General features: G+C 37.4%; 4 protein-coding genes and 1 pseudogene across 5 annotated transcripts; 4 read left to right on the top strand and 1 right to left on the bottom strand.

Moving 5' to 3' along the window:
* Positions 1-11,752: 11,752 nt before the first annotated feature.
* LOC114277893 (uncharacterized) lies at positions 11,753-14,676 on the top strand. Its single transcript, XM_028219848.2, has 2 exons — positions 11,753-12,133; positions 13,778-14,676. Exons 1-2 carry the CDS (start codon positions 11,884-11,886, stop codon positions 14,413-14,415), a joined length of 888 nt encoding a protein of 295 aa, XP_028075649.2. The 5' UTR covers positions 11,753-11,883; the 3' UTR covers positions 14,416-14,676.
* Positions 14,677-17,415: 2,739 nt separating this feature from the next.
* On the top strand, positions 17,416-34,015 carry LOC114277892 (regulator of telomere elongation helicase 1 homolog; annotated as a pseudogene). The gene is made up of 16 exons (XR_014357322.1): positions 17,416-17,726; positions 18,249-18,425; positions 18,703-18,830; positions 18,982-19,027; positions 19,554-19,695; positions 19,800-19,954; positions 20,286-20,377; positions 20,458-20,565; positions 20,665-20,733; positions 25,619-25,705; positions 26,561-26,620; positions 27,655-27,770; positions 28,282-28,339; positions 28,411-28,516; positions 32,984-33,054; positions 33,169-34,015. The product of XR_014357322.1 is annotated as a regulator of telomere elongation helicase 1 homolog (transcript).
* Positions 33,437-40,822, top strand: LOC114277895 (regulator of telomere elongation helicase 1 homolog). Its single transcript, XM_028219850.2, has 2 exons — positions 33,437-33,765; positions 40,364-40,822. The coding sequence occupies exons 1-2, from the start codon at positions 33,571-33,573 to the stop codon at positions 40,478-40,480; spliced, it is 312 nt and encodes a 103-aa protein (XP_028075651.1). The 5' UTR covers positions 33,437-33,570; the 3' UTR covers positions 40,481-40,822.
* Positions 40,823-44,871: 4,049 nt separating this feature from the next.
* On the bottom strand, positions 44,872-46,277 carry LOC114277883 (uncharacterized). Its single transcript, XM_028219835.2, has 3 exons — positions 45,882-46,277; positions 45,414-45,834; positions 44,872-45,332 (listed from the first exon to the last, which is right to left on the bottom strand). The coding sequence occupies exons 1-3, from the start codon at positions 46,275-46,277 to the stop codon at positions 44,872-44,874; spliced, it is 1,278 nt and encodes a 425-aa protein (XP_028075636.2).
* A 2,477-nt stretch (positions 46,278-48,754) lies between these two features.
* On the top strand, positions 48,755-49,579 carry LOC145812850 (uncharacterized). The gene has a single exon (XM_082908078.1). It carries the CDS (start codon positions 48,755-48,757, stop codon positions 49,577-49,579), a length of 825 nt encoding a protein of 274 aa, XP_082764204.1.
* Positions 49,580-72,089: the final 22,510 nt, after the last annotated feature.

Here is a 72,089-nt window from a genome sequence, read left to right as displayed (position 1 = left end):
TGGAGGAACGGAATGTGTAGCAAAGTACGGCTCAGCGTGAATAGTGCATTCAAGCCGAAGCCTTGGAAGTTCAACTTTTTCGAGCCATCTAGAGAAGCAATCCAAGCTGTGAGATTTTGGGTGAGAAATGCTTCCATTTTGGTGCAAAACTAAGATGAAATGAGAAAACCATGAGGTTGGAGTTTTTAAAGAGGATAAGGCACTGTTCGGAGGACACGTGTCAAAAAATTTGGTGGTTGCCAAGCTAGGTGGCCGGCCGGCCACCTTTTCTAGCAGGCCGACCACCCCTTTCCCCTCCAATGCCAAAAGCTGGTCGGCCAGCTCCCTTAGGTGGTCGGCCATCAAGAGGAGGGTGGCTTTGGTCTTGTTCCAGCCTCTAGAAGAAAGTTCCAAGCATTTCCATGCATTGGGGGGCTTAAAGGTGCGAGTTTTCCTATGTTTCGGATGCGTCCCGTCACCCAGATCGTCCGAAATGCATTTGTTTATCGAGTTGTTGTTAAATATTACTTATTGAGTTGTTATTTTTGCTTATCGAATTGTTGCTTTGCTTATCGAGTTGTTAAGCTTACCAAGTTGTTAAGCTTTGTCGAGTTGACGAGTTTTGTGTATTGAGTTGTTACTCTTTATCAACATTGTTGTGTCTTGCTTATCGAGTTATAAACTTGCTAAGGTTCTATCATTTCTTAGTAAGTTAAGTTGCTTTGTTTATTGCGTCGGTTCACTACCTGACTTGGCAATTTTCAATGCACGATTTCCATTCAATCTCATTTTTGTGCAAATTAATGCGATGCGATGCAAGAACATAAAATACAACACTTTTTTGAACAAAAGCTGTTTCATTCCATCATGTTTCCTTTGTTTCAACATTTTACAGCAAAGGTACAAGTTTTACAAAAAATAAAACTGCCAAATAATGTACAATGTGCTACAATTACTAGTAAAAAAGGCAAATAAAGCAGGGAACAACTGCATCAATGCTCTCAAGCACAGGAGTAAGAGGCCCTCTTCGTCCTCTTCTGCGGAACAGCCTCAGTACCATCATCGCCATCTGAGTCAGAACTGTCATCCTCGAGACCTTCCTCGGCATCATCTCCGCCCTCAGAACCTGACTCAGAGACATCCTCTCTGCCAGCAGATGTCTCTGACTGACGATGTGCGGACTCCTCCTCCTCAATGATATGTGCTCAGCGCTCGCCTCGTCTGCGAGACGACTCCCCTCTCCCGGCTCCTCGAGAAGGCCTAGATGGCCCAGCTCCTCCGGAAGGCCCAGATGGCCCGGCCTGTGGTCCGGTATATATCGGAGGCATCTGAAAAGAAAGAGTGCGATTTGAATACATCAGCCAAAAATATGTATATCAGATGTACAGATAAAAAGCTACATGGAGTGGATGTATGCAAATATCGTACATGGATGTGGTGTGTGTCAGATGTGCTCTCCGCATACAGTCGGTCAATCAATGCAGTGAAATGTTCAAATTCAGCATGTCATCAGAAATATGATAAATGCAAGAAAACTAAACAATACCGAAACGCCCTTAATGGACAACTGTGCCTCTCTCCGCAGGACCATGCCTTCGAGCGAGGCCACTAACCCGAGTAACCCCTCAGCATACTCCGTGGTAGGCTGCAAATGCAAGTGTAAATTATCGGTGAATGAATGAATGTCCAAGTATCTGAGTGATAAAGCAAAGCTGTAAAACATACCGGTGGTGAGTCAGGGCCTCTAGTGTATGGATGATCTGGCATAAGAGGCTCTAGCGGAATTGGGTAGGAAGCCCCGTATCTCTATCCCGTCAACTCAGTCGGGATACCTGGCCATCCGGTATCATGATAAGTCGGGGGAATCGGGGGGACCAGTCCAGCCCCACCTCTGGATGTGCCGGCCCTCCTGGCCGAAGGAATGTCTCTGGCTCGAGTGCGACTTGAAGACGGCATGCCTGTAGACCTCTTTGAGGGAGTACGAACACCTGTCAATAGAGGCATCAAGTAGGTGTGACGGTAAGTCACGTACTCCCCGTCCTCCAAATGCAGCAGTGCATCAATGCCTAGCCTGGCATCAATGACACCCTGGGGAGTAAGCCTATCAGCGAGCCGCATACCGTCTGGGGGTGCTGAAGGGACACTCGGCTCAGGGAAGCCTATAGTCTGACGGAGGAAGCGTTCCCCCAGGAACCAGGCCCTACCAACTGGCCCCTCGAACAAGATCCTATACGGGGAGGAGGCCCATCCTCCGGCAAATTGGAATCGGAGATCCTCACCCAGAGGCGCCCAGGGCTGCCATAAGATCTGCAGATAGCCAATGCATAAGCCGATTAGAAATCGCAAATGTCCAAGATAAATCAAAGATCTACACATGAAAAATTGAGAGTTCTGAAATACCTCGGTCGCTCGCACAGTGTCAAAATACTGCCGTAGGTAGGGAAGAGTCTCCCGGGGCCGCGACCGGTACTGGCCCTCGAAGACGAGCGAATAAGGGGTCATGAGAGGGGCCTCCACCTCAAGCTCCGGGGCTAGCGTTGGAAAGTACGCGAAGACCCATAATTGTGGAAAACATGGCAAAAGCCATCAAAATATAGAATGCTGAGTGCAGCATCAGAATACAGAATGCTGAGTGCAAAATATAAGTACAGAATGTAAAGTGTGCCGTGTGTGCAATGTACAGATAATAAAAAGCAGAAATGTGAATCAAGAGGGCAGAAGGTACCTCCCAGGCTCTCCAATAGCCGCCGACTATGTTCCCCCGCCCACGGGAGGTCGCACTCATATAGCAATAGAGGGTAGCCAAGCTGGCGCCACCCCAATCATACTGACTAATCTGCATGAGGTCTACCAGGGCACTCAGCAAATATAGCCCAATGGTGTTCCCCTTGTCGGCGAATAGCATGGTCCTGAAGAGGAACATCAAAAACCTGCGGGTGTACTGCGCAATCTCCTCAGGAGTCTCGGGCTCAGTCCCTCTGAACTGTGTAGAGAACCAAGTATATCAGACTCGGCCCGAAGATCGGTCGACCGGTGGGCGGGCTCCCAACAGATGAATCCAGGCTACCTCTCACTCGCCCATGTCCTCGTCGTAAGGGATCGCCCAGCCTCCCACGTCAAGGCCCGTCAAAACGGCGAAGTTAAATGGGGTCATGGTCAAGTCCCCGGCAGCTGAGAAATGGAAGGAGTTGGTAGTGTCCCACCATCTCTCTACCAAGGTGCCCATCAATGTCCGGCTAGCTGGATAACGAGATATCCCGGTAAAAAAGGTCCCGAATCCTGCCAGATCAACCCAATCGCGGACAGCCTCCGGGAGCTTCGCGTACCAATCTCTCGCAGCAATAGAACCATATCCTCGCGTAACGCGGGAGGATGTCTGCATTCATAACAAACACATGTATTCAGTTTTAGAATGAAATGAATAAACTGTATGCAAATAAAGGAAATGTGCTGTGTGCAAATCGAATCAACTTTCAATCAAATGTGGGCTGCATGTTCGCAATCAAATTTGGGCTGCGTGTTCAGATTTCAGAAATTTAAAGTTTGGGCTGCGTGTTCAACTTTCAATCAAATGTGGGCTGCGTGTTCACAATCAAATTTGGGCTGCGTGTTCAGATTTCAGAAATTTAAAGTTTGGGCTGCGTGTTCAACTTTCAATCAAATGTGGGCTACGTGTTCACAATTAAATTTGGGCTGCGTGTTCAGATTTCAGAAATTTAAAGTTTGGGCTACGTATTCAACTTTCAATCAAATGTGGGCTGCGTGTTCACAATCAAATTTGGGCTGCGTGTTCAGATTTCAGAAATTTAAAGTTTGGGCTGCGTGTTCAACTTTCAATCAAATGTGGGCTATGTGTCCACAATTAAATTTGGGCTGCGTGTTCAGATTTCAGAAATTTAAAGTTTGGGCTGCGTGTTCAACTTACAATTAAATGTGGGCTGCGTGTTCACAATCCATTTGGGCTACGTGTTCAACTTTCAATCAAATGTGGGCTGCGTGTTTAGATTTTAGAAATTTAAAATGTGGGCTGTGTGTTCAACTTTCAATCAAATGTGGGCTGCGTGTTCACAATTAAATTTGGGCTGCGTGTTCAGATTTCAGAAATTTACAGTTTGGGCTGCGTGCTTAACTTTCAATCAAATATGGGCTGCGTGTTCACAATAAAATTTGGGCTGCGTGTTCAGATTTCAGAAATTTAAAGTTTGGGCTGCGTGTTCAACTTTCAATCAAATGTGGGCTGTGTGTTCAGATTTCAGAAATTTAAAGTTTGGGCTGCGTGTTCAACTTTCAATCAAATGTGGGCTGTGTGTTCAGATTTCAGAAATTTAAAGTTTGGGCTACGTGTTCAACTTTCAATCAAATGTGGGCTGCGTGTTCACAATTAAATTTAGGCTGCGTGTTCAGATTTCAAAAATTTAAAGTTTGGGCTGCGTGTTCAACTTTCAATCAAATGTGGGCTGCGTGTTCACAATTAAATGTGGGCTGCGTGTTCAGATTTCAGAAATTTAAAGTTTGGGCTGCGTGTTTAACTTTCAGTTAAATGTGGGCTGTGTGTTCACTATCAAATTTGGGCTGTGTGTTCCGATTTCAGAGAGTCGAGTGATTGAGCTATGTGTTCAAGACGGAGTATTGTGTTATAAGCTAAGCATGCAGAACAAGTTGTGTGCTAAAATGAGCAGAAGCATGACATGCGAATGTGTTCAGAACGAGCAATAAGCATACATAACATGAAATGCGAGGAAAATGCAGAATAAAGGCAGAAAATGTAAAAAAAGTGAAGTACATACCTCTCGCGCCTCATGAGAGAGATGGGACTCCGGCTCCCGCAATAGCAGGTCTACAGGAGCTCGAGGGTCGAAGTCGGTAAAATGATAAAAAATCGCCCGAGGGAGGACATGAGTCGACGGATCATACCTCTCGGGGATAAAGGGGCGAACCCTCGGATGCAAAGACATGATGTCAGGCTCGCCTCCGGCGCTTGGAGAACCTCTGCCGTGGGGAAATTGACCCGCCATTTCAAGAAATCTGCAAAAATGAGCAAAAATGAGCGAAATGAGCTAAAATTAGAAAAAGTCAACAAAAGTCAACTCTCGGGAAATGCAAAAGTCAACAAAAGTCAACTCCCGAGAAAATTTTCAAAATATTGAGACAAACTTACCTCAAGTGGCGAAAATGAGAAAAGAAGCTCCGAAATCAAATTTTAATCGGTTCAAAGTGAAGAGAACTGAAAGTTTTCGCGAAACAACTTGGCGTGGGACGTTGGAAAACGCGTATGGAGCGCAGATCTGAGAAAGAAAATGCTCTAGGAAGGGAGAGGGACTGATTTCGGACCTGATGTTATGAGCAAAAGGTGTTTGGCTTTGTATATTTAAAGAAATGGGAGCAAAAAGACCACATTGCCCCGGATTTGGGCTAGGTGGTCGGCCGGCCACCTTTTCTGGTAGGCCGACCACCCCTTGCACTCCAACCTGGTCGGTGACCTCCCCCTGGGACCAAACCTGGTTGGTGGTGTTCCTAAGGTGGTCTACAAGGTCTCAGCAAATTTTGGTGATGATTGGAGTCCCCAGGGCCCGAGAAAGTACAAGGAAAGTGCACTTTTCGTCGTGAAATCCCTCCGCGGGAACTCCAACTCCAACTTTCGATGCGTGCCTCATCGTCACTCATCAAGAGCAAGATGTATCCTTTTTGAGTATGCTATGACCCTTCCGGGAGGTAAACTGGAGGTCGCGATTGAATTGCACTCGTCGAAACTTGAATTTCTTTGCTCGTTGTTTCGCGCCAAACATACATTCGAATTTGCACTTATCTTGCATTGTTATGCACGTCACTTGCATTCTCATGCATACCACTTGCATTGTTGTACACGTTTCATTGGTATTGTTATACCCTCACGCTTTGCTTGCGTTGTTACGCGCGTATCTCTCGCATTGCGATGCACTTTCCCATCAACATCTTGTTTGTCTGCATTCGATGTAATGTTGAACATGTGTTGCTAACTATGTTGTACTTGTTAAGTTTCTTCCTCTTTCAGGTACGATATTGTATGTACGGTTCATTTGAAGCTGGTGCGACCAAACGAATCGTGCATGTATTGTATCTTCTTCGTGCGAGATGTGGCGAGAATCGAACGATTCTCCGCATTCCTAAACTGCATGAAATGTAGTTGTTGCTTTGCATTCTTGCTTAAAACTGTTGCGTGTGCGCTTCATTACAGCTTGTTGCTTTGCATGATCATGAGTTATATCCGGTTTTGTGCATATCATTTTGCATCTTGCCCCCTGCCTGAGGGCATGCCTGCGGGCACATCTGTGTTATCTTGCATGTCTGTCTAAGTCTTCGGCCTTGTCAAAAATGGGTCGTCTCTGGGCTTTGACATTCACTCCCGTCACGTATGACTTCTAAGTTCTGTCAAAGAGGGGCAACTGTAGACACCCTATTTTTTACCGACCTTAAGACTTAGACGTCACCAGTTGAGCACTCGGTGACGTTGCATGTTGTGCTCGTTCTAAGGTTTCAGAGTCTCGACTGCGAGCCTTGCCTCCAAACTTCAGGGTTCTTTTTGTGCCTTGCCTCGGTTTGCAAACCGAGTCCTATTTTCTCCGTTTTCTCTTCTCGAAGGGAGGGAGAGGTCTCGTAGACCATCTCTCAGTGGCCGTAGGCTACGTTTCATGGTCATAGGCCATTTTTCCCGTTTGGAGCCCGGCTTCCGGTTTTCGGAGCCGTCGGCCGTGTGCCTCGGTTCGGGACCACTTAACTACCTCCGTTTACTCCGGTTTTTGGCACACATCTTATTTCCTCCCTTTGGAGGAACATTGTGGCCCTAGAGACCACCTTCGTGGTCCTACGCCACTTCCGGTGCTTAACAGCCTGTTTTTGGGGCCCTAAACCGCGTGTTTTGGCCCCCGAATCTTCGTTTTGCATACGTTTTGATCCATTTTTGGTGGAGACCCTATTTTCAATGTTAGGGAAGTGGTAGGATGGTGGCTGGCCACCTATTCCCCTAAAAAACCAGTTTTCTCATTTTCTCTCTCCAAAAGCCGATTTTTCTGACAGAAAGCTGGCTTTTCCCACTTTTGAGTCACATTTTCTGGCTTTTCATACCACCATTGTGATCTACTCATCTGGGAGGCCACCAATATGGGTAGGCCGACCAGTAGTTCACCTTGACCCTTTTGAACCTTGTTTAAAAGCTAGCTTTTCTCTCTCCTAGGTCACTTTTTCTGATTTTTCTCCACAGGGTTGTGTTCTACTCATCTGGGAGGCCACCTTTCTGGGCAGGCCGACCAGCAATTGTTCTTGAACCTTTTGACCCCTGGTCAGCCGACCAGGGGGAGTGGCCAGCCGGCCACTTGAACTGGCCGGCCTGCTTATTGCTTTTCCTCTCTTTGAGTGTAATCCAACTGTGCCAGCTGGAGATCATTTGGTGCATCCTCCATACACGTGTATGGAGGATCTTTGAAGCTTCCAAGAGAAGCTTTGGCTTCTCTTCTCTATAAGAGAGGCCTTCCTCTTTGTATCTAGAGGTTAGACACTTTTGCTTAAGGCATATACACCTCTCCATCCATTGCTACTATTCCAAGCTCCAAAACCCTAACTTTCTTGGTCCATTTACACTACAACCCATAGCACCACACCACCACCATCCAATCCAGCCCATTGGAAGTCATTTGCAGAGGTTGAAAGCTCATTTCCTTGGACCAAAGGCTGCTGGAAAGTTAGGCTACAAGGGTAAGCTCCTATTCTCCCTATTTTTGCACTATTTTGTTCTATATCTTAGCCCCTTTTGCTTACTTTTTTGGGCTTCAGCCTGAACTAAAAAGGTCTTGTTTTGAGCTCATCTTCATGTTTGATTAGGACTTTTCTCTGTTTGATGTCTTCTACTCCCCCTTTGTGCTTTATCCCTCTTTTGAGGCTTATTTTGCATGATATATTAGCCCTGTTTTTGAGCATTTTTGGGTTTCGAGCCAAACTGTAAAGTATCTTTTTTTGAGCCCCTCTCCAACTTTGTTGAAGGGCTCTTTACTGTTTGAGGCCTTTTGCTGCCCTGTTTGTTCAATCTCTCTTTTAGGGCTGTTTTTGCATAATACATTAGCCTTATTTGTGAGCCATTTTGGGTTTCGGCCTGAACTAAAAAAAATCTTGTTTTGATATCATCTTTATGTTTGATTAAGGTCTATTCTCTGTTTGAGGTCATCTTCCCCTATGCATGCTTCATTCCTTCATGATTAGGGCCATGCATTAGAGCACTTGCATTGGCCATGGTTTGGCCTCTTAGCCACTGAAATCCAGTAGATTTTTAGTAGCTTTAATGCATTTTTGAGGGCCAAAATTAGGGGGGGTGACCCCCTCTCTCCTTGTTTTGTTTGGGGATCTTTTGGGCCTCCCAAAGGGGCCCCATTTTGCATACATCGAAGTCACTTTCCAGGCCTCATTCTGAGGGTTTTGAGGTCTGTCTTAGCTCTATCCGAGGCCCATTTCGCCATATTTTAGGTCTATGTTGCATGTGTAGACCAATCCCATTCAAGGCCCTTCAAAGGGGCCTTTCTTTGCATGTTTCTAGACCAATTTCAGAGTCAATTTGGTGAGTTTTAGGGCTGTCATATTTGATTTCCAAAGTTGGTTGTGCCATGCTAAGTGTCCTTGATGCATGTGCTTAATTACCCCTTGCATGCCCTTCCAAGGAAGCCCCTCATTTTTGCACATATTGGCTGTATTTCAGTGATTATTTGGGTATATTTTGGCATATTTTATTCACTGATTTTTGCTAGTTTGGTGAGATTTCATATGCTTCATATGCATGCCATGTAAACCATGTTTGCTAGTCAAAGTTGCATGCTATTTTAGTCCATCATGCTAGCATCTTTTGGTCATGCTTTGAACTAGAAATGTTCATGTTTTGGGACTGCCTTGGCTCTGTCTTTGTGCTTCATAGTCAAATAATGCATGCTTTGTATAGCTATAAGTCAATACATGTGCCTAGTTTTGAGTTTCGGGGCTTACTCTATGCATCGGGTGCCATGTTTGCACGATTCGGGACCATTTAGTATCATGTTTCAGTGCTGAAATTTACATGTTTGAATGCCATGTTTCATCCCTTTGGTAGAATGGTATTTTATGCCTTAGGTTCGGTCCTCGGTATGCGTGCATGTGTGCACGCATTTCGGTTGTCTCATTTTCATCTAATGGCTGCCGATGTGAGTGTGGCTGAGGTCCACTCATGTTGGTGTAAGTCCATTATGCATTGTGTATGCCATTTCATAGCATTACGTATGCTAGGCTGTATGTTAGAGCATTGTGTATGTCATGTTGCGTCGTACATTGTCTATGCCATTTCATAACATTGCGTATGTTAGGTTGTATGTTAGTCGCATTGTGTATGCCATCTCATTTGCATTGTGTTTGGGATAGGAGTTAGCCCAAGCACGGGAAACGAGGTACGTTTCGTACTCCGAGTGACTGAACGTGTCTCAATTTCCCATCGCCGACACTCCGGAATACCCATGATGGAGTTTAGGTCTTGTTGTGTTTTCATGTGCATCCATTTCATATTGAGTTGTGCAATTCGACTCCTCGGCCATCATGCATCGATATGCGTGATTGGTGGCATGAGGATCGAGGACTACACTCCCTGAAGAGTAGTCATGCATACATATGTGAAATACTTTGCCATGCCCCTTTGTTGCTCTCTGTTGCAGCAAATTAGAAATCAATAGCTTTCTAAAGCCTTGCACAGCATTCCGGCATTAATTGCAAACAGAGGCGAATCGGGGCATCGCAATGGATTTCCCCGCCAGGTAACTCAAGCATGCATCTCCCATCATTCGGAACAGAGCTGAGGCAGTCCATGGGCTTGCATGTTGATTTACTCGCTTTCCTAGATTAATTTGTTAGTTAATTAGAGTTTTGTAATATTTAATTATTCATGTCGGACTGTAACTATTTATTCGAACTGTATTATTCTTTTGGACCCTCCGAGCGAGGGCAATGTTGTAATAAGTTTGCGTAAGTGTGATGCATGTGTTCCAACTCCACGTCTTTCTCCCTTTTATTTACCAGCTTATGATGGTTAGATTAGGGCATGTTTCAATTAGCATACAGTATGATAGTATGTTTGCATTCATTCATCTGTCTTGCATGCACCGGGCTCGGCGCATCATACTAAATGCATTTGTATTTCAATTCTAAATTGAATACGTGTTAGCTGTAGCATCATCACATGTCATCTTTAGAATAGCTGAGCCTATCTTAGTTGCATTTTGCATGTGTTGCATTAGGCGTTTCTGTATAGTTGGGATCATGCATGGATTTCTAACATAGTTTCTGTTTTGGCTTAGAGTACTCGGTAAGTACTTATGCTTTAGCATCCTTGCATGTGTGTGAGTGACTGCCATGATAGCATGCTTACCATGAGGCTATTTGCTTATATGATATACCTGCCTGAATGCCTGTGGGTGAAGGTTGGGTTATTTGGATTGGAACAATTCATCAATTGTAAGTTTTAAGCCCACTAGATAGTGGCAAATCATCTTGTTTTCTAAGCCCACCTGAGGATGGCAAATTCACATTTTAGCCTACTTGCGAGTAGCAAACCATTTTAAAAAACAAGCATGAGATGTTTTGTTCCAATTCAGGCGATTCAGTCTATACTTGTATGCTGTGCGCATCACATAGTAAATCTAGGCTAATAACCGGAATAAAAACGCATAATGTTTTCAAAACCTGATATCATGGTTAGTAGAGACCGATCTTTGATCGGGCGAGCGGGGGTGCTCACGAAGTGACCTTTCCCAATCGTACCCAAATTCCCAAGCCGAGGCAACTTTGGTGATGACGGATACGTGGCCTTAGGCAACGAGTCAGGGTTTCCTAAATTTCCCAAAATAAAATATTTAGGTGGCGACTCTGTATCTAGCAAAGCAGTCCATGATTTGGCACTTCTTTCCAAAAAATCTGTTTTCAAAAACAATTTGCCGGATTTTGGACTCTTTGATGATTTCATCGGTCTTGCATTGCACTCTGCGAGATTAGATACAGGACCGTGACATTGAGTCCTGAACTGTAGTGAGCCCAATGAACAACACGGGAATTCCCTCCCGGGGCGTTCGGGGACGTCTACAGATACAGTAAAAGATTTAGTAGAACTAATGCATTATGAAGTAGAAGGAAGAAGACCATTAACTTAGGTTGAAGGAAGAAATTAAGAATTTTGAAATATTTATGAGTCTTCTTAGATACACACGTATACAAAAGTAACAAAAATTTAAATGAAAAAAATTGAATATGAACTTAAAATTGTTCACATTGATATTATAAGGATTAAAGTGAAATTTAAATCAAACTATACAACGTTTTATTTATTTGAGCGGAAAATATTTTTTGGTATTTTATATAATAAAAAACGAAAATTAACGAAATACATTTTTCATGGTCAATAGAAAACAAATCTATATGGATAAAAAAAATATATTTTTTACTTTTAAAAAAACATTTTCCAAACCAAAATTTTAATAATGTCACCACACTATCGCAACTACTCTTACTTCAACCACTACACCATTACCACGACCACTGTTACTATTACTGTCACCACTACCGCCACCCTACTACCATGACATCATCTCCACCTCTACTTGCATTTCACCATTACCACCGCCATTAAACATAGAAAACATTTTCTTCACCAAATATTTTTTATTTAAAAATATTTTTCTTCTAAACAAATGAAAAATAAGTAAAAAATGTAGTTATCTAAATGATATTATACAGTAGTTTAGGGGTGTTTGTATAATTAAGGGGGATTTACTGTGGTCGTGTTATAACGGAGCCCTCAACTGCCTCCCGTGGTTAGCGACTCGCAAAGCATTTTTCTGAATTTTGGAGAGAGAGAGAGAGAGAGAGAGAGAGATGGAGACCACGGAGGTGGGTGGTGGTGGAGGTGTCGGTGTCGGTGTCGGTGTTGGTGGCGGTGGGATGAGTGGAAGGGAAGCTAGAAGGAGGAGGATCGTGGACAGAGGGTCAGATCGATTGGCTCTGATCACGGGGCGTATTCCAAACCTGTCTCCCAAACATTCTCACTCGCAATCATCCCCTGCTATCTTCTTCCAAGATCAGTCCTTTCCACAATCTCCCCTCAATCCCTTTGATCAATTTCACTGTACCCTATCTCTCTCTCTTCTTCTCTTTCCATAATTCTTGTTTTCATATATATGTCCCCTGCATTTTTAATCATCATTCTATTCGTATGACTTGATTTTGAAAACCAATTGCCTGTTATTTACCCGATGTGACTTGTTTATTCATTCACTTACCCATTTTATGTGCGTTTTTCGGAAATTGAATTTGTGTGGTAAGGTTTTAAATATATATTGAGTCGTGTGTTTTATGTCTTTCTTTCTTTTTATTTTTTATTGACTGGCGTAAAAACATTGTAAACAGATTTACATAACATGGCATGGCATCTACATATTGTGCCCCTGAACTCACCTCACCTAATAGAAATATATACAATACTTGTTCACTTTCTACTTCTCCCGTAGATACATTATTATTTTTTAAACAATAAACAAGAAAACCACTAATTCTTCTTTATAAGAAAGAAATCTAGTTTGCCATAAGAGCGTGTCCAACACGTCATCAATTTCAAATTTGATGAAAAATGCCGAAACCTTTCATCAAACTGATATCAAATAGATGGAGAGCTACTTTTTTCATCAAATCAATGTAGCTTTATTCTTCCATATGAAATTTGTAGGTGACCGTTGGACTGTACGTCCTCCCGGACAAAAGAAAAGTGTTGGTCAATTTACACAAACTGGTCGACCGGCCGGACATCTGCCTGGTCATCCTTCCGGTCGACCAGTGCTTTGATGAAAAATATTGTCTGTTGGAACATTCGATATCAGATTAAGTTTTTACTCAAATTTGATGGGAAAAAAAAGAGTAAAGGTTGGAGATGCTCTAAGATATTCTTTTACCCCTCACAACAAATTGAGTTTGGACAACACATACAAGGAAAGAACATGATTCCAAAATTTGAAAAATGTGTGGATTCCTACTCTATATGTTCAAAACAACCGGCCTGTGTCTTTTACTTCTTCACCTTATCTCTGGTTGGTTTGGACCTGGTGGAAGTCCCAAATAGCACTGTAGTTAAAAATCCATTTAGGAATGCAAATGAAGTTCCCTTGTCAAACAATTTGACTATTCTCATGGTTGATCTTTAAACCTCCTTCACTGCAACCTGAACGTCATCCTGCATGTTTCCTTTTGCAAAAAAAAAAAAAAAAAAGAAAAAGGAAAAAAAATAGTACAAGGGAAATGACAACGAGCATTAGCATATGATTGGTGTATATGCATTTGTTTTCTTGTTCAAGTTTAAATTGTTTCATATATAACTGTGAGGACATCAAGGGTTTGGCTTAGAGTGCCTTAGCTTAGCAGAATGTCAGAATAGGATTGCATTTCTTGCTGCACTTTGGATCGATCAGTGCATTTGAAATCTTTAGCATTATTGTTTTGAATTCAAGTTAGGGATCATTTATGGGGTAATAGAAATTTCTCTAGTTTAAATGTATTTATTTGCAGATATTACCCTAAACCTGCATAACCTGTCTTCAGGGCATAGGGTGGCAATTGATATTTAAATGATATCATGTGAATGAAGTAATCTTGTGTCAATTTTCGATCTCAAAGCAAGAAATTTAATATTAGCTCAAATTCCTTCAGTTATCAAACAATGTCATTTATTACTTATATCTGAATGTAATACATCTCCTCGATGGCATTATTGCTTTTGCAGCTGGTTTTAAGGGTGAAGATGGTTATTCTGATACACCAACGAAACATGATACACCAACGAAACATGACATCAATGCCGGGTATTCAAGGGGAAATGCTGTGACCTTCGCAAGCAGAGTAGAACCACAATTGCGCAAATGTGAGACAGACATAGGGGCAGTACAGCCATTACTTGTCACCCCAAAGGTTCCCGAAGCATCGGTTGATGAAGAAGTGTTTTCAAAAGCATGTGGCACTCAGCCCAATGTCTTCACTGCCAAAGAAATAAATTCATGCATTGTGGCTTCAGAAAGTACACGTGTTGTTTGTTCTGTCATAATAGCACTGTTGGTGGTTCTGTCTTATACTAATCTTCCTCATAACATAGTCAAGTCGCAGAGCACCATAGCGTCGAGGCCTCTTTATATACTCCTACTGACTGATGTAACAATTGTGCTTCTACGACTGTTAGGGAAGCGAAGAGATTCTGAGAAGATTGAGGAAGAAGGAAAAGTTGGTATGCTGGAAGACGAGGAAAACTGGAAAGGAGCAGTTAAGATTTTGGAAATGAGTTTGGTATTCTACCAAACAATACGCGCTGTTTTCATAGATTGCAGTTTCTATGTGGTAGTTGTCATCTGTGGCCTTTCTCTGGTTTAGCTTTTGTTGTGGTTATGATCACTGGCAGCTTCTTTGGTCTCTCCAGTGTCTAGTCATGACAGCTAATTCCAATGAGAAACTCTTTTTTTATTCTTATTGACTCAGTTGGTTTTCCCTGTTTATGTCCCTATATGGAATCACTGGGAAAAAAACACTCCTGTTTTTCGTTTTTATTTTCTTTTTTGCTCTACTGATGTAATCATGTTTGCCTCTTAATGAGTTGCTTCCACTGTTGTTTATATCTACTTATGTTTTGACTTCTAAGTTGACTTCATTTTAACATTGTTACATTCATCTAATAATGAATTGTGTTCCTATTTTGTAGGTATTAGTTGTTTGGATAGGTGGTTTTGTTTGTGTTGCTAGTTTGAATCTTACGCACTGGTAAGGGAGGATAATTGATTGATGAGGTGCTTTTAATTCAATGAATGAATTAGGGGATCGATTCAGAGAATTGGACCTTTATATATGACTGAGAAATCATGCTGGAAAGTGAGAGCTTCTATAATTCGGGTCTTTCTTGTGTCCACAATGGTATCTATATACCTTAAATATTACATGTTGTGTTTACCCAAATGGCATGAGAATGAATTAAATTGTTGTTCTTAATCTAAGGACATTGTTGGGATTAGGGGTCCTTTTTGTAAGGTCATTGTGGACGAGTAGGCTGGCTCTCAAAGGCCAACAGGTGCGACCGCAGACTTAGCCTAATGGGTCGAGATTCAAGTTTTTTTTTTTTTTTTTTCCTTTCGTTTTCCCCCCATCTTTTATTTTTTGTACCAAGTTCGTAGATTGGACCAGGCCTCAATCCTTAGGCCTAGGCCTAGCCCAAGCCTCATTTGGGCTAGGTTGGTCTACTTAGGATACGGACTTGGGTTGAATAAAAGCTAGTAGGGTCACTGACTTTTGAACCAAATGATGACCCTTATAAGGAAAATAAGAAAAGGAAAGTTGCGTAGTACAATGATAAGATTCAAACTCAGACATCACGGTTAATAAGGAAACACTCCTAACCCTTGGATGGTTATCAAACATTGACGAATGTTTGTTCAAGAATTAATTGCATGCATATCAATATTGCTTCACATGAATGCATTATATACTTGACCTAGTTACTTATCAAAAAAATTATATACTTGACCTAGTTGTTAATTGAATTGTAAGGTGATTGCTGAAACTGTAGATGTCATACCTTTTTGTGATGAACTTGTAATTATTCTGACCAAGAGTTATGGTATTTCTTTAACTGAGTACATAGAGAATTTTCCATGCGACTAATACCTTTTCTCTTGAAGTTGTTGGTTTGTCACTAACAGTGCTTTGGATAATTATATATAAAAATAAAAAAAAATAAAAAACTGAAATTTGAAATTGCTCGATGTTAGATAACATGCAGGCCCAAAATGGTAGTATTAGGATCTCGTGAGCAATTATGCATTCATGAAGAAGTGAGTTTGCTCCGTGGAAGAACCCAGGCAAATGCCTGCCATTCCCTTTGTGAAAAGCACAAAAAGCGATACTGCCGCCATTTTCCTTGTGTTTCAGGTAATTTTATATGAGTAACACATGGTTGTTTTTAATGATGTATATTCTATTTGGTTTCTCTCTTTAGCTTCAATGCACAACTTATGAGCTTTTAAAGTAAATATATGTAAGAGGATAGATTGGAGCAGGTAATGAGTTTGTTTAGCTGAATCAAATAACATGATTTCCTGATGCTCACAATAGTGATGGCTTAATATTCTTGAAGGCGCTTTTGTGCTCTTTCTTGTCAATCAGAAGGCTCTTTATGATATGTACTAATCCGATGAAACTTCTGCTTCCTTTTGATGTTCAGTGGATCAATTGTTCTGAAAAACGAAAAACAGCAAACCTTTCCATTTTTCTTTTGTAGAATTTATGAAGGAAAATCCCAGTCTTGGAGATGAACCTATTGACATAGAGGAGTTGGTCAATATTGGAAAAAGCTGTGGAGTTATTTACGTATTGTTCTCTTTTAATATCAAAAAGTTAAATAATAAGTTCATGTTTACTCGTGATTGTCAATGTTCACACTTTTTTTGTAGGTGTCCTTATTATGTGTCCCGAGAGCTCCACAAGGTTGCTGATATAGTGTTTGCACCATATAACTATCTTATTGATCCTGGGAATAGAAAATCTCTTTCGATTAAGTGGAATAATAGCATATTGATATTTGATGAAGCTCACAACTTGGTAAGTAGAGACGCTAACTTTTGATGTCTCCTGGCCTTGTGAGCTACTTTTTTCCAATAAACACAAATATGATACTATACGAATATGGAGATACAACAAAATCTAAAAAATACATGAATGGCCAAGATCATTTGAAAAATTAAATATTATAAAATTTTTACAAATTCTATTAAGCTAAGAACCTCCAATCCAATCATTGAACCTAAACTTCCTGAACTCATTTTCCTAAAATTATGGATTTTGTAAACAAGGGCAATGGTACAATGTTAATTTTCTAGAAACCAGCATTAACAGAGCCTCAGTTCCTCTGCCTCGGTTCCTGAAGCAGAGGAGGAAGGCAAGTGTGTTTTACATTCAATTGTTAAGGATTCAATTGCTTGCTTTAGTGGTGGAGGAATTTGCTAGGGGTTCAACCAACAAAGAAATGTATCAGAGGAGAAGAGAAGCCCTAAAATCGATGTAGTTTTCGTCTTTTGTTAAGCTTAAATTGGGCTTCAATTTTCAATTTTGCCAATAAGACCCTTCTGATTTGTAATTTAAATAGAGACTGTTACTTTATTTGTTCTGAACCATATCCTCTATATCTGAGCCATATCCTACTTATTTTAAGCCGTATCATCTTGTATCTGAGCCGTATCTGAAAATGAAAAAAAAATGAAGTGTTTTTGGGTTCTTCTTGGACGTATCCGACATGTATCAGGCACGTATCCGTATCTCACAGGCATATCCAATACGTATGGTGTCTTTTTAGAGTATCTGTGCTTAGAGGTTTTTGTTTTGTTTTGTTTTTGTTTTTACCCTGCTCATCTACTCTCATAATTTCTATAATGTATGTGACAAAAAATTAATTATTCACTGTAAATCATGCAGGTTTTTAACTTGTATTTAATATATTTTGACTTTAGCTATTGGCAAAAACTAAAATGTCCTTTAAAATCCAAGAAAGCTTGTGTGCGGATGCTGCGTCTTTTGACTTGCCTTCATGAATTCTTACAGCTTGCATTTCTGAATCAAAAAATTGTTTAGACCTTCTATTGCAAGGAGGGATAATTCAAATGACAAATCATGTAATCCAGATAATTTTGGAATTCTCAGAGGTAAATTAAAATGGTTGAATGAATCAATTATATAGATGTTTCCATTCCTTATACTACTTTCACAATGTATATTTTACTGTTCTAATAGTATTTGTACTAGTTCCTTGGCTGATTCAGAAACCAGCTTGTGTCAAGTTGATTTTAGAATACTGAGCATCTGGTTTTACTGGAAAATTTATTTATCATATATTTAGTTATATTTTGAGCCATTTTTCTGCTTTATCTATTTCTTAGGCCTCGTTTGGCAAGCAGCTATTTAGCCTAAAAGTCAAAAAGTTACTAAAAAAACTAAAAAGCCTATAACTTATACCAAAAAGTCAAACATTCCATTTTCTCTCTACTTTTTGCACATCTTTTCGTAAAAAAGCCAAAAAGTCACCCCAAACCTACTAGTTTTTTTTACCTCATATTTTAGCCAAAAAGTCAAAAAGTTACTAAAATAGCCTGTCCCCAAACGAGGCCTTATTTTCATAATATTCACGGGTGATCAATTTTCTGAGTTAAATCATGCATTTCTGGCAGCACTTCTTTTAAAACTTGAGAAGCGGATTGCTGAAGTCCCTATTGAATCCAAAGAATTTGGTTTTACCAAGCCTGGGCCTTACATTTATGAACTACTTGCTGATCTGAACATCACATATAAAACTGCCACAATGCTGATTGGTACAATTGAAGAAGCTATTATGCTTCTTGAGGAAGGTAAGCTATAAACAGTCACATAGCCTTGACAGTTGTGGTTTCAGCATTCTCCAAGTTAATTTTTATGAATGGTTTTATGTGTGGGACTTATAGTTTTGTTAGGCCAATATAATCAAAATAATGAGTCACTTTTTTTTCATATATGTTTTTCTTGTTTATCAATATTTGGATGGACAAATTCATAATTTAGAACATGGATGGTGGTTAGTTTTTTTGTTATCTATCCTCTGATGTATTTTGGTTTATTTTGATCTGGATTCCTTTTTCTTTTCTTTAGATGCAAATGTCACTGATAGTGGAGGGCCACACAAGATGAAGGGAACTGTATGCAGGCTGGATAGTATGGGTGACGTTCTTAAAATAATTTTCAGAGATGGTGGTAGAGCTCATGCTCAATATTATCGTGTAAGTTTGGATATAATGATGTTTTTAACTAATCGTATAGTTAGGTAGGGCAACTATATTATATGCGTTGTAACTTTATAGCTGGAGTTTTTTCCATGAGATAATTGTCTGACTTGATTTTATTTTTATTTTTATTTTTTTGTTTCCTAAGCTTCATGTTCAGGAAGTTGAAGCTAGTGCTGCAGCTGCTTTTAAAGGTGATAGGGAGACATATTTCTTCTAAAGTTTGATTAATTTGATATACTTGATGTGTATTAAATATTATATTTCTGTGATGTACATATGTATTTATTTATTTTTCTCTTTCTTTTGAATTATCAGTTTGTCACTGATGTTTACAATATGTATGTGATCGTATGCACAGAAAATCATTTATATGGAATAAATTCTCTGGATCTAATAAAAAATTAGGACTATGTTGAAGAATAATAACAAGCAAACTGTCTTCAAACTGAAGGTTCGCTTAATTCACTCTGGCTGCAAGGCATCTGGAATCTTGACTGAAGCCTATATGAAATTATGTCATGAAAAGTTGAATTATGTCATTGTGAAGTTTTTCCTTTTTTTTTTTGGAACAACATTGTGAAGTTTTTCCTTTGCCTCATATTAAAGCAACAAATTCTGGAATGGCCTAGTCTTGTAGACTTGCTCCTCTATGCAATTGAAGACATGCATTCTTGCCCTATACCTCCTTATATATTTTCATTGATTTTCATGCTGCAGGTAAGGCTTCTAGAATACTCAGCTGGTGGTGTTTTAATCCAGGAATTGCCATGGAAGAATTCTCCCAGTTGGGTGTTGGATCCATCATTTTGACATCTGGCATATTATCTCCAATGGATTCATTTGCTTAGGAATTGAAGTTGTAAGTCACTTTAGACAGATTGGTCTTAGTGCTTATTTGGTTGTGTCATGAGTTCCGAAATTGATAAAAAAAATGTTTCCTTTTTTCTTTGATTGTCATGTCAGAGAATTTCCTGTTCGTTTGGAGAATCCTCGTGTTATATCTGCAAATCAGATGTGGGCTGGAGTTGTATCGGCTGGTCTATCTAGTTACTCTTTCAACTCCTCATATCGAAGTTGTGATTCTGTAGAGTACATGCTAGAGCTTGGGAATGCTATTGGTATGTAATTAGGTATTGAGAATGCGGGTTGTATGTAATGATAAGCATGTATCACAAACTATCTCTTGGTAAATGATTTGAATACCTTGTGCATGGATAGTTTTGGGATTTGATGGTTTAGGAAGAATATGACTTTTTTAAAACCTGACTTGTTTTCCTGATGGAGGAAAATCTTGGCTTTTCATTGCACTTAACTGAAGATGTTTACATTTTTTACAAGGAAAATTGCAAATGAAGCTTTGTTTAAATCAATCTTCCTTCTGAAGTCAGTAGCCTCATTAGTATGATAACTATTTCATGAAGTTTTTGTTCCGTGGTTATGATGCTTCAGTCAATTTTGCTCAAATTGTACCGGATGGCTTGCTAGTATTTTTTCCATCTTACTACCTTCTGGATCAATGTATTGGGTATTGGAAGAATATGGTAAGGGTTCCAGCACAAGTAGTGAAGATTTATGATCTGTTTGCATTTTATCTTGATGCACCATTCTTCTTACTCTCTAGATTCATACAAACTCAACAATTTCCAGCACAATCTGGGAGAGAATCTGCAAACATAAGCAAGCTGTTGTAGAACCAAGACAATCATCACTTTTCCTTTTGTCAATTGACGTAAGGAAATTAATCTATATACTTGGTCAACATTTCTTCAAATTTCCCTTATATACCATCTTCACCTCAGATATTTCTTATGAATCCATTTTTGGGCAGGACTACATGACTAAGTTGAAGGACTCCACAACTTCTGGTGCAGTATTTTTTGCGGTTTGTTGTGGCAAGGTGTGGCTTCATTTTGAAATTTAAGCAACTGTTAGAATTTACCATCACCTACCACCACTACCACCTCACCTACTCCACTAAACCTAACCCACTACACCACTACCACCTCACCTACTCCACTAAACCTAACCCACTACACCACTATCACCATCCACTACACACCATCCACTACACCTACATCTATATAAGGAACCATTTGTAATAGACAGTAAATAACAACAACACAATACATCAATCAATAATACAGTATTTTTTTAACATGGTATCAGAGCAGGTTTAGAACCTACTATTTTTCGCGTCACCGGCGGGCGGCAACCTCACCTTAGTCGTCCGCCGGACCTCCACCTATTCCGCTTATTTTCTACACATACCTTCCCATCACTGCCCAAATCCGCTCTGTTTCTTCTTCTCTTCATCATTTCACTTGTTGCTTCCAATCGGCGGCCTCTCTCTCTCTGTCGGCCCTGCATCGTAATGGAGGCGGCTGTTGTAACTCAAACGAATGTTGGTGCTGCTGCTAATCAGGACAAGAATCAATCTGTGGCCAAATGCAAGGATCTCCAAGAGCAATTGCAAAGGAATGAGAGCTTTGCAACAGCTGATATTGACGCCAAGCCTAACCAGGAGAAGGAGCTATCTGCTGCAGCAGAGAAGCTAGCAGAGTGTCAAGAAACCATATTTCTTCTTGGCAAGCAACTGAAAGGTTTGCGTCCTCAGACCGAACGTGTGGGGTCTCCATACAGCGAGAGGACTCAGAGGAGCAGTGATGGCTTTACTGAAGAAGAACCAACTACCAGTGGCATGAATTTGCCGGATCTTGATCAGACCGAGATGGATAGTCCCTCCTCTCCCAATTTGCAGAGAGTAGGTAGTGAATCCCCAATGGATCATTACAACCCCACAATTTTTTTTTTTTTATCAACCCACTATCTCTCTATATGGTCCCTTTTTCTCTCTTTCTCTCTCTTCAAGCACCACCACCCAAAAACGAGATCCCTCCCTTTCTTAATACAATACATCTTGTTTTTTCTTTTTTAATAGTCCCACCGAGAGAGGTCCACTTTCCTCCCCCATCAACACCTTTCTTTTTTTAATTTTGTTTTTCCTCACTGGACTGCCACTGTCCTTATCCCACAACTCATTCTCTTTCTCTCTCTCTAATAATCAAACCCATCTTTTACGCACGCCACTGATATACACACCCAGCATAATCATCACTCCCACTAAAACCACATCCTTCACATACCCACTATTTTTAAAACTCATCTTTTACACTGCCCCATATATATATATATATTATTATTTTCTTTTATTTTATTATTTTTGTTTTGTCAAGAGGGGAAACACGTAAAAATAAATAAATAAATAAATAAATAAATAAAATACAATAAAAATAAATAAAAACACACAAACAACCCACACTTTCCATATTTGCAGTACACCCATCTTTTATTCATCTCCGGGATCAACCCCGATCACCATTTTACACACCAAAAAAAAAAAAAAACAAAAAAAAAATAAAAAAAATAAAAATAAAATAAAAATAAAAATAAAAATAAAAAATTACATCACCCACAAACACCCACCTACAGGCGGAATTTTTCTCCTCTACTCTACTGCAGGTCTCTTCTTTTTGCCTCCGTCCTGAGCGGGCCTTGACGGTGTTGCCTCCGTGCTTCCTAGGCCACCAAGCAAGTTGCCTCCTGCCTGCTCCTCCACTGCCGCATATGGCGGCCCTCCAAATCGGAACATCACAGTGGCCTTCCGCTTCAGCTCCTTGTTTTCCGCCTTTAGCACACTTATCTCTGCTCGCGCATCTTTATACATGCGTTGGAGCAGAGCCAGTTGGGCGTTTACATGCTGCACCTCATTTGTCCTACTTTGCAGCCGGTTCGACAAATTTGTGACCGCCGTCATGCTTTCCACACATGCCTTCAAAGTATACTGATTGGCCTCCACATCTGACTGCACTGCCATTCTTTGCTCCACCGACCGCATCGGAAAGTTCAACGGAGCAAACTCCGGGGCGCTTGGTTGAGTTTCCAGTGCCACCGCACCAGTTCTCTCTCTCGTTGACTCGTTGAGGTCGGGAAAGAGGGTGAGCAGCCCGCGGGAAGACGATGAAGCCATTTTCTAGGCACCAGAGTGTTACACAGTATCTCTCTCAGAAATCTCTCTCAGAATATCTCTCGCAGGTTTTTTGCCTCAGCCTCAGCCTCTGTCTTATAGCCGAGGCAGCCACGCGCATCGCGCACCTCTTACCACCAGCCGACAAACGGGCACGCAAGCCAAGGCGCCCACGTGCCTCGCCATCATGTCCGGCACACCTTTTGATGAATTGGGCACGCCTTTTGATGGCACGCCTTTTGACAAAATTGGGCACACCTTTTGAGGGTGCCACTTTTACAAGGGTTCGACAAGACTCTGTAAACTGTCCCGACATTGATTCCGGTTAGTTTCTACAAGGGTCCGACAAGACTCTGTAAACTGTCCCGACATAGATTCCGGTTAGTTTCTACAAGGGTCCGACAAGACTTTGTAAACTGTCCCGACATAGATTCCGGTTAGTTTCTACAAGGGTCCGACAAGACTCTGTAAACTGTCCCGACATTGATTCCGGTTAGTTTCTACAAGGGTCCAGCAAGACTCCGTAAACTGTCACAACAACTGTCACAACATTGTCTTCTACAACGGTCCGACATGACCCCATAAACTGTCTTCTACAACGGTCCGACATGACCCCATAAACTGTCTTCTACATCGGTCTGACACCGCCATCCAGTGTCCTCTACACCGTTATGACACCCCCATACAGTGTCCTCTACAACGTTATGACACCACCATACAGTGTCCTCTACAACGTTATGACACCACCATACAGTGTCTTCACCAACGGTCTGACACGACCATACAGTGTCTCCTATCATTTTTTTTTTTTTATGTATTTTCTTGTTTTGTTCCTCTCTTCAAACTCAAGTTGGTTAGTTTCTATCCTCCTTGAGTTTGCGGGGGGCTGTTAGAATTTACCATCACCTACCACCACTACCACCTCACCTACTCCACTAAACCTAACCCACTACACCACTACCACCTCACCTACTCCACTAAACCTAACCCACTACACCACTATCACCATCCACTACACACCATCCACTACACCTACATCTATATAAGGAACAATTTGTAATAGACAGTAAATAACAACAACACAATACATCAATCAATAATACAGTATATTTTTTTAACAGCAACATCTTGTGTTGTGGTAAACTTGTTTGTTCTTCTGTTGCACTATAAAAATGTATTTAATTGCATTGGAAGCATTTTAAGAGCTCTAAAAAGGCCTTTGGAAGCTTCCAATGAATGTGCACATGATGTGTTAAACAACAGCTATGAATGAACTCAGACAACACTTTTGTCAATTTGTCATCCTTGATGCTATGCTATTACATCATCTTAACAGATGGTTAGTGTTATGATGGTAACTAGAGATGCATGAAATAATCAGGACTCTTTACTTCATTCTACAAGTGGCTTATAATTGAAAAGCCCTGCCTACACTTCTCTTTAAAATCTAAGTATTAAGGAGAGGGAAACTGGAGCATTACAACCAGCACAGATGGGGCAACTCCAGGCGATGTGGGACACATTCCAACACACTCTCCTGGACCAGAACATACAGTAGTTAGACAAATGACACACCAATCACAAGCCCAATCAAGCTTTGATACCAAATTGAGAAGTCTAGTCCACACTTCTCCTTAAAACCTAGGTATTAAGGAGAGAGAAATTTGAATGTTATAACCAGCATAGATGGGGCAACTCCAGGCGATATAGGACACATCCCAACACTAATCAACTTGAATAGATCAAATTATTGGATTTAAAACTGCAATGTTTCAATAGTTTCCTTATGTTTTTGTTGTATTGATTTCTGGATTTTAATATGAATTCAAATTCTTACCATCATGAATCAATTTGTGATTCAAATGTTAGGAAACTGGACAGTTGCAGGGAAGGTGCTCAATATGTTCATAGTACAACGTGGAATTTTGAATTTGTTTCGTGGATCCCATTGTTGGGCATAATTATGTGTGCTGTCCTTGAAGCTGTGTAAATGACTCTCATCTCATTTATCATGTCTTGAATTATAAATTGGCTAGTCTGCTTCCTATACATGTCTCTTGCAATGAGGACTCATGTTGATGACAGCTCCCCAGCTAAGTAGATAACCTCAAACATTGTAGGTGCTGATTGCACAATGTGACCCTTTTCATGCACGTCTCTCACATAATGTTTACCTAAGGTCAACTGAACATGCTCGGAACAGTTTGAAAATAGATACTAATAGTAGTTATGTCTTGTATTGTTGTACATAGGCACCATAACTTGGGTTTCTTTCTGTTAAATTGATCTTCTTGTATTCCTCAACTTCCAGTATACCCAAATATATGTCGTCGATGCTGCATGAATTACCAACTTACCAGTAGTAAGTTTCAGCAGTAAGAAATGATGGCATGTGTAAATCTGAGATACCACTGTTCTTGTATTTTGTGGTGCCAAAATGAATTTAAGTAGTCGTTAAAGAAATGTTTCCTCAGTGTCAAATGTTGCATTTCCATTGATGTCACACATGGTAGGGATGTATATATTGGTAATTGATTACAAGTTTGGAATCTTAAAAAAAAAAAAAAGTCACATTTCTGAAATGCTAGTTAAATAGTACTGGAATGTAGTAACCAAAGTTTTTTTTTTTTTGGGTGCTACCCTTTTAATGATGATACTTGTGAAGACCGAAGTTTGTTGCTACTTCTCATGTCTGCAGTAGACAATCTTTCCAAAGTCCCATTTTTTGTACCATGCTTAATTGCCTTTGTTTTATTAGGTAAGTGAAGGTTTAGATTTTGCAGACCATGCTGGGAGAGCTGTGGTGATCACTGGTATGCCGTTTGCCATGAGGACTGATCCAAAGGTTTGATAATCTTCTTGTCTGTTTTCTCTTGGTTATTGTTGTCCATGATGTGAGTTTTAATTGTATCAACTTTTCGAGATATATTTGGCAATTGGCATTAGTAAAACAAACTTTGGAATCTAGTGTTATCTTGCAAGGCACCCTGACATGCCATTGTGGAACCATACCCAACTTTTTGAGTTGCAGTTCCTTTAAGCTGAATTGACAATGTTTGAGAATATAAGTATATGATGCTTTCTCTGTGCCAGGGCCTTGGTTATCTCTGTGCCAGGGCTTGGTTTGAGGGTTTCTCTATTCAGTCCACCTCCCCTGCTATAATTTGTCATATCATAACTGTTATATCCATGTATTTTCTTCAGGTTAACTTTGCTATGGAACAGAGCACAGACATGCAAATATGGCTGTCTAGATTGTTCATCTTTTGGGATGCTTTCCTAGAAAACCCCTTCTGTTCTTTTGTTCACTCTAACCATATTACATTTTTAATTCATGTGCTTAGTTTTTTTTTCGTCAGGTCACCTTTTTGTTAAATAAATCTTGGCCTTGTTTGGTTTGTGTTTCTCAAAAAATTTTGGGAAAAATTCTCTACAAATAAGTTTTCAAAAGTAATCAAACCAAACAAATTTTTCCAATTTGTTTTTCCAAAACTTGTTTGGTTTACAAATTTTCCAAACAAATCTCTCTCTCATACACATCAAATCAATCACTTTTTCCAAAACTCTCTCAAAATAATTTTTCAAAACATCTTTTGAAAAAAAACCAAACCAAACAAATTTTCGTATTTTTTATCTCAAAACATGTTTCTCAAATACAAACCAAACAAGGCCCTTGTATTTTTTATGTGATGCGTGACAGGTTCGTTTAAAGCGAGAGTACTTGGATCAACACACGCAGTCACAACAAATGGGGTGTAAGGTAGTCTTGTTACCACCTATGAAGCATGGACACGGCAGATTTCATGCCGTGGCAGTGTCTGACACGGGGACACGCCGGGGACACGTACGGGACACGCCGGGTGGCGTGTCCCTTTAATTTAATTATTTTTTTTGCAGGGGACACGGTGGAGACACGGCGGAGACACGCGTGTCCACCAAATCTGGACACGAGTGTCCAAATCTGGACACAGAGAGCAAAAAAGAAGAGTAAAGGAGAAGAGCGAAGGTGTTGAAACAAACCTGAACTTCGATCCAGTCCAGTTGACTCGCCGGCAGCCTCCATGACCTCCACCGTAAGCCGTCGACCTCGACCTCCATCCCCTTCGACTTCGACGATCCAGTCGCCCTTTGACTTCGACGATCCAGTCGCCCTTTGACTTTGACGAGCTCTATCTCTCTCACCTTCTCTCTCTCCCTCGCGATCGCGATCGCGATCGATCGCTATCGCGATCGATCGCTTCTTCCTCTCTCTCTCTCTCTCTCGCGTCTGTCTTCTTTCATCTACTGGACTCATATATATATAATATAACTATTATTATTATAATAATAATAACTAATAGTATTATTATTATAATAGTTATAAAAGATGATTATATAACTATTATTATTATATAACTATTATATTATATATACTCATACATATTAATAAAAATAAATAAACATGTATATAAAATAAAATAAAAAAATTAATTAGAACATATTACTTAAAAAATATAATAAATAAATAAAATAATTAATATGTATTAAAATAAAAATATTTATAAAAAAATTAAAAAATCTGCCGTGTCCCCTGCCGTGTCCGTGTCCCCATTTTTTAAAAATTAACGTGTCCCGTGTCAGTGTCCGTGTCCGTATGTGTGTCCGTGTCCGTGTCCGTGCTTCATAGGTTACCACCAAACATGACATAGAACTTTACTCTTTAGTAATTTTTCTCGTCTATAGATAAACTACTTTTAGTTTTTTTAATCTCATTTTTTTTATAAAAAAGCGTACTTATACACATCGAAATTGCAGGTTCTGACTGGAGAAGAGTGGTACAGTCAAGAAGCATTGCGGGCTGTGAATCAGGCTGTTGGGCGTGTCATTCGTCATCGCCATGACTATGGTGCAATTATTTTTTGTGATGAAAGGTTGTAGTTATTTTTTTGCAAAAAACTGGAAATTGCATTGAAATGTAGCCATTTGTTGTCACAATTGTATATTACATCCTGCATGTTCTCAGTGGTTCCTTCTAAAATGTGAAACCAGGTGCAATAGATCTGCAAAGTCATCAATTCTTTTACATTTTAATTCAAGTTTTTGTTATATTTTCTATATGTCAGGAAGATGTCTGATCATTTGTATGCTTTGCTTTTGTATGAGAGGGTGCTAGTCCTATGATTTTTGTCATTGCTCTTATTGAATTGCTAGTAATGTTTTCAGTTTGGTGAACATGAAAATTTTGTCCTTTCTTTTTACCTGTCTATTAATCCTGTTAGATTCCAGAGTTCTTCATTAAACTAATCTAGTTTTTTTCTGTCACCTCCTGTGTTGTAAACAGGTTTGTCCTTTCTTTTTACCTGTCTATTAATCCTGTTAGATTCCAGAGTTCTTCATTAAACTAATCTAGTTTTTTTCTGTTACCTCCTGTGTTGTGAACAGGTTTGTACATTCAAGTCGCCAGTCCCAGATATCACTTTGGATACAGCCTCATATCAAGGTGCATTTTGTGGGGGTTGTATTGAGATTTATGGTTTGAAAACTCACACTTACACACTGTTACCCATGCAGTGTTACTCCAAATTCGGGAATGTAGTTTTCACATTGACATGTTTTTTCCGAGATGGAGCAATTTGCGGTCCTGCAAAGCTGGAACTAACACAGAGTGAAGACCATGGTTAGTATCTTTTAGCTAAAGGATACTAGTTTCACATTTTTTACAGTACATTTCTATGTTCTACGTTCATGACATTTATGTGCAAGTGTTTAAGTAGACCCTAGGAATTTATTAAAATCATCGATCTTTGTGGATCATATGCATCGATTTGTTCCAAGAAATGTGTTGGTTCCCTAGCTTTTGTTAAAGGAAAATTTACTGTCTCATCTTTTTGGCCATTAAAGTAATTAAGAAATTTACTCCAAGCTAGTTGCAATAGAAGTATTGGCAAGTAGAGGGTCAATTGCAATTGGTGGCCTTTTCCTGATTGCAGTGCAGTGGCTTAAATCCAGTAAAGCTGTTTGGATTTTCATTTTTAGTATTTTGAGCTTTCTGAGCCCAAGTTTTTATTTGCTTGGTTATGGTTGTTGATTATCAAGCTTATCATCAAAAGCCAAAGGGTATGGGGTGATAAAGAAGTTTGGTTTGCAGAAGATAATCTCATTAAGAGCTATATTACTAATGATATATGAATGGAGATGTAAAGCTGTAAACACAACTTTATTAAAAAGCATTAAGACGATGCAAAGAATACAAAAATGTAGCCCACAAAAGGACTAAACAGAACTAACTAATCAAATCCTCCACAAAATCTACAAAAACGAAAAGGAGAAGCGTACAAAAACCAACATACACAACATCTTGTAGTTTTCCAAATATCAAATTTAGATTACTTCTTTTTATATGAAGAAAATACACATTTAAAAGTGCTTCAGCTCCTTGAGTCACAGTTCTATAGCAGATTCTTACACCGGCTTGTACTTTCCTAATACTGATTGAAATAATTTAGAGAAGAGCAGCAAATTGATCACCTCCTTGAATCCAGTTCTGATAAGAATTTTACTTAACCTAATAAAGGAATAAACGCCCTGGAAAATGACTCCAATACTATTTATACCACTTGGGTAATGGGGAAACCAAATTGTTTCATTATTTTCTGTTTGTTGAGATCTTGAAAGAACTTATTTTGGCATCTTAAAGTTTGTAATGTCTGTATGCTTGTCTTTTGACCTAAAGGCTATGTTTGCTAAAATTATCTGAATGATTTTGGAGACCGAACCCAACGGTCCTCCCATTTCTATTTCAAGGGTGAGTCTTGCACATATTTCTTGGTTTGTGCAATTTAAAAAGTTGGTTAAATATGTGTAAGAATTTATGTATTATTGATTGATGTCTTGATTGATAGATTACAAGATTCATTAATTACAATTCCTATACAATCTATATATAGAAGAAAATGTGGTAGTAGGTGTAGTGGAGGTGATAGTGGGTTAGGTGAAGTGGAGTGTGTAGTGGAGTAGAGGTAGGTGAAGTGGAGTGTGTAGTGGAGTAGGTGAAGGTAATGTGGTAGTAGGTGTAGTGGAGGTGATAGTGGGTTAGGTGAAGTGGAGTGTGTAGTGGAGTAGAGGTAGGTGAAGTGGAGTGTGTAGTGGAGTAGGTGAAGGTAAAGATGAGAAATTCTAACAGCCCCCCGCAAACTCAAGGAGGAGAAAAACTAACCAACTTGAGTTTGGAGAGAGTAACAAAACAAGAAAATACATAAAAATAAAAAAGGATAGGAGACACTGTATGGTCGTGTCAGACCGTTGGTGAAGACACTGTATGGGGTGTCATAACGTTGTAGAGGACACTGTATGGTGGTGTCAGACTGATGTAGAAGACAGTTTATGGGGTCATGTCGGACCGTTGTAGAAGACAATGTTGTGACAGTTTACGGAGTCTTGCTGGACCCTTGTAGAAACTAACCGGAATCAATGTCGGGACAGTTTACAGAGTCTTGTCGGACCCATAAAGGAGCTAACCGGAATCAATGTCGGGACAGTTTACAGAGTCTTGTCGGACCCATAAAGGAGCTAACCGGAATCAATGTCGGGACAGTTTACAGAGTCTTGTCGGACACTTGTAAAAACTAACCGGAATCAATGTCGGGACAGTTTACAGAGTCTTGTCGGACTCTTAAAAAGTTGCACCCTCAAAAGGTGTGCCCAATTTTGTCAAAAGGCGTGCCATCAAAAGGCGTGCCCAATTCATCAAAAGGCGTGCCATCAAAAGGCGTGCCATCAAAAGGCGTGTCCACTTTGTCAAAAGATGTGCCATGAAAAGGCGTGCCAGTTTGTCGGGCGGCAAGAGGCGCGCGATACGCGTGGCTGCCTCGGCTATTTAACCAAGACGAAGGCTGAGGCTGAGGCATACCATTCTGAAACCTCTGAAACCAACCCTTCGCTGAAAAAACTCTGCCTCTGCGGAGAGAGAAACTGTGGAACACTTTGTTGCCATTCTGTCACCAACCCTTCCGAACATTACCAGTCTGAAATTGCTATTTCGCTGAAACACTTAGCAACCCAAAAACATGGCCTCTTCTTCCCGTCAAGCTACCCAGAACCTGCTCACGCTCTTTCCAGAACTGAACGAGCCCACAAGAGAAATAACTGGTGCGGTGACCAGTGAACCTCAACCAAACACCTCTGGTTTTGCTCCATTGAACTTTCCGATGCGGTCGGTGGAGCAAAAAATGGCGGTACAAACTGATATTGAGGCTAATCAGTATACTCTGAAGTCATGCGTGGAAACCATGACGGCGGTCACAAATTTGTCGAACCGGCTGCAGAGTAGGACAAATGAGGTGCAGCATTTAAATTCCCAGCTGGCTCTGCTCCAACGCATGTATAAGGATGCGCGAGCAGAGATAAGTGTGCTGAAAGCAGAAAATAAGGAGCTGAAGCGGAAGGCCACTGTGATGTTCCGATTTGGAGGTCCGCCGTATGCTGCAGTGGAGGAGTATGGAGGAGTGAACGTGCTCGGCGGCGTAGGAAACACGGAGGCAGCACCGTCAAGGGCCGCCCAGGACGGAGGAAAGAAGAAGAGATCTGCAGCAGAGTAGAGAAGAAAAATCCCACTGTGGGTGTTGGGTGTGTTATGGTGGTTTTTTTTTTTTTTTTTTTTTTTTTTTTTTTTTTTTTTCTCGTGTAAAATTATGATCGGGGTTGATCCTGACATGAATAAAATAAGTGTGTTTGGCAAACTCGAATGGTAGGTGTGGTAAGGCAGAAAAATCAACTGGAATGAATTTTTTTTTTTTTTTTTTTTTTTTTTTTTTTGAAAATAATAATAATAATAATAATAATAATAATAATATTAATATGGAAATCATGGAGTGGGCGGTGGTACAAAAATATTGTGTAGAAAAAGAGGGAGATGGTGGAAAAGAGAGGCCACTCATGTTATTAAAATAAATTAAGGAATTAAAAAAAGTGATATTGGTTTTGTTTTCAAAAAGATGGATTAAAATAAATATAAAAAAAGAAAAAGAAAGTGGAGACCATGATGAAAGGTGGGAACAAGTGTGCTGGTGCTGTGTTGTAATGGTCAGAAAGAGAGATAAGAAAATAAAATAAAATAAATTTCAAGGTGCTGTGTTGTAATGGCATTGAAATATCCACCATCATAAAGAGTATCAGTGGTGCTGCATATGTTTATGAGCATTATTTGAGGCCTTTCTTTCTTAACCCACAGCAGACTGTTAACGTCTAGTATGTCCCAAGGAAGAAGGACATCTTCAGTAAGCCAGATGACATTCTAACTGCTGCTGAGAAGTACATAGAAGAACATGGCCTGGAAGCATTTGAGAAGCTTGTTAGCAAGGATAGGGAAACCAAGTTCAGGAGTAGCAATTACACGTATTTTGATAAGGACCACAGCTATTGAGCCTTGTTTGGCTGAGGGAAACACCTTTTTTCCGCTGCTGTTAGGAGTATCTTTCCGGTGGAGAAGCTGCTATGGACTATTTGGGGAGAGTGATGTCGAAAGCCGGAGCCTTGGATCTCGCCACCGGCGTCGGCGGAAAGATCGAGAAAGACGATGTTCTCTCCGCTGTCCAGAAGTATGAGCAGTATCACGGCTACTATGATGCCGAGAGAGAATGAGATGTTATGAAGATATGATGAGGAGGTAGGTATGTAGTAGACAATTCTAGCGGACTAGGTTGAGGTCCGGCGGGCGGCCAAGGCGAGGTTGCCGCCCGCCGGTGAAGCGAAAAAATATTAAATTCTTAACCTTGCTCTGATACCATGTAAGAATTTATGTATTATTGATTGATGTCTTGATTGATAGATTACAAGATTCATTAATTACAATTCCTATACAATCTATATATAGAAGAAAATGTGGTAGTAGGTGTAGTGGAGGTGATAGTGGGTTAGGTGAAGTGGAGTGTGTAGTGGAGTAGAGGTAGGTGAAGTGGAGTGTGTAGTGGAGTAGGTGAAGGTAATGTGGTAGTAGGTGTAGTGGAGGTGATAGTGGGTTAGGTGAAGTGGAGTGTGTAGTGGAGTAGAGGTAGGTGAAGTGGAGTGTGTAGTGGAGTAGGTGAAGGTAAAGATGGGAAATTCTAACAATATGCTATGATAATGGTTTGCTTATGTCCTGTCGCAGGAAATGTGAGTAGATTGGAAACTGCACGGCCCTTTGACAAACTTCACTTGGAAAACTTAGTTGCTCCACTGGTATTTCTTTGATTATTTCTGAGTGATAACTCATACTCCACTGTAGAAAAAGTTATCCGTGGCGTTTGTCTATTTTCACTGTTTCCTCTTTCTTGCTGGCGGATTTGTATGCAGACTATGCCAATGGATTCAAATTGCTGTAATAAGTTTTCATCTTCTATATCTGAGGTTGAAGACATATCTAGCCAATGGGGAGGAATTCTTCCTGCCAATCGTTCATCTCTGATTCCGTCAGCAAAAGCCCAGTTTAATGTTGAAACATTCAGGTGATCTGTTCAGCAATCAGAAAAGTTATTGATTCCTGGGAGGAAAAGCATACATCAAATAAACTGTGAACAAGTTTTGACCAGTAATTCCTCAGTGGATGAAGAAACAAGGGGAGGACTGATTGCATTATGTTCTTTGAAGAAGCCTAAATTGGAGCCTGTTCTAACACAACATATTGAGAATTCTCACGAACCTTCATCGATTGTCAGGGAAGCACAACTGAACACCACTTCTACCATAAACAATTTGATGAAACACGAGAAATTGCAGGTCAGTGATTATGGAAGCTTCCAAAATGCTGAAGTTGGTTTAGCAGTGCTGCTTGGAGATGAGATGATTGCACAAAGAAAAACAGAAATGTTTAGTCAGAAAAGCAAGGTGGTTCTGTCTAGTCCTTCACCTTGTGGTGATGAAGAAAGAAGAGGAAATGCTTTTCTGATCCAGGTTAAATTCAAACTAGATTCATATGGTCAACATTAAGATTTGTGCCTTACATCAAATCCACCCATTTAATCTCTTGGTTACTTTTTATCATACTGGGACAACCATGATTTATCACATTGTAGATGATTGGGTGGTGCCAATAGTCGTCTAGTAAAAACTATCTGACAATAATATTTTGAGAGCTGATATGCAAATCAGACTATGTTTTTGTTAGAATGTGTTAGAATATTTCCTATTTTATTCTTATGTATATTCAGTATCTTTATTTTATGCCTTAGGGCACTCCTATAATTATGGCGATGATCTAATATAAAAGGGGATGAGATACCACTCATACCTTCTCTTCTCAAAATTGACATGGTATTAGAGCCACTCTAAAAACCCTAGCAACCACAACCTTACGGCAACCATCACACCACCACCGCACCACCACACCAGCTGCAGTCCCCACCACACCAGCCGCAATCCCCCTAGGGATCTGCCAGCACCAGTCGCAGCCTCTTAGGGCTCCGATAGTCTTAGCTGCACCCTCTTAGGGCTTCGGCAGCCCTAGCCGCAACCTCCTAGGGCTTCGACAGCACCCTGGGGCTCTTCAGAGCCTTACTTTTCCTAGCCTAGGTCTATCGGCAGGCTTGGAGGTTCAGTCGGGGGTGTTTTTTCCTCCCTCCTCAGGCTGCCAATAGCCTCTCAGGAGCTCTGGTTCAGTCGGGTCTCTCTCTTGGGTCTGGGTTGCATTGACGTCATCAATCTGTGACCATTGGTTTTGTTTTCTATTTATGTAATTCTTAGTCTTTCTATTCATGTAATTCTCTTCTCTCTGTTTTTTGTCTCTTCTCAAAAAAAAAAAAAAAAAAAAACTATGTTCTCTTAAATTCTTTTTGTTTTGTTTGTTATGTTTTTCCATCTTCCGAATTTGTGATTAGACCAGTGTTTGTTGTGCGGGTTCCTTAGTGGAGTATTCATGACGGAATTGACTAATGAGTCTACTACTTCGCAACTTGCTTCTCAGGGTGCGAGTCCTGTTTTGCCTCCTATTGTGATTGATTCCCTCAACCCTGGCCAAAAAATCACCACCTCTCTCTTTGATAGATAGAATTATCTAGCGTGGTTGTAGAGTTTGACTATTTTTTTGAAGAGCAAAGGGAAGCTAGGATATGTTGATGGGGGCATGTTCAGGCCCCCAGTACCACGGATCCTGGTTATGATCAGTGGGAGATTACCAATTCTTTAATCATGGGTTGGTTGATACATTCCATGGTTCCGGAGATTGGTGAGGGATACTTATCTATGGATACATCACAGGATATTTTGGTGGTTATGGCCACTACGTATTCCCACAAAGGCAATTGTTCATAGACTTTTGAGTTGCGACGTTTCATTGACCGGTCCGTCCAGGCTGAGATAACTATCCTTTCAGTATTTTACTTTCCTTAGCAATGGGTGGAAGAGACTTGATCATCTTCAGGACTACAAGCCTGCCTATCCCCTTAATTTTGCGGGGTACCGGAAATTTGTTGAACAAGTGCGGGTTTTTCAAGTTTTTAGAAAGTCTGAATGTAGAGTTTGATCCTGTTAGGAGTCGTGTGCTTGGTATGGATATGCTTCCTTCTCTCCAAGAAGCATTTGCTTATGTGCAAAATGAGGAGAGTCGTCGTTCTGTTATGCTTTCGCCTGCCTCTTCTGATCGATCTGTCTTGGTTTTTGAGAAGGATACCCTCTTATGTAACTATTGTCGTCACCCTCGCCACACCCGTGAGACTTGTTGAAAGTTGCATGGGCTGCCATCTGGGGGTCGTGGAGATTGTTGTGGTTCTCGAGGGGGTCGCTTTTGTCAGTCTAGAGACCGATGGCCCAATGCCCGAGCCTATCATTTTGTTGCAGTTGAGCCACAGTCCCCCGCTCTGGTTGTTTCATTTACTGATATCTCTGGTTTTTCTACTTCTGATTTGGAGATTGCTCTTCGCCACTTGCTAAACCGTTGGGCATCTAGTTCATCTTCAAGTAATTTTGCCCATTCAGGTAACTTAGCTTTTCCTACAAGTACTTTCCTATCTCATCAAACGTTACCGTGGATTATCGATTTTGGTGCTTTCGACCATATGTCTGGGTCTTCTGATTTGTTCTCTATATATAACCCTTCTTTAAAACAGGATAAAGTTTGAATTGTTGATGGTACTATTTCTTCTATGTCTGGGAAATGTTTAATTCATGCCACTGTTTCACTTCTTTTGTCTTCTGTTCTACATGTTTCCAATTTTAGTGTTAATCTTTTATCTTTAAGTCGTATTACTCAGGACTTAAATTGTAGTGTGACCTTTTTTCGTAATCATTGTTTGTTTCAGGACCTTGTCACGAGGAAGACGATTGGTAGTGGTAGAAACGAGAATGGCCTCTATATCCTAGATCAAACAGACAAGCTGGCTCATTCATTCATTCAGTTACTATCTACCAAGGAAGACCTATGGCTGTGGCACCGTCGTCTTGGGCATCTATTTTTTTTGTTACTTAAGCATCCATTTCCTTCAGTTTTTTTGAAAAATAATGTTTCTGAGTTTCACTGTGAGTGATGTCAACTTGGAAAACAACACAGAGTTTCTTTTGCTCCTTCTATTAATAAAAGTTTAATTTCTTTTTCATTGATTTATTTTGATGTATGGGGTCCCTCTCGTTTTGTGTTTTTAAAGGGTCAACGATGGTTTGTCACCTTTATTGATGATTGTTCTAGGATCACTTGGGTGTATCTTATGAAGGACAAATGTGAGGTTTTTTTCTAGGATCACTTGGGTGTATCTTATGAAGGACAAATGTGAGGTTTTTTTCTATGTTTCAAAATTTTCATAAAATGATTTGCACTCAGTTTGGGGTGGTTGTCAAAATTTTGCGTTCTGATAATTTTGGGGGGGGGGGGGGTGGGGAATACATTGACTCTGGCCTTGCTAGCTATTTTGCCACTCGTGGTATTATTCACCAAACTTTTTGTACCAGTACCCCTCAACAAAATGGTGTTGTAGAGCATAAAAACCGCCTCTTCTTGATATTGCGCGTTGTTTATCCTTTGAAATGCGTGTTCCTAGATCATATTAGGGGGAAGCTGTTCTCACTGCAGCCTTCCTCATCAATCGTCTGCCTACTAAGTTCTCTACAAACACACTCCTCTTCAGGTTTTGTTAGCGTCCTACTCTTCTGGTTTCTCCATTCCTCCCAAAACCTTTGGGTGTGTGTGATTTGTTCATAACGATTCTCTTACCCGTGGTAGGTTGGATCCTAGGTCTCTTCGGTGTGTCTTCCTGGGTTACTCTGCCACACAAAAGGGTCACACAAAAGGGCTACAAGTGTTATCATCCACCCTCTCGGAAATGGTTTGTCTATATGGATGTGTCTTTCTTTGAGTCTTAATCCTATTTCTTGTCCTTTCCGGTGTCCCAGTCATCCTTTCAGGGGGGAGCCTTGGTGTGAAGCGATTTCTGTATCACTACCATCAGTGATTGAGCAGGTTGAGAATGTTAATGGTGACCCAGTTATTGAGAATGTTGAGTTTGAATCCGCTGTGAAAGATGTTGAGTCTGAATCCGCAATGAAAGACGTCAAAGTTTATGTGAGGGATAAGGATAGAATAAAAGTTACTTGGGTACAAGAGACCAATTCAGATTCTCCACTGCTATCTTCTCCTTCTAATGAGTGTTTAGAATCCTCTTCTTCTAATGAAACTCCTGATAACTCTATTCTTTCTGATCTAGATGTTCCCATTGCTAAAAGGAAGGGGGTTAAGTCTTGTACTCAACATCCTATTTCTCATGTTGTCTCCTACACTAATCTGTCTTCTTTCTATAAAGATTTTCTGTCTAAAGTTTCTTCTGTGAGTCTTCCTTCTAATTTTCAGGATGCTCTTTCTACTCCTGAGTAGAAGCATGCCATGATGGAGGAGATGAGAGCCTTTGCTAAAAATGGCACTTGGGAATTGATTGAGTTACCTAAGGGCAAACGACCTGTTGGATGTAAGTGGGTGTACACTATGAAGCACAAAGCCGATGGTTCAATTGAACGTTACAAGGCAAGATTGGTGGCCAAGGGCTTTACACAGACTTATGGAGTAGACTACCAGGAGACATTTGCACCTGTTGCTAAGATGAACTCTGTCAGAGTCCTCTCCCTTGTCTTTAATCTCGATTGGCCTCTCCATCAATTTGATGTGAAGAATGCTTTCCTCCATGGAGGTTTGGAAGAAGAAGTGTACATGGACATTCTCTCAGGCTTTAAGGGTGTTAAAACCAAAGAAAAAGTGTGCTGACTACGGAAGTCACTTTATGGACTCAAACAGTCTCCTAGGGTTTGGTTTGAGAGGTTTACTCAGGTTGTGTTGCGATATAGTTTCAAACAGAGTCAAGCTGGTCATACTTTGTTCGTGAAATACTCCTCACATGGTAAGATGACAGCTCTTATTGTTTATGTGGATGATATTGTACTCACAGGGGATGATGTTAAGGAGGTTCCTCGGTTAAAGGAGTATTTGGCCAATGAGTTTGAAATCAAAGACTTAGGTAACTTGAAGTACTTTCTAGGCATTGAGGTTGCTTGGTTCAAAGATGACATCTTCATATGTCAAAGAAAGTATGTGTTTGATTTGCTAAAAGAAATTGGGATGCTTGGAAGTAAAGCCTGTGATACACCATTAGAGCCTGGACTGAAGCTTAGTGAGGATCAAGGAGGTGAGCTTGTAGACAGGGAGAGATACCAGAGGCTAGTTGGTAAGCTTATCTACGTATTTCATTTGTGTCCTGACATTGCTATTGTAGTGAGTATGGTTAGTCAGTTTATGCATGCTCCACGTGCAATTCACTTAGAGGCAGTTATATGGATTCTAAGGTACTTGAAGTTTTCTCTGGGAAAAGGGTTTCTAGTTCTCAAAACATGGTCAACTTAGTGTGGAGGCATATACAAATATTGATTGAGCTGGATCAGTCACTGATAGAAGGTCAACCTCTAGCTCTTGTACCTTTGTTGGAAGAAATCTCGTTACTTGGAGAAGCAAGAAACGAAATGTAGTTGCGAGGTCTAGTGTAGAGGCTGAATTCAGAGCTATGGTTCAAGGTGAGTGTGAGCTATTATGGATTAGACTATTTTTGAGGGATTTGGGGATTCATCAGAGAGATTCTATGAGGCTATACTGTGAAAATACGGCAGCCATCAACATAGCTCACTATCCGGTTCAGCGTGACAGGATCAAGTATGTGGAGATTGATAGGCATTTTATTAAGGAAAAGCTCACTAGTGGCACTATATGTATGCCATTCGTGAGGACTGGGGACCAACTGGCTGATGTTCTCGCCAAAGGATTAGGGAATAAACCATTCCGTGACATTCTTAACAAGTTAGGCGTGAGAGATATCTTTGCCTCAACTTGAGGGAGAGTGTTAGAATATTTCTTATTTTATTCTTATGTATATTCAGTATCCTTATTTTATGCCTTAGGGCACTCCTGTAATTATGTTGATGATTTAATATAAAAGGGGATAAGATACCACTCATACCTCTAGCTTTTCTCTTCTCAAAACTGACGGTTTTCTCCGTCTTTGTCAATGTTGTTTGACTCTCCATATTACAAATTATTATTATTTTTTTTGTGTTGTTTCTGATCTGGAAAATGTGGACTAAAAAAATAAATACACTTGGTGTTTCCTTTCTGTAGAGATTTATATTCTATTAAGACTCGATCACCAATTGTTTGAGAATTTTCAAGACTGAGACGGAAGACAAGCCAAGCATATAAATTGTTCCTGTGTATTCTTGTAATAGGAGATTTGTCATTATCAATATATCAAATGAGAGAAAAATAATTATGTTTTGTTTAGTCACCAAATGATTTTAGCTAGAATTCAAGTAAGAAGCATTCCTTGAGATTTCGTATCTACCATCACCTCCATTCTGACTATTAAACATAACAATTCTTCCTTGAAATTTAATGTCGGCACCATCTCGTCCCTACCATGCACCATCCTCCTTTCACATATGTTTCTTTGTTCTTACATATATGTGTTCTCTTTATTGAATTATGCAATTGAAAAAGGTTGAAAAAGGTCATTACTTCAGTAGATAACATGAATTAATGTATTAATCAGATCAAAGCAAGCCCAATTGTCTAAAATAACTGAATTTAGAGATGAGTTGATCGACTTTGTGACAAAACCTCAGCAAGGTCAGCTAGGAAATAAGGATTTTTTAGTCTCTTATCCTTGAGAGTCTTTCCGTAACTAGGTATTATGAATTTTCTGTGTGTTTTAAAAATGACCTTAAAGGAGTTTTTCTGGCACCTCCATCCTAAAAAAATTTAAGTATTCCATGATGTACCCCTACAAAGTACCCCTACAAAGTATCTTGAAAAGTTCCTCATGGAATACATATTTTGCAGAAGAACATTGTAGCCTCGAGTAGATTTGGCAGTAACGTTACACTTGACTTTTTGGAACTCTTATTTCTGAATACTGCTATATTGTTCTCACTCAAATTAAGAAAGCAAAATTGACCATCTTATGCTTTCCTTATCTTGGATGTCAATGAACAGTTTTTGACTAAGCATATGTTTGAACTGCGAGCCTTACAGGTTAAAGAGAAGCTTACTGATGCAGACTATAAAGAATATTTGGGTTTTATGAAAGCACTCAAGTCTAAAACCATGAAGATAGATCAAGTTTTACAGATTGTTCTCTTTTCCAAATAGGTTCCCACATCTTGAAAGGTAAGAGCGCTATCTACACTACCAGTTCTATGTGGTTCAAAATCATTCTTTATGACGGAACCTATTCACTGCTTGAGTGTGGCTACTGATAAAGTAGTGAAACAAAAAAAAAAAAAGAGCTGCTGCACCTCCTGCAGTCTTTGCTTGTGATATCCCAGCAGTTTTGTCCTGTGTTCTAATATCATGCTATTTGGAGTATATCATATCCGCAAGTTTAATTTTGTCATTTTATTTTTCTTTGATCATATTTTGTGCAGTATGACTGAGCACATCCAAGAACAAAATTGATAATGTGATATAACTTGCTAGATACTTAAGCCTAAACACACTGCATCCTGTATGTGTTATTTGTTGCACAGGATCCACTTTTCTATTGCTGGTAATTTTTCTTTCATTAGATCTTTTTGAGAATGGATAGAAGCATGTTGGCAATTCTGATTTAGTAACTTGGGATGGAATGTATCGAACTTTAGCTTGCTTTTTTCTAGATATACTCCTGTACTTTTTTTTAAAAAAAAAAAAAAAACTGGAATTGCATCTTGCATGTGTTTGTAGATGCGCTTGCACTCTTTGCTCACTTCTATTGTAATTTCAGTCAGTAGTTGGCACTTGATAAACCAGATACATCCATTGTTCCCAATGGCTTCCCTCTTTCTATTAAATTAAAATTGATTTAACTCTCTATTCAAGTCAATCCAACAAGACTTTATCTTCATTATTTTGGATTGAGCACACGAATCTACGTCATTAGCTCCTTTTGAACTTGCTTGAGAGAGAGACAAAGATTATTATATAATTTGATTTAACTCTCTATTCAAGTCAATTGCTTTAGCCTTGCATTAAGACAACCTTTTCTGTCATGATCCAAACCCGCTCCTATAGGTTTAGTGTCGTAACTGGCTAGTAATCCTTTGCTTACCAAAGGCCTCGGTACAGAATAACATATAATTAAGGAGCTAGCGGAAGTAGATATGTAAAACATACATAGTCTATTAAGCTGTGCAGACATACATAGGACATATAATTTAAAACTTTATATACATATATGTGACGTCATAATTACAGTAGTTTTACGTCACCAACTTATACAGATAAAGCAAAAGTGGGGCTTAGCCCAATATGCAGGTAAACAGAAACTTGTTTGAGATACACAAAAAGAAAACAAGATCTTAAACATAGTTCACAAAACATGACCACTTGACTTTTTCCGGAACCTCCTCGGGAGGCACAAAGGCTGGCTGACAAAATAGAACACCAGGCGATCATCACTAAGCCTGGTTACGCACCTGATTCCCGACATACATAAATAATGCAGTGAGTGAGAGCTCAGTGAATAATAACAGAGTAAAGGGTTGTAATGAATGTTATCCATAACAGGTACAGAAACAGATTCAGTATTTATAATAGAAACGAAATCAGAATCAGAATCATTATAAGAATTTACAGTTAATCTTACGTGGTACATCCATTAGTGCTAGCAGAAACAGTTGACCCATAAAGGGACGGCCATAAAGGCGTATAGTTGACTCACATGCACGAAGACGGTACAGTTAGCTCATGAGACATACAGTTGTCCCATAAATGTGATGTATACAGAAGGATCCATAACTGTTGGCTCATGAGACGTACAGTTAGCCCATAATTGGGACACAACAGAACATATAACATATGTCATCTGAAGCTAAGGATGCCACGAGTACATTTCAAAAACATTGGACAACCATTCATTCATACAGAAAATAATATTTCAGAAAACAGCTCATCTTATATCATTCAGAAAATACTTATAAATTGAATATAGTTTTACAAAGTTATTACTCACAGTTGGCTTCTAATAGCAGACAGACAGAATAGAACAGATAATCGGATAGCCTACGACGCGTGACTTACACAAACACAGAACGGATACACATTGAAACACACGCTTGGAATTCATTTAATTCATTTCTTTCTTGTTTGGGTGTGTTTCTAAGTCTTATCCTCATTATTATGTCTTAATTAGGGCTTAAGAAGGCTTAAGATGCAATGAGGATGCTAAAATGTGATTCAAAAGTCAAATTTGCTGAAAATAGGGTCTTCGCTTGAGCGCAATTTTCTTCGCTCTAACGGAGGTTCAAAAATAAGAGTGATTGCTCGAGCGCAACTTCGGTCGTTCGAGCGGTCTGTAAACTCTACAATAGTACTGGTTGCATGATTTCTTCGCTCGACGGTCGCTCGAGCGTAAGATTGGGGTCTCCGCTCGAGCTCAACTCTGGTCGCTCGAGCGGTCTGCAAAATTTGTAAACTTCTAGGAGCATGAATTTTACGTTTGAGCCAACTTTTGATCGCTCGAGCGAAAGTGCAAAATCATGAGTGGTTGCTCGAGCACATAATTTGTCACTCGAGCGGTGCTGCAAATTCTGGAATTTCCAGATTTGCTTCCAAACTTCAAAACTTGAATTCAAAGCTACAAAAGCATATCTTTTTGGACCAAAACTTGAGAAAACACTTGTAAACTCATGGTACTTCTTGATTTGAAAGTCATTTCGCAAAATTAAACACAAAAGCAAGTGAATTCTTCCAAAGTAAACCTTAAACATTTGAAAACATAACATGCATGCAATGACTTGGATACAAAGCTTCCAAAACATGAATAGATGAAGTGTTTTCATGTAAAATCATGGTGAGCTCTGAAGACATAGCAAAGGTAGGCACTTACATGTAAGAATTTATGAAAATAGGACTCAAAATCATGAATTGTGCATGCAATGCATGGATTGATCTCAATTCTTGTTCTTAAGCTCAATTCTTGTTCTTAATCTCTAACTTCTCTTGAATTCAAGCATGAGTGAGTCAAACACAAAGCTTAAAGATTGAATTTCTTACCTAAGGTTCTCAATTCTTTGAATCCTAGTGAGTTCTTGCTCAATTCCTCTAATTCCCCTTAATTCTCTAGCAAATTCCTTCACTTTCTCCTCTAATTCTCAAACTTTGATGTGGTTTCTTGGTCTCACCCTCTCTCTTACGTTTTGCTCTCTAAAGATGACAAAAATGAGAGTGTTGTAATCAAGAAGCCTTATATAGGCTTAGTTTAGTGGGCTTAATTAAGCTAGGCTTAAGTTAGCTAATTGGCATTATTCTATGAAGCACGGACACGGACACGGACATGGACACGACACGGACATGCAAACACGCAAATTTTCAAAAAATGGGGGATACGTCACGCTGGGGACACGCTCAATATATATAATTAATTTTATTTATTATATGTCATAAAATTATAAAAAAAATCATTAAAAGGTAATAAAATATACAAAATAACACTATTAAATTATAAAAAATAAACATTTAATTGATTTAACATCATATATATCATTCACAAATAACACAAAATTGCATTCCATCAATACATAATATGTCATTCGAAACTACCAACCATCATTTGTTACAAAATGCATGAAAATTAAATCACAAAATATAAAATTATCTAATGTACCAACAACTATCATCTATTACAAAATCCATAAATATCAGAAAATGTAAACCTAAGTAGAGAAAACTATTACATCTTCACCACCGCCTCCATCTTCTCCTTCATCTGTAAATAGGACCGCCTCCATAGCCAGTTCATCAAATGAGAGGTTAGCTATCCCCAAGCATTCCAATATCATTAAGTGAGTCAAAGTTATCTTCGGCAATGTCTCACATTTTTTGTCTCTCCTTGCAAGTATTGAGAGCTCCTTCTTGATAAAAGACGAAGAAGATTGCTATGAATGAACACCAAGTCCTCTGCGCGTTGAGGGACCATTTTGTTCATTCTCATTGAGTGAATAAAGGAGTAAGTACTCCAATTTCTCTCACAACAAGATGAAGAGGGGGGTTGCACAAGTAATCTAGTTTTTGAAGAGATGGTGCATATGCACCATATGCACACCGCCAAGTATAAGGATCCATGTGCCACTTATTATGAATGGAATCATACTCTGAGAATGCTTCAACATAACCCGAAAATTTTCCAAACTCGGTTATCACCTTGGTTCGCTCCGTGATATCTTCAAAATACCTCTGAAAACACTTGTTCCTCTCACGTGTCACCTCTTCATCCCTATGTGAAGGAACTCTATTTTGATCCTCATGGAGCCACTCATCAATATAATACCTACAATCCAAAATAGGAAAAAATAATTATTTCAAGAAAGATTAGATAAGTCCATTAAAATGAAATATCTAAAACAAATTTAAATGTGGTACTTACTTTGGATTCAATGAATGTGCCATACAATGGAGAGGAGTATTATTTTTATTCCAACGATCCACAAGAATTTGATGCAGCACATTGTAAAATGTAGATTCCTCATCTATTCTTTTCCCTTCATGCCTATATATTGTCATCTTCACTTTATCATTGTGTCCCACATATCATATACGAAGTGAAGGCAATGTTTGTCCATATCACAAGCCCTAAGTATGTCATATATAGGCCCCGTGAAGGAAAGAATATAATCAACGTAGTCCCACCACACATCATCCAAAATCTTTTTTTTTACAAATTTTGCCTTCCCAACATCATCCTCTCTGTAACAATTCCACTTGTCACTAATTACCATTGCTTGAAGACCACGTTTTATAAGCTTTAACCTCTTGAGCATAACAATTGTGGAAGCAAATCGTGTTTCGGCAACCGAAAGCAACTTCAATGACACAAATTCATTGTATATAGCCAATCGCATTGAGTGATTAGAGATAAAATTCTTAATTATCGAACCATCTTCGATAATGTCACTAATCCAACTACATTCTTCATATGTGACTTCATTCCTCTCAACATTCTTTGCGGTATAAATATTTTTCAAAGCTAGATTTAATGTGCGCACCACACAAGGAGTCCATAGAATATGAAGGAATTGAGCTTCAATGAGTTATCCGGCTACCTTACAATTAGGAGCATTATCCGTGATGACTTGAACCACATTACTTGCCCCAACCTCATTAATTACTTCTTTCATCAAATTTGCAGTGAAATATTTGTCTTTAGTTTCTCCAGAACAATCAACTGCTTTAATGAACATAGGCCCATTTTTACTCACTGCCATAAAATTAATCAAAGGCCTTCTTTGAGAATCACTCCAACTATCACTAACAATGCTCACCTTTTTTTCCTTCCATGTGCCCCTAATTGGTTGCAACAATCTATCAATATTTGCCCTCTCCTTTTGAAGTAATGTGGTTCGTAACAAATTATAATCGGGAGGCAAATATCCGGGAATATTATGATTTGCAGCAAATGTGTAAGAGCTAACATAGTAAGGGTTTCTTACAAGATTAAATGGTACCCCCTCTCCCCTGCGTAGAACATCCTAGCAATTTCAAAATGCAATTGCTCTCTATCCTTCATGTTGAATACTTTCTCAATAACACTCCCACTCCCACATGTTCTCCTCTTCTTTGATTCATAAGCATTACTACTACCCACTGATACACTAGAAGAAGGCAATGGTACATTTTTGGGATGAGCATTTTTAATTCTCAGTTTAGCAGCATCATTCTCATTTTGCAATTGTGAAAGTTTTTGACTTGTCACTTTCTTACAAGCACCAATTCCCTTTCTTGGGAGTTTTAACAAGTGTGCCCTTACTCTTGTATATGAACCTTTGAAAGTATTATTACAAAAATTACATTGTAATTGGCAATTTCCTCTTCCTTCCCTAGGTTTTGCTAATTTAGTTATATACTTCCACAATGGTTTGTTCTCATCAAAATCATCATCAGGTATATCATTAGAACTACCACCCATAGCCATTGTTTCAGAATTAAATATTGGTTCCTATAATAAAATTAATAAACATACATTATTAAAATTAACAAAACTAATCCAAAAAAAAAATCATATACTCAAATAATAGAGGCACAGCTGAGAGAAAAAAGAAAAAAAAAATAGAAGACAGAGAGAGAGGGACGGATCACTCGCAGATAGAGAGAGGGATCACTCATTATATAAAAGAAAAAATAACTCACTAAATAAAAGAAAAGAAAAAATAAAATCAGACAGAGAGGGTGAGAGAGAGAGAGAGAGCGATTGAGAGAGGGAAGATCGAAGAAAAAAAAGAACGAAGAAGAAGAATAAGAATGAAGAAGAGCAGCGTGTACCTTAACAAGCGACGACAAGACATGAGTGACGACGACGATGAGCGACAATCGATGAGGAGCGACGACCGACGAGGAGCGAAGACGAACGACGAACGAACGACGAGCAACCAAGTCTCTCTCTCTCTCCCTTTCTCTTCTATTCTCCTTTTCTATTTTGTTCGAATCGAATTAAGGCAGATATTGCTCTATTTTGACTTATTTACAAATCGCCCCCAAAAAAGCTTTGTAAATTGTGAAATGGGATTTTTGGTGAAACCTCCCTTTTGGGCCTTTTTATTAGGGTAAAGGATAACTCAATTAATTTTCTTTCAAAAAGTCCTTGAGTAGGAAATGTCTACCTTAATAAGGACATTTTATAATTTCTATTTTTTTAATGACAATATTGCCCTTCTATATATATGTATCATATATTTGAAATCTGAGTTGTATACGATCTGTTATAATTTGCGAAATTAGGAATGAAATCAATGAAGACAATCTCCAAATATGAAGATCTCGCAGCCGAAGATTTCTCTCTTGGTCAACAATAGATGATCTCGCCGCCGACGAACACTCTCAATTAAACGAGAGTTTCATTGAGATTTGTGAGTGTTGATCGAGTTTTAGATGTTTTTCTTCTCAACTAGGTATGTTGATTTGTTGATTAATTTTTTTTTGTTTGATTTATTTTTGTTGTGTTTGATCTGATTTTATTTGACAGAATCAGAGTAAAATTTTACTCTGGTTCTATTACTCTATTTTTTGTTTCAGAGAATTAGAGTAAAATTTTACTCTGGTTCTATTGTTATGTTTTTTGCTTGAGAGAATTAGAGTAAAATTTTACTCTGGTATGTGCTCTGTTTAGAATGAGAGTAAAATTTTACTCTAGTTTTAGAATGACAGTAAAATTTTACTATCAAGAGGTGGTCATTGCCAAACACTTCAGCCGCCACAAACACTGTCTCTGCTGACATTGATCATGTTTGTTGCAACTTTTGCTTAGGTAAAAATAGCTTAGATAAGCAAAAATTTTGATTATTGAGAAGATAGGGGAGATATGTTCTTTTAGCTTATGCGTTTTAGTTATCAATTTTTAACTCGCAAAAAATTGCACCAAACAAGTTCATTGTCTGTAAAGAATACCATTTCTGTGTTTGTGTAGGTTCATATATATGTATATCTATAATCTATACACAAGTTATTAATAATTCATGATCACGGTTTGTGTTGGAATTGGGTGGGCATGAACTATTTTTAAACCTAGAGAACTTCATAAAGACTCGTCCATTAGTCCCAAAGAAGTTATATTCTAAGATGTTCAAAGAAGCCAAACTGGAATGTCTAAAAATAATTTGTATTAGGAAAGCTTTGACAGAGATGACCATATGAGGAATGGGTATTAGATCAAAATAATCTTGACTTTTGGACTTGTAGTGATAGTAAAATTTTACTTTGATAGTGACAGTAAAATTTTACATTGATTGACAGTAAATTTTTACTGTTAATTGATTATAGATTTGTAAAATGGTTCCACCTCTTATGTTGTTATGCAAGTATGGTGATCGTACCATTGTGTTCAAGGTTGTATCAAACTGCACGTTGAAGGATTTAACTAATTTCTTAAGTTATAAATTGAAGAAGTTTGACAGTAATAGTTGCATATTGTTGTCGTACTGTTTACCTGGACATTCACAATGCATGATTGATGATGATTCTGATTTTTAGAATATGTTGTCGCTTGTTTATCCCTTGGTGTTGACCGGGTTGATGTGACTATTACTGAAATGAGCATTTCAAATGAAAAACATGGGCCTTGTTTGGTTTGTTTTTCAAAAAAAATTTTGGGAAAAATTCTTTACAAACAAATTTTCAAGAGTAATCAAATCAAACAAATTTTTTCAAAAAAATCTCAAAATTTTGTTTGGTTACCTACTTTTCAAAATCACTCTCTCTCATACACATCAAATCAATCACTTTTTTTTTAAAACTCTCTCCCCAAAATAATTTTCCAAAACCATTTCTAAAAAAAGGCAAACCAAACAAGTTTTTGTACTTTTTATCTCAAAAACTACTCTCCAAACACAAACCAAACACACCCATGGAGTTAGAGAATCAGGAGATGCTAGTGGATCCAACATTACTGATGATGAAATGGATTTACTCCATATGTTTTGTCAACATGAAGAAAGGGCTTTGTTGTCTTGTGGATGGGTGAATGAAATTACTCATGTATGTCAAAGATTTATTGAAGGTGCAAAGGATTTCCGGACTGCATTATGTAAATATGCCATTGAGATAGGATTTGAGTTTGTGTATGTGAAGAACGAGAAGTGTTGGGTCACTGCTGTGTGTTCAATGCGGGAGTCTAAAGCTTGTTTATGGCGAGTACATGCAACTCTAAAAGGTGCTAATAATTTTTTCTACATTAGGACTCTACATGATGAACATACTTGTAGAGCTGCAGTTCGTACTTCTAAAAACTCAAGGATGAGTTCAAATTTGGTTACAAGTTTAATTATTAATGAAGTTCGTGGGAATCCCCGAACTTGTCCAATTGATGTTGTGCGTCAATTTACAAATCAATACGGGCTCACCATTACGTACAATTACGCTTGGTTGGGAGTTGAGAAAGCTAGGACTACTACTTTTGGGGATTTCTCTATGTCTTATGATGAGATTCGATGGTATATGGATATTGTGATGAGCACAAATCTTGATAACTATTTGCGTCTTGACTATAACCATCAAAGTGGATGGTTCAAGAGATTTTTTGTTGCATTTAATGCTTCCATTCAAGGGTTTAGGCATTGCCATCCGCTATTGTTTATCGATAGAACTTTTCTGAAGGGGAAATATAAGGGCACCTTGTTAACAGCTACAGCGAAGGATGGGGATCAAAGTAGATATTACTATAGTTTATTCAAAAGCAACAAGTTACTTATTCTCAGAGTAACATGTTACTTATTTTCAGAGTAACATGTTACTGTTATTCAGAGTAAAAATCTACTATATTTGTCCTTTTCGTTTAATATACTTACTAATTGTAAAATGTTATTTTTCAGGTTTTTTCCCTCTTGCAATGGCAATTGTCAATATGGAGACTACAGACAGTTGGAAATGGTTTTTTATGCATTTGTCGAATATATTATTGGATGAAAGACCAATTACCTTCATATTTGATCGGAACGCCAGACTTTTGGAGGCTTTACCCAAGGTTTTACCTACTGCTTACCACTATTTTTATCTCCAACACTTGAAGGCCAATTTGAGGGATAGGTTCACTGGTCCAAGTTTCAGCAATACTTTCAAGAGTAGAATAGTTTTTTTTGTTTTCTTCATGTGTTTATGCTCTGACAGTGGGATGTTTTAATCAATGATTGAAAGAATAACAAGATGAGGGAAAATGGATCATTTGTAGGTTTCTATCCAATTTGCCCTATGACAAGTGGACTAATGCATATTTTAATAGACAAAAATACGGTGAAATGCACTTGAATGTGACAAGGTCTTTCAATTCATGGATTCGTCAAGCTCGTCATTTGCCCACTATGAAGATGATTGATTCAATTAGATTGAAGATCATAGATTTGATGTCGAGGAGGAGAGAACAAGCTAAGAAATGAAATACTTTTCTTTCCGGAGATGGATTCAACATTAGTAAATGCTCTTAAAAGTGAAAGAACTTAGTTGGTTAGTAGTTCAAGTGATCATGTTTTTGAGGTTCAATCCCGGCCATCGGTTAGTGTTGACCTCTTGAATAGAACTTGCTAATGTTACCAATGGCAATTGAATGGATTTCTTTGTGTTCACGCGGCAACCGTTATCCAAAAGAGCGGAGGTGATTTGTATGCACATGTGAAACCATTTTATTACACTAGAAAGTTCAAAGCTTGCTATGTTGAGTCCATTTATCCAATACCCACTGTTGAGAAACCTCTTGTAGCTATGGATGATCTTGTTGTCCTTCCTCCAATTTGTAAGAAGCCATCTGGTAGGCCGAGGAAGAATAGGATTCCATTTAGCGATAAGAAGATAAGACGAGTACAGTGTGATAAATGTGAGAAGTACGGTCATAATAGGAAGACTTGCAAGGAGACATTGCCATGAAAGACATTATTGATTTTGTAATAGAAGTATGAAAATAATGTAGTTCTTCTTCAATAAATAGTCTATAGCAATAATAGTATAGTCTTTTAGATTAGATTTGTAAGGAGATATTGCAATAGAAAACATTTTTACTATGTTTTTGAATGGTCGTCTGTTCAAGTTTCTGATTTGCTTTGTGGTTGAGTTTGACATTTTAATATATTTTTTTAATGTGGTTGAATAAGTTTCATGTAAATAAACTTATAATAGAGTTTGTTCAGTAGGTGTGAAGGTTTGAAACTTAGTTGCACGAAGCGGGAGCGGGGGCGGGAGCGGGAGTGGGGAAGTGTGAGCTGATAGAAGTTTCTTAGGTTGGAAGCGCCTCGGGAAGCGATAATATATATATATATATATATTTAATAGTTATTTCTAAAATATATTTATTATATAAAGGTGAGTTAAATAATTATTTTTAAATATATTTATTATTTTTATCTTAGATATTATTTTTATAGATAATATTTTTAATTTATTTATATATATTTTTAAATTTTTAATTGATATATATTATAAATAAAAAACAGTAAAATAATAAAATATGTTAAAAAATAGTAAAATAATGATTTATTTTATAAATTTTATTAAATTTTTTTTATTATATTTGATTTAATTAGATTTATTATATTATTATATAACAAATTATATTATTTATATAACAAATTATATTATTTATTATATTATTATATTATTATTATTATATAACAAATTATATTACTTATTATTATTATATAACAAATTATATAGATATGTTAGAAACGGGAGGGGGAAGACAACACAGATCGAAGAGAGAGAGAGAGAGAGAAGAAGAAGAAGAAGAAGCAGAAGGAGGTGAGCACTGATCGTGATGGCCATGGATATTCGACTATGACGACGAAGGTTCGAGGCGAGCAGATCGCGAGGTCCAATACGACTGGAGTCGAAGGTTCGATCGATGCTTCGAGTCAACTGGATGTTTGACTACGACGACGAAGGTTCGACGAAGGTTTGTCTTCTCACTCTCTTCCTTCACACACTCTCTCCTCTGTCTCTCTCTCCTCGCCGTATCTGACACCAACAAGCTAGGGTTTTTGTTCTTCTTCACCAACGATCCCATCTTGGCCAGGATCGCGTTTCTCTCTCTACGGAAACGCGATTCCTACACGTTTCTTTCTAAGAAACGCAGAATCGCGTTTCTTAGGAAGATTCGTCACCTGTTAGGACGATCCCTGCAACTAAGGTTTGAAATGACTGTGCTCAGCCTGTGCTTTCAAAGTAAAATTTTTCGGTATTTTCGTGTAAAATTTTACTTTTTCCAAAGTAAAACATTGCCTTCATTCACATGAAAGTAAAACTTTACTGCCTTTCAAAGTAAAAATTTACTATGTTGTTGAATGGTTGTCTATGGGTGTGATGAGCCTGTGGTTTTACAGTAAAATTCTACTTTATTTCAGAGAAAAATATTACTTTTAGATTAAAATTTTACCTTATTTCAGAGTAAAATTTTACTTTTATAAAGGGTAAAATTTTATTTTTATGCAGAGTAACATTTTACTTTTAGATTCAGAGTTTAACATTTTACTCGTTTTTCAAAGTAAAATTTTACTTTTATGCAGAGTAAAATTTTATTTTTAGATTCAGAGTGTAACATTTTACTCTTATGTCAAAGTAAAATTTTACTTTGAATAAAATTTTACTTTTATTCATAGTAAAATTTTACTTTTAGCTTCAGGGTGTAACATTTTACTTTTAGATTCAGAGTGTAACATTTTATTCTTATTTCACAGTAAAATTTTATTTTTAGATTCAGAGTGTAACATTTTACTCTTATTTCAGAGTAAAATTTTACTTTTATGCAGAGTAAAATTTTACTTTTATGCAAAGTAAAAGTTTACTTTTAGATTCAGAGTATAACAATTTACTCTTACAGAGTAAAGTAAAATTTTACTATTATGCATAGTAAAATTTTACTTTATTTCAGACAGTATGTTAGTCCCTTAGAAAAACATTTCCAACCTGTGCCAAAATTTACCACAATACACAAACTCCCCTGATGCTCATCATGCAATTTTTGTGCAAAAATAATCTAACAACACAATTACATATATCATCAAAGACACACAAGTATAACCTGTATCATTGTATTTTATCTATAACAACGTTCATTCCTAGTCAAAACAATATCCTGCTATAATAATGTACTAGCGTATGCCCGTGCCTAAAGGCACGGTGTAAATAATATTAAGATTAAAATGCAGTTATAAAATAATAAATCCAATTGTGTAATTGCATTGTGCCATGATCTAGAACCAAGTTTGACTCAAAGGCAACACCGCACCTCATTACCAAACTTTGGATACTAATCTTAAAATGCAAGCTCCCATAGAGAGAGTGAGAATATTTTACAAACATTAGGGGCATATTTATAATTTACCCTTTTTTAAGATTTTGTGAAAATTTGAGAATAGAGATTTAGAGGGTTGCGATCCATCACATTCTTACCGTATATTGGCATAGTTTTTAAATTTATTTTGTCTGGAAACCGACCAATAACAATAGACGAAAAGATAATCAAGTAGTTTACTATTAAATCTAGGATTACATCTCTTTTTAAGACAGGTCCCTAGGTAATCAAAGAATTTCAATCAAAGAAGACAACTTCAAATTCCTTATGTAATATAGCAGAAGCTTAAAACAAAAGTTGGCCATTGAAAACAAAAGAGGCAGCACTTCAACTGCAATTTCAAATCTCACTGTGATTGGAGATCGCCAACCAATCAATATGCAAGGGGTTAAAGATAAGTTAGACCAGACACATACAAATGACCAAAACATTAATCCAGCATTTCCCTTTATTTTAACAAATACCTGAACAGTTATAATCTCTTTTCTTCAAACAATTGCTGGATATGAGTATCCTAACAGTTATAATCAACAAACTCAACTTCAGAGAAAGTTTCGGATGTGTAATGACTTCACATCAACCATCTCCTCCTCCTTAAATTCCTCCTTGAAATATATTGAAAGCATTTCATCAATTAATCATAAAAAAATTATAATAATAATAAAAATAAATAAATAAAAACTGTATACAATAAATGTTAATGGTGTAGACAAATGCATAGTAATTGACGGGTAACACTAACACACTGGGTATAATAACAGTTGGCAGAGACTCAGCCTTTCAAAGCAAGGGTCATGGGCTTGAAGCTCTATTCATGGGGCTATGGCAGTGTAAAAATGAACTGGTGCACGGAGCAATATGCTATACTATTCAATTCACTTAATTCTTCCTGTTTTCCAAATCAAAGAAACACATAAATATCCCATAAACACATAAGCAACTTGACTTTGAATATATTAAGAAGTTTCAAAGTTCAATATATTAAGAAGTTTCAACGTTGTCCCTCTGTTAAATGCATTCACACAAGCCGAACTATCTTGGCTTTGTTCAGCATTTTAGGACATCAAAGTAACAATGGGAAGAGTCTAAATAACATCAATATCAATGCAATCAATAATTCCCCAATTTTAACATAATTCTTCTTGTTACCCAAATAAAAAAATCATAAATAAAAAAAACAATATCTCATATATGTGAAAAAAAAATTGTAGAACCTAACCGCTATTAGAAATCAATAATGAACAATATTGTTTTTTCAACCACAAATTCACGCTTTACATATTACATGAATTTTCTTTATCTGGAAAAATTCGATTTCTGTGACACGAACATGGGACAATTTTTTAAATGCAATGCATCAGATTTGAATGTTCATCCATTCTATGTTATTCATCAACTATTTGTTTTTCATTGCACACAAATACATGAATTTTTTATGTTAGCTTAGAATACGCCAATTTTAATTCAATAATGTACTAATTTTCCAATCAACGGTAAGAGATTTAATCAGCTAAATTAATCTCCATCATAAAAAATTCTCTCTTTTGTCTAGAATTACCAAATCATTTCAAACATGTACAAATTGCAAGTACCTACTTTCTTGTTCTCCCAAGTGATATAAATCAGAATTTTTGCGAATCCATCAGTTTCTCTATGGAATTCTAACTCCTCTCAATAATTTCTCAGATATCTTACAAATTATAAATTACTGTGATGTCAAATCAACAAACTAAATGATTACTCACCTTCCTAAATTCAATTTTCCACCCATAAATCACAATACCGGCCCCTCATCAATTTAAAAATAAATAAACAAATAAAGAATGCATCTAATTTCGTACAATATGTTTACACTTTAATAGTATAGCAAGAATTTTGAAAGTTGTCCATCTATTAAATGCATTCAAACTTAACAAAATGATGGTAACAGTATTAGTTTCTTGGCTCTTCAAGATGGTTAACTATTTTGAGACATCCCAAACAACAATGGAAGGTGGGGTGTACATACTCTGTTAGTAAGTGTAAATATCATCAATATCAATTTCACCAATAATTTCTCAATTTTAATATAATTTTTCTTCTTTTCCAAATCAAACAAACACATAAATATCCTATAAACACATAAGTAACTTGACTTTCAATATATTAATAATTTTCAACGTTCAATATATTAAGAAGTTTCAATGTTGTCCCTCTGTTAAATGCATTCACACAAACTTAACTATCTTGGCTTTGTTAAGCATTTTAGGACATAAAAATAACAACGGGAAGAGTCTAAATAACATCAGTATCAATACAATCAATAATTCCCCAATTGTAACATAATTTTTCTTGTTACCCAAATAAAAAAATAATAAACAAAAAAAAACATCCTATATATGTGAAAAAAAACTGTAGAACCTAATCGCTATTAGAAAACAATAATGAACAATATTGACGCACAAGTAAGTTTCGAAACCACAATACAATCAAAATCAACAAACCCTAATCACCAAGTCATTAGGCAATCAAAAGGATAAAATCTCAATCATCAATGAGATTAAAAAGGGAGGAGAGCAGAAATAACCTATTAACAGCGCGTTAGAGAGAATTCTAGAAAACTCATACCTAACAATATAAAATGAAAATAAATCATGACTGGTGAAACTGGAACCCTTGGTTACATGGCTCCTGAGGTATGCACTTGATTTACCATTTATTGCTCTCTCTCTCTCTCCTGTTTGTGCCAGCTAATAATTGATTTTGTGGTGCTGAGGGGCTTGGTTGATTGGGCCCTGGAAGGAAGCACGTGCTACTATTGGGTAGTTATCGACTGTGGCATGTATTGGAATTTGGTGTAAAACCAATTGACAATTGCTTTGTGCTCTTAATAGAACTCTAGTAGCTTTACTTTTGACAAACTCCATTTGGTCGATGGAAGTGGTTTTTTACCAAATTGTCTTCGAGTTAGACACATTATTAAACAAATGTTGGATTATGTCAAGTTATACCATAATTTGGAATGGAAGCTTTTCCGTGAAGAAGATTATTTCTACTTTAACCCTGGGGCAGCTAATGATGTGTAGTTTATATGCAATTCCCTCTCAACTCTTCCCTACCATTTATCTAATCAATAATCTTGAATCGGACAAATGGCACAGGTTTGGTTATGTAGATTTATATCCATGGATCTCATCTTTCAGGATGAAATGATGTTGAAACAACATTACAATCAATTTGCCCAATAAACCAAAAACTATGTTATGTACTCCCGGAAACTTAGTATGCAGAATATATGCAGGAAGAATTAGCGAAAATCGAATGAATTGTAAAAGTGAGTGACAGTTTTTCTATAATAGTAACTGAAATTTGGCAATTGAATGTTATAAACGAAATGACAATTTTTCGGAATTGTCATTCAATTATAAACGAAATTAACATTAGTGCATGACAATTGAATGTTATAAACAAAATGACAATTTTTCTAGTGTATGCTCATGCCTAAAGGTACGGTGTCAATAATGTTTTTTTTGAATAATTTTCATTTATCACTCCTTCTTAAGCTAGGAACATTGAGAATCAAGTATACCTAAAATTTATGTTTATGTTTATGAATAATTTTCATTTATCACTCTCTAGAAATTTATGTTTATTTTTTTTGCATAAAGCATGAACAAAAATATTGGTGTGAACATAGTTTATAGTAAACAATAAAGCAAAAAGTTTTGCAAGCAGGTAAAGAACAAAGTTTTCCAACACCTTCAGGATGCTCATGTCTCCTAATTTCCTAAAATTCCAAACCAACATGAAGGACTCACAGACATTTTGTCAGACACCTAAACTACAAAACCAAAAATTACTCATTAAGCTGGAGAATTAGACAAATCCAAACAACATAATAAACCAACAACAGCGAAACTCAATTCAAACTCAAAGAATTAGACAAATCCAAACAACATTTTGTTAATTTCGTTTAGCTTAGAATCTGAAACCAACAAAAAATCAATACAGCCCGACAGAAAATCAAAGCAAAATCAACAACCCGCCACCAAGCTAAGATATGCATATACATATATATACGATCAATAACATGCCCAAGATGACTACTAACATGGAGCATATCTTTTCCATTACAAAAAATATATTTTTTAAACCTCAAAAACAGGTTCTAAAAAATATATTTTGAACCCAACAGGTTTGAGAGTTTTGGGATATATTACTGTGATCAAGTAATATATTGCAGTAATATATTTAGCTTAGAATGTTGTATGCTCCATTAATGCCAAAATCAATTTGTCTGGACAATGTGGAATTGAATTCTTAACATTTTTTTGGGTATTAATCCTTTTGAAAATCTTTTGATGCAAGTGATATGATTGGTAGAATAAAATATCACACTAATGTGGCCAAAAAGACAAAAAATGAAAAAAGAAAGAGTCACAGTTCTGGACCCCCACCCTCAAAGTCAAAAGAAGGGAAAGTAGTAAAAAAGAAAGGGAAAAAAAAAAAAAAAAAAAAGGGTTGAGTGTTTGTTAATTTTGCATTTCATATTTATGGGCATGCATTCTGTAGAGTGCAGAGTATGTTGAAGTGAAATCATAGCCGTGTTTTTAACTAAATACTTCTATTAAAGTGGAAAATAAGATTCCAATATTTTGGCTTTTCAGGTTCTTCTTCACTTCTGCGGTACTGGGGGAGGTGCACTACCAGTTGTCTGCTTTCTATTTATAAGAGATTTATGCATCCGACTTTGGTTCTGATTGTTTAGATGAATGCTTTAAAGGGATATACAAAGCCTATGTCTTGAGTTGCCAATTTGTGAATGCATCAAAATTACAGCACATTCAGTTTCTTGGGAATTGTGTCACTAAAGTTCTGGGGGTGGACCTTCCTGCTGCATATCAACATGCTTTTGTTTTTATAAGGCAATTGGCAATGAATTTGCAGGAGGCACTTACGGTGAAAACTAAGGTATCATATTTTGTGTTTTCCTCGTATTTCTGTAGTCGTGCACATTTTTTTCCCCCTAGCAGTTCATGCTTATATTTTCCAAATCCTTTGGTCATGAATTCTGTGGTTCCAAACTTTTAATTTTCATGATCATATTAACATTTTTTTACGTCTGAACTTTACACCTGTCTGTTTAGTATCATTTCTTTGACTTGTTATGTTGGTATTTGTATTTGAATGTTTTACTCTATGAAACAGGAGCTGACCAAGTAGCTGAAAATGTCCTTAGAATGTTATTTGAGTCCCAATCCCCCAACAGGTTCTCAAAAACAGGTTTGAAAGTTTTGGATTTAGGGGATGTTTTGAACCTAACAGATTCTAAGTTACATTACAATCAAATACTTTTCCATTACAAAAAAATCTAACTTTGAATACAATTTTTTTTAAAAAAAAAAAAAAAAACAGAGCATGGAAATAAATAAATAAAACAACTCAATGGAACAAACACCTAACGATTAAGAGTTCAAAAAATTCTTAGAATCTTAACCCAACAGATTCAAAAAATTAATAATGCATATAAAATTCTTAGAATCTTAACCCAACAGATTCTTAGAATCTTAGATGGAGAGAAAAAAAAAATAAAATTGACAGGAAGTAGAAGCCATCGAAACCAGGTGGATTGCGACCTTTTACCTCATGTATTTCGAACCTTCTTGTCGGGGATGGCGGGGTAGGGCGTCGGCTTCGGCGGGGCGGGACGATAATGCCCTTCTCTTTCTCTCCTCTCACTGAATTGAAGAAGGTATGGGTTTGTTGCAAAACAAAGGCCTAAAATGGGGAAGGGGGATGAAGGAGCGGGAGATGAAGGGAGGAAGGCAAGAATAGAGGGTTCGAGTTTGGGTCTCCGGCGAGGGAGAGGAGAGGTGTATCTGTGAAAGAGAGATGTATTCAAGAATAGAGAGGGAGAGGGTGAGGGAGAGGGAGAGAGAGATAGAAAGGAAAGGTGGGGAGGCAGATGGGTAGGTGGGAAAGACAACGATGCTTAGGGAGAGAAGTCCTATTGATCTGAACCATTGATATAAATTTGGGATTAATCTCAGCCATTAAAATGTATCTCTCATACATTTATATATTTTCAAAAATCCTCTTCCCTTATTATATAAATTAATCACCAAACCACAGTAAGATTTACTAGAGCAATAGGCATAGCATGTACTATCTAATACTCTTTTAGTATTCTTTCACTTACAATTACTTTTTCACCATTCTTTCATTTACAAAAATCGAAATTACATACATCATTCACAGTAGTTCCCCAAAAGTTGTTCACATTGTTGTTCTTGAGGTCTTAGCTCTTGCCTTCTTCTTTTTTTGAGGTTGAATTGTTCCTCAGTCCATGCTTTTGGATAATTATTCAAAAATGGATGCACTATTGATGCTCGGAAATTGTTAATTTCATCATCTTCCATAGAATTTGCAATAGGTTCATCTCTTATGATTTGGCACATGATATAACATATAATAATTCCGCAATCAACACTGTTAATAAAAATCAAGATCTTGTTAGATTTCGTCAAATTTGAAAACTAACAATTCAAGCATGTAGTAGTAGCATGAAATACTTACGATGTTGGGCATTGTTGTGGACTATCTTTTACCGAAACCAAGTTTGCAAACTTTCTTCTACCTCTCTTCGTTTTGTTGGCCAACTTGTTCTCCACATATGTTATCTAACATCATTGCATAATTGTTTGGTCACGATTAAATACAAGAATAAAACACAGTAAAAAATTACTGTTAATATGATGCAAAGCACTTACAATCTTTTTTGCATCCTTAAGGTAAGGATCTTCTCTGTTGTCTCTTGGCCTTAAAGAATTGTAATGTCTCCACTCATCAAATTTAGTGTCAAATACAAGAAGTGTCTAGTGGTAGGGTTTTTCTTCCTTCTTGTTCCCATTGGAGTTTATGCAAAAGTGAAGGTATCTGTATCCACTCAAATCTTGCTCAAGCACTTCGTCAATTAAATGATTTCTCAAATCTCCATAACCCTATTTTACTAGTGACTGTATTTAATCATATAAGAGTGTCATGTCTCAAGTTGTATTGGTGACACACTGTATGAGTTGTCAATCTTTGGCAAACCAAATAATAAAAATTAACTCTAAAATACAGTACAACGTTACATTAAACCACAGTAAAATTTTATCAATTCAAACTAAATACAAATTGATGGCTTATCCAACAAAGGCTTGAGAAAAAGAATGACTTATTCTTTTCTGGCTTCTTTGCTTGTTGCTCAATCTGAAGCATTTCTACAAAGCTGTCAATGACCTACAAAAACAAAAATCAATTACATATATGTTAATAAAATGAACTATTTTTAGTTATTGAAGTGAACACTAGTCATTGAAAATTGTATGGCCACTTACATTATTTGCAGTATCACCATCTCTCAGAATTGCATCCACGTCATTCAATGTAACATATATTCAATTTCCTGTGTCGGACCATATGATTGCACTAGTCATAAGGTAAAAAAAAATGTTGATTAACATGTTGCAGTTTGATAACAGTAAAAATCTGTTGTTTGATAAAATTAAAATGGTCTTACTTTGTGGTTTTCAAATTGTAAATCTTGCTCAGTAGACACTTATCATTCTCATCAAGCAATTTGCATATTGCAACCTTATCTAGAAACAAAATCCTTTCAACTGGCTTTGGTTTGCTTAGAGGCAAGTTGTCAACACAAATCACTTCATTTGATATCACTTCAATTGCTTGTTTTGTGCTCTTTTTTTTTTCTTTGCCTCTCTTGGCTCACATTCAAAATCAGACATCTTTTTTTTCTTCCTCGCCTTGATTTTGATTTTCTTGACCATGGATGTTTGCAATGGCTCTATGACTATAGGTGTTTCTTTCAATGTAGTTGAATCCTAAAGTTTTGTTCTTGTTCTACTCCTTTAGCATGTGGCATTTCTTTAGAAGCAAAAGCTTGGCTAACTGCATGAACTGCATTTTCTTCAATCTGTTCAACCAACTGTTTATTTTCATATTCGAGTACTTCAAACTCCTTTCTCAGTTTCTCCATTTCTTTCTCTGTGTTTTGCTCATCTTTTCCATCATTTCTTTTATTTTTGCCTCTTGATCCTCTTGTATTTTTTGCATTGTTTCCCTTATTTTCTTCAGTTCTTCAACTAATGCCATATTCTCACTTTTCAGCCTCTTGTTTTCTTTTTGAACTTGTTCTAATTTCCCAAGATCAATGAAGTCCTTCAAAGGTTGATCATCTCCTAAAGCTTCAGCTACATGATCTTCATCTTCTTTAGTCTCCAAATTTTCCTCTATGTCCAATGCATCTTCTTCCTCATCATTGCGAATGAGTTTCATTTCTTCTCTGGAAATGGGCTTCAGTTCATCGTGATTCACCTGCATTTGAAAAGTAGAAAAAGAAAAGAAGTCAGCAATGAAGCAAACTTTAACCACTAGAGTAAAATTTTACTTTGTTTCTAAGTAAAATTTTACTCTGATTGTAAGTAAACTTTTACTCTAATTTAAAGTAAACTTTTACTCTGTTTAAGAGTAAGTAAAATTTTACTCTGTTTCAAAGTAAAAGTTTACACTAATTGTAAGTAAACTTTTACTCTAATTTTAAGTAGACTATTAATAAAATTTTACTCTGTTTCACAGTAAAAGTTTACTTTGATTGTAAGTAAACTTTTACTCTAATTTTAAGTAAATTTTTACTCTGTTCAAGAGTAAGTAAACTTTTACTCTGATTGTAAGTAAACTTTTACTTTGTTTAAAAGTAAGTAAAATTTTACTCTGATTGTAAGTAAACTTTTACTTTGTTTAAAAGTAAGTAAAATTTTACTCTGATTGTAAGTAAAATTTTACTCTGATTTTAAGTAAACTTTTACTCTGTTCAAGAGTAAGTAAAATTTTACTCTAATTTTAAGTAAACTTTTACTTTGTTCAAGAGTAAGATTTTATTTTGTAAGTATAATTTTAAGCAAAGTAAACCAGTAAGGCTGAGTTTGGAAAGATGATATCTCTTCGGGCTTTAGTGTTTGCAATGACCTCTTCATTAGCTTTTTCCTCAACGTTGATAAGTCCCATCGAAGGAGCCTTGGACACAATTTTTTTCCTTGAGGTTGAATGAGGGTAGTGTGCTCGCATAACCAGTACTATAAAATAAAAAATCAAAATTAGTTAATTCTCTAAAGATAGATTGCGTAATATTTCAAGTAGTTTAATTTACTTACCAAAAGATGAAGTACACATCCAGTTACATTTTCAGGACTTCCTAATGAAAACTGGATTGAAGTAGTCAACGTGGATGCAACTGCAGTCGACCATGCATATGAATTCATCATTTCCAAATCTTCTACAAGGGCGACAAAATCCCATCTAACTGTTAGACCAATTGTTGGTAATAGCAAAGTTGCCACAACAAATAAACACATTATTCGTGCAATATTCTCAACATCAACTGTCATGCCTTCCAATGCATCTCCTAATGCCTCCCGCAAACTTTTTACGAATATTCTTGACATATTACGAAACCTTCTCTGCACAAAAGGTGATTATTGTTTCTTCCCATATGAGACGTCTACTTTTTTCGTTCTCGATTTTATCCCAAAAATCAAAGTAACGTCACTGTCTCGTATGTCACACGTTTTCCCCCCAAGCTTAAATCTCTTTGCATGAAAGTCATAAGATTTGATCACATCCATGACGTTATCCTCAACTTTCTTGAACTTCTTTAACACCATATCTTCTTTCTTCCAAAAGGATTTAAACATCATCCCAAAAGGTGTTTTCTCGAGGGCAGTAATGTGTCTTTTAGTGAACCTTGTGTCTCGCATTAGGCTTATTAATGAAACAACATTTGACCTATACTGTTTCACATAGTTCTCTCTCTCCCATACTCCATGTATAATATTCAACTTCAAAGGTTTTGTTGTTGAAGGCATTGGATTGCTTTCATTAGAGCCTTCATCATCACTAGCATTGGATTGAACTTTTTTACTACTTTTACTTCTTCTTTTTTGGGGATTTTCTTCTTTTGTACAGCCGTAGGTGGAACTTCAAAATCATCAGCATCACCATATTTGCTTCTTGTAACAACCGTTTTAAAACACTAAAAGTTTCCTTATATCAACAGTGTAACATTTTACTTTAAACAACAAAGTGACAAAACAATAAGCACTAAAGAAAATGCACAAACATTGTAATGAGACAGTAAAGTTTTACTCTGTTTGGCAGTAAAACATTACTTTTATTGAAAGTAAAATTTTACTCTGATTGGAAGTAAAATTGTACTCTGAACAATATATCCTAGGAAATAAACAAAAAACACCTACAAAATTTATAGAACCAATAATCCAGAAAACCTTGCCTCAATTTTGACTATACACAACATAGTTTTGAAATTAACATGTACAATTTACATTCAAACCGAAATAAGAGAAATGACGAAAGTACAATTACATTCATATACATAAATAGATACATACATATATATATGTATATATATATACACAAATTGATATGCACATTTATGTAATGAGCAAAGGCTAGAGAACACATGCAACAAGAAATCAAGAGGCATTGATGAAAGCATAAAAATGCACAAAACATTGTAATGAAACAACATAGTTTTAAAGTAAAATTTTACTCTATTTATAAGTAAAACTTTACTCTCATTGTAAGTAAAATTTTACTCTGGTTGAAAGTAAAATTTTACTCTGAACAATATACACTCGAAAATAAACAAATATATATTTTCAATAACTACAGCCAAAATTCATGAAGCAAGTGAAATTGAAAGTATTGAAATTGCAGGACCAAAACACTACAGAAATCAAAGCAACAAAATTGAAGCAAAACTGCATACACCGTTCCGAAATACTTAAATTAGTTTTCAAAATTTTTAAGCCTTGACATTCTCACATGATTTAGTAATTTAAAATATTTTAAGATAGTGATAAAAATTTTAGAACAGATGATCCTTAGTGTAACTCAAAATCCCAAACTCTACTCATCCTAATGCAACAATGAAAAAAAAAAGAAAAAAAAAGTGTATTAAAATCACTGACCTCTGTATTTTGTTAGAATAACATTTTGTTATAAATCAAACAAAATCTTATATGTCAATAATTTCGAATAAACGATTTTTCAGTAGCACTGATTCAACACACACATTACCAAAGGGTTAAGACGAAAAGAGGATAAGTGGCGGCCATCTTTAACACGAAATCCTTAGCAGCCTTACAATCCCACTCCATACCATGCCAACGTAATCTCATATACCACTCCCAAAATGAAAACAAACCCAGACAGATTTCATAATATCAAAAAACTAGTAGAAAGGGAAAAAATCACTTGCAAAATGTGTGTCCAAAAGAGAGAGTAAAGCGTAATGCGGAGTTCGATTCGAGCGCAAGCGACGAACCTGTAACGTTGCAGGGGTAGAAAGACAAAGTAGCTCTAGAGAGAGAGTATTGAGACTCAGAGGAAGGTTTTCAATCGAAGAAACAGAGTGCAGGGAGAGAAACGGTGGAATTGTTTCATATTTCCCCACTTATATGTAAGGGCATTTCAGTCAATTCATCATATTTTTTTAATTGAGGGGCTTTTGGGGCCATTGTTTTATTCCGTGGGCTTCACACAAAATAGGCCCAATGAGAGGCATTTCACCAAAAATCCCTTGTGAAATTACCCCCGAAAATGTCTATAACATATCCGAATGTAAAAAAAAAATTTTAAAAAAAATGGAACACTCTTTGCTGCGTGTCGGACACGTGTCCACCGCGTGTCCGACGCATGTCCGTGTCCGACACTGGTACGGAGCCCTCAGAGAGGTGTTCGTGTTTCATAGGCATTATTAAATTCTAATTATTCCATTCCGAATTGGATTTCAATTAAATTTATCATAAATTTCTAAAAATTCCTAATTACACATAAACTAAGTAAATTTCATGATCAGATGCCGATAAGGCCTTCAATTTACAGAACAAGACAGAAACACAAATAGATATTTCTACGACGGACAGATATAGATGCAAATAATATATAACACATGTAATTAACGCAAAATTTCTTCCTAATTATTTATTAGGCATTCTTAATTATGGTTTAACAGTTAATCACAGGTCGGGTTATTACACCTTCCCTACTTAACTTTTCATACTTAGCGAATGCAACAACAAATAGTTGTTTTAGTGGGATGTGTCTCTTTCTCTTTCTTTATATATGCATCGTCCAAGAAACTAACCAACAAATGTCAAAGGATTTCTGGATGGGAACCATCTTCTGAATGATGCATTTGCAAATCTTTGGTTTGAATATGCCAAACCAGTAGCTTTGGTTGTTGAATCTCCTGCAAGTTAGATTTTAATTGTATTGGCTGCAAGCAGAACGCAAGCACTTTAGGAGTGTGTTGACCATGCACTTTCACATCGTCTACATGAATTAGCTCCTCTTGGACTTGCTTTTGAGAGAGAGAATTTATTTCCTGTTACAAATTGTTCTGCAGTTTTGCAGTTCTTCCGATGATCCCATCAACTTCTTGTTAAGGAATTTCCTTTGCACTCAATAACTATATTTGTGAAAAGTCTTTTATCTGCTTGCCTTAGCATTCCTGGATCTCAATCTTTTTGTTGTCATTGTTGACAGATTCAAGGATTATATCCCTGCAAAGTGTCATTCCTTATATGAGCAGTACCTAAAAAGAAGTGAGAAAGGACTGGGGAGACAGAGAATGAAAGTCGGCGTCCCACAACACATTTTAACATCTCCATTGGAACACCCATATACACTACTGCATGAACAAATCCTTGACATACAAAATTAGACTCCACTTTTTGTTATATAATACACTTTAACAAACATTTTTAACATCTCCACTAGCTTTCTTAGTAATATGGAAGAATGCATTATCAGAAGAATGCATTGTGATAAAAAAAAAAAAAAATTAATAATAATAATAATAAACATGGAGTTGAAACGGAAATATTTGTGATAAAAATTATCAGATAAAAAAAATTCAGATGTGAATTTCAAGAGTCTGCCACATAGGACCAAAATCAATCCTCTATAGAACACTAAAGCAAAACAGAGGAGTCATAAAATCAACATCTCCATCAATCAAATATAACTCGAATCTTCTGAATATTTCATAGGTATATATATATATATATAAAACTCAAATTTCAGATTCTACATGAACATAGATCTCATAATAGCACAATTTGATTAACACAAAAAAAAATTGAACAGTACTAATTTCACATTACAAAAAAAAAAAAAAAAAAAGAAAAAAGAAAAAAAGAAATTGACAAACTCAAATCCATCTAAAACAATTCCACAACCTTGAGCAATTAGATTCAATTTTCAAAATCTAATTCACAAAAACCTCAATCAAATTCACCAAAACACAAGTGATGATACTGGCTTATTGTTGAGATTTAAAGTTGAACACAAGTGATACTGGCGTATTGAATGCAATTTGAGTAAATTAGTTTCAGAATTGAGGAAAAAATTAAATTACTATTTTTTGCTTAATATGTTTTGCAAGATAAACTCTTCGAGAGTAGAATTTTATTGTTGATTTTCACAAAGGCTCAACAACTAAATGATGAAGTTACTTGATGGGCCAAAAAGAATCTGTATATGTGCTCTATTTTCGTTCATACTTTAGAACATTTGGTAATTTCTTACTTCGTATGTTTTAATATGCAGAGTATTTGAGGTCAATGGAAAAATGAACATCATTTTGCGATTTTGAGAGACGAAAAGAACATACACAATATGAAAGCTATAGTTTTGGTGTAGTTACTGTCAAGGAAGTCCAATAAACATTTCCTGTTTGTGGGGGCTGCCGCCTCCAGGTTACGAAAGGTAAAATTTGGTGCTCCATCTGTACTAATTTTGAAGCTTAATGAATCAGAAGTTTTGTTCGAAATCAAAGTTGCATCTGCAAATAAGCGGGGGATACAAAAAAAGCCTAGAAATTTAGTTTGAAAAGTAGACATGAAGACAGTCCTTCGTATTATGGTTTTCTCAGCCCACCAGTACTCACGAAAAGGAAGATGAAATGTACTGTAACATATGCTTTTAGTATTTTTGCGTAGGGAAATCAGACAGTTGCTTCTTGTTTTTGTACATCTAAGGTTGTCACAAATCTTGTATCCTTTGTACTGTAAATAACATAAATGTATTTATTTTTGCTATCATTGTCTTCTATGTATTACCCAGAAAGATAATTATTTGATGAGCTACCCAATTAGCAACCTCTTTCAAGATTTTAGGGAGAAGCAATGAATTTACCGATCCCCCACAAACCCTCTGGTTGGGCTCTCTCTCTCCCGCAAATGTAGTGGGATTCTCAACATTATCTAGGCCTGGGGCTTAATTTCACTTGTTGACAAGAGAGACAGAGGGGGTGAAGGCAATGATGATATTCCTCTAGGCCTAAGGTATCGTTACCAAACGTGCTCATTTTTTATTTTTATTTTCTAAATTTGTTTGTTTTAAAAAAATTAAAATTGATTTCAAAATTTTTACGAAAAAAAAAAGTGTTTTCAAAAGGTTTTTACTCTTTCTCTCACCGATCTATGACTGGCCATGTTCTTACAGGCTCTAGTGATCAGACGATCATCGTAAATAATCTCCGACCATGTTCTGACAAACTTCCACCACCTTGTGAACTCTAGTTACATTTCAACCACCAACTTCGGCTGCTAATTCTAACCAATCCCACCACAGAACATCACATTTGTCCATCCTCCAACGCTAACCACTCATGTCTATAATTCACCAACCATGTTTTCTTCTTTAGGTAATGGTGTAGGGTGTTTTCTTCGCTAAAATACTGGCTGGAATAAAGCAACCGGGTCTGGAAGCAACAACACTGCAAGGGGGTTGTCTCCACCAAATCCATGTAATTTCAATTTTGACTTTCTTAGACATTATTTTGTTCATACCTTCCAAATTGCACCCAAACACCCTCTTTTTCGGTGGAAGCACTCAGCCTTTCAAAGCCACAACACGCAACAAACTGTTTTTGGGTATTGCTAGGTTCCACTAACAATTGCACAAAAAAAAAGCTAAGAAATCTCTCAATTTTAAATGAGTTTTAATTGAACAAGTTCAAATATCTTGAATTTTATAATGTATAAAAAGTTACTGAGTTGAGCAGTAAGTATCTTGATTTTTTTGGGGTCTGTTTTAGTTGTTTTTTGTTTTTTGGTTAAAATATGAAGTAAAACAATTAAAATGTTTGAATATATATATATTCACGAGAAAAATATGTAAAATTAGAGAGAATACAAGAAATTTTTGACCTTGTTTATATGTTTTTTTATTTTTTAACTTTTTTAATAATTTTTTGATTATTTTATCATCTTTCAGAAAGACACCTTAATCAACTCGTTATTTAAGTTTGGTTTTACAAATTTGATAGTTTTTAAAATATGTTTAAATTTAATTTGTTTATAGAATGAGTTGATTTCAAATAAAGTTTTAATGAGTCTAATTTAAATCAAACTTGAATAGTTTTTAGGGTCATCTCTCTATATAGCAACTAGTGGCACCAGACACACATGACAGTAAGTGATGGAAAATTTAGAAGTTAATTTCCTATACCAATAACAATAAATACCAACTGTTTAAAAATATATATATTTAAATAATATGTAATCCAACTCTTAATGGATTGGAGCATATTCTAACTTTGAGAAACCTGGTTGTTGAATTTGGTTATGAATATGGAGGGAGGATTACAAACATAGGGAGGGATTACAAACATCTAATATGTAATCCAAACTCTCAAAAGATTACATATTTACAAGTCATGTGGTTTTGAATTGTCACAATTTCAATGTATACACAATTAGCTTACGTATGTTATGATCGTTTGAGGTTTGTTGTAAAATCACACTTTCGTAAATTTGGGATTTGGAACTATAAAATTTGAAACAAGAGTTTTTAAAAAATTAGTTTTGTGCACTATAAAACTCGTAACTCTATGTAATTGACAGAATTTCAAGTTTCACATTATGAGATAAAAATTCAGTGTAAAATTTTACATTGATAAAATTAAGAGTTAAAACCTCACACTGTTTTAAAGTGAATAATATAAATTTATATGTTTAATTCCAATTCTTAATTTATTATTCTTGTTGTATTTTGTAAAATTTAATGTATAAAGAGAAATAGAGAGAGAATAAAATGTATGTATTATTGATTGATTTATGATGTGTTGTGTATATTACAAGTACAAGGATTCCTATTATATAGGAGAGGATTTGGGAGTAGGTGAGGAGTAGGTGGAGGGTAGGTGAAGGTAGTAGGTGATGGTAAGTGTATGGTAGGTGATGGTAAGTGTATGGTAGGTGATGGTAAATTCTAACAGCCCCCCGCAAACTCAAGGAGGATAGAAACTAACCAACTTGAGTTTGAAGAGAGGAACAAAACAAGAAAAAAAAATAAAAAAGGATAGGAGACACTGTATGGTCGTGTCAGACCGTTGGTGAAGACACTGAAAGGTGGTGTCATAACGTTGTAGAGGACACTGTATGGGGGTGTCATAACTTTGTAGAGGACACTGTATGGGAGTGTCATAACGTTGTAGAGGACACTGTATGGTGGTGTCAGACCGATGTAGAAGACAGTTTATGGGGTCATGTCGGACCGTTGTAGCAGACAATGTTGTGACAGTTGTTGTGACAGTTTACAGAGTCTTGCTGGACCCTTGTAGAAACTAACCGGAATCAATGTCGGGACAGTTTACAGAGTCTTGTCGGACCCATAAAGGAGCTAACCGGAATCAATGTCGGGACAGTTTACCTTAGTATTTCTCGCTTCACCGGCGGGCGGCAACCTCGCCTTGGCCGCCCGCCGGTCCTCAACCTATTCCGCTTATTTTCTACACATACCTTGACTTCTTCAACATTTTCTTACACCCCTCCTCCGCTATGTCGGCGGCGGCACCCGCATCATCGTCTAGCCTCTATCGCCGTTCACCTCGCCTCTCACATATCCGTGGTTGTACTCTTACTCGTCGTCGTCGTTGGCGTTTCTGGCGCTGCTTTTCTGCTCGTCACTGCTGTTTTTTTCCCGATTTGCTCTCTCTCTCTTAGCCATGGATTTGGGTGTGGGGTGTAGAGCTGTGGCTCTGTTGTTGGTAGCCATGTTTGCTGGCTTGAAGGTTTCAATGGCAGCAGTGTACAAGGTTGGGGACTCCGCTGGTTGAACCATCATTGGGAATATTGATTACAAGGCCTGGGCTGCTTCCAAGACGTTTCATGTTGGAGATGTCATCATTTTCGAATACAATTTTCAATGTCACGTGTTGCAAGTGCCCCACAAAGAATACCAAGCCTGCAGAAGTGTAAGACAGTAACATGCATCTTCACATAAAGCTTGGGTAATGTGTAACTATCAAAAGCACAAGCTTCTTGGACATCCCTCTCTCTCATCTTTTCCCACTTTCAAACCCACTTTAATCATATCTCTCCTTTCTCTTAATTTATTTCATCCACGTTCTTTCACCCTTTTCTTTTATTTTAATATATATATATATATATATATATTTTATTATAATATATTTTCCCTATCCCTTGTTAGTAAGCATCACCCATTTTCCATTCTCTTATTATTATTTATTTTATATTCCACCAAAAAAAAAAAAAAAAAAAAATCTGCTATTTTTCTTATCACCCATCCACAAATATTTTTCTCTATTTTCTTTATCCATTATTTTCTTTTATTTTATTTTTCTTATTAAACAAAACAACACCACAAAATAACACCAACAACATTCCACAACCTTGTCATTTTATTCATATCAGGGGATCAACCCCGATCACACTTTTACATAATAAAAAAAAAAAAAAAAAAAAAAAACCCCACACAAACAAAAACAAAACTACCACACCCACAGTGGGATTTTTCTTCTCTACTCAGCCGCCGGTCTTTTCTTCTTGCCTCCGTCCTGGGTGGTCCTTGCCGGTGTTGCCTCCGTGCATCCTAGACCACCAAGCAAGTTGCCTCCTCCCTGCTCCTCCACTACAGCATACGGTGGACCTCCAAATCGGAACATCACGGTGGCCTTCCGCTTCAGCTCCTTATTTTCCGCCTTTAGCACACTTAACTCTGCTCGCGCATCCTTATACATGCGTTGGAGCAGAGCCAGTTGGGCGTTTAACTGCTGCACCTCATTTGTCCTACTCTGCAGCCGGTTCGACAAATTTGTAACCGCAGTCATGGTTTCCACACATGACTTCAATGTATACTGATTGGCCTCCACATCCGACTGCACTGCCATTCTTTGCTCCACCGACCGCATCGGAAAGTTCAAAGGAGCAAAACCAGAGGTGTTTGGTTGAGGTTCACGGGCCTCCGCACCAGTTATCTCTCTTGTTGACTCGTTGAGGTCGGGAAAGAGAGTGAGTAGACCACGGGATGAAGAGGCCATATTCTGGGTAGCTGAACGGGAAGAAGAGGCCATGTTTTTTGGGTTGCTGAGTGTTTCAGCGAAATAGCAATTTCAGACTGATAATGTTCGGAAGGGGAGTGTTTCAAGATTTGCAGCTCTTAGAGGCAATCTCTCAGAAAAACGAATATCTCTCTCAGAAAATGAAGAGTTTTTCAAAAGTTTTTTCCCAGGTTTTTTTTGTCTTCGCTTCTGCCTCAAGCACAGCCTCCGCATTGGTTTATATTGACACTGACGACGCGGCCGACACGCCACTCTGTCGCTCACGTGCCTCGCCGCGTCTCCGGCTCACCTTTTGATGGCTCGACGCTTTCTGTCGGGCACGACTTTTGATGAAGTGGGCGCGCCTTTTGAGGACGCAACTTTTGATGGCACGTCTTTTTATGGATTGGGCACGCCTTTTGATGGCACGCCTTTTGAAAGATTGGGCACACCTTTTGAGGGTGCGACTTTTTAGGGGTCCGACAAGACTCTGTAAACTGTCCCGACATTGATTCCGGTTAGCTCCTTCATGGGTCCGACAAGACTCT

This window comes from Camellia sinensis, chromosome 15 (assembly GCF_055761805.1).
Source record: "Camellia sinensis isolate YWXY chromosome 15, ASM5576180v1, whole genome shotgun sequence".
NCBI classification, from domain to species: Eukaryota; Viridiplantae; Streptophyta; class Magnoliopsida; order Ericales; family Theaceae; genus Camellia; species Camellia sinensis.
Note: the sequence above shows the minus strand (reverse complement) of the source record. Positions and strands in the feature narration are given on the sequence as shown.

Excerpts from the sequence above, each read along its gene's own strand:
- LOC114277883 (XM_028219835.2), bottom strand. The coding sequence starts at position 46,277 with ATGGCTATGGGTGGTAGTTCTAATGATATACCTGATGATGATTTTGAT. Across the intron at positions 45,835-45,881 it reads GTGGGAGTGTTATTGAGAAA|GATGTTCTACGCAGGGGAGA; the intron begins GTATTCAACATG and ends TGAAATTGCTAG. Across the intron at positions 45,333-45,413 it reads CACGGATAATGCTCCTAATT|CTTTGAAAAATATTTATACC; the intron begins GTAAGGTAGCCG and ends CATTAAATCTAG.
- LOC114277895 (XM_028219850.2), top strand. The coding sequence starts at position 33,571 with ATGAAACACGAGAAATTGCAGGTCAGTGATTATGGAAGCTTCCAAAAT. Across the intron at positions 33,766-40,363 it reads GAAATGCTTTTCTGATCCAG|GTTAAAGAGAAGCTTACTGA; the intron begins GTTAAATTCAAA and ends CGAGCCTTACAG.
- LOC114277893 (XM_028219848.2), top strand. The coding sequence starts at position 11,884 with ATGGAGACCACGGAGGTGGGTGGTGGTGGAGGTGTCGGTGTCGGTGTC. Across the intron at positions 12,134-13,777 it reads TCCCTTTGATCAATTTCACT|CTGGTTTTAAGGGTGAAGAT; the intron begins GTACCCTATCTC and ends TTGCTTTTGCAG.
- LOC145812850 (XM_082908078.1), top strand. The coding sequence starts at position 48,755 with ATGGATTTACTCCATATGTTTTGTCAACATGAAGAAAGGGCTTTGTTG.